The 67,300-nt window shown below is 40.7% G+C and overlaps 3 protein-coding genes and 2 long non-coding RNA genes across 6 annotated transcripts; all 5 read right to left on the minus strand.

The window, feature by feature from the left end:
• Positions 1 to 365: 365 nt before the first annotated feature.
• On the minus strand, positions 366 to 14,071 carry LOC115190554 (C-type lectin domain family 4 member M). Of its 2 annotated transcripts, XM_029748772.1 has the most exons (6): positions 13,572 to 14,068; positions 12,645 to 12,740; positions 4,574 to 5,047; positions 3,701 to 3,867; positions 3,433 to 3,536; positions 366 to 903 (listed from the first exon to the last, which is right to left on the minus strand). In XM_029748772.1, exons 1-6 carry the CDS (start codon positions 13,672 to 13,674, stop codon positions 744 to 746), a joined length of 1,104 nt encoding a protein of 367 aa, XP_029604632.1. In that variant the 5' UTR covers positions 13,675 to 14,068; the 3' UTR covers positions 366 to 743. The 2 variants fall into 2 exon arrangements, with proteins under 2 accessions (XP_029604632.1, XP_029604633.1); XM_029748773.1 differs by lacking the exon at positions 12,645 to 12,740 and having other exon boundaries at positions 13,572 to 14,071.
• A 5,082-nt stretch (positions 14,072 to 19,153) lies between these two features.
• Positions 19,154 to 22,006, minus strand: LOC115190580 (C-type lectin domain family 4 member M). Its single transcript, XM_029748774.1, has 4 exons — positions 21,815 to 22,006; positions 20,931 to 21,097; positions 20,654 to 20,757; positions 19,154 to 19,977 (listed from the first exon to the last, which is right to left on the minus strand). The coding sequence occupies exons 1-4, from the start codon at positions 21,882 to 21,884 to the stop codon at positions 19,833 to 19,835; spliced, it is 486 nt and encodes a 161-aa protein (XP_029604634.1). The 5' UTR covers positions 21,885 to 22,006; the 3' UTR covers positions 19,154 to 19,832.
• Positions 22,007 to 29,462: 7,456 nt separating this feature from the next.
• On the minus strand, positions 29,463 to 30,862 carry LOC115190596 (uncharacterized). The gene is made up of 5 exons (XR_003877371.1): positions 30,720 to 30,862; positions 30,485 to 30,615; positions 30,191 to 30,334; positions 30,006 to 30,109; positions 29,463 to 29,845 (listed from the first exon to the last, which is right to left on the minus strand). It is a non-coding gene; the product is annotated as an uncharacterized LOC115190596 (long non-coding RNA).
• Positions 30,863 to 59,857: 28,995 nt separating this feature from the next.
• On the minus strand, positions 59,858 to 60,931 carry LOC115190603 (uncharacterized). Its single transcript, XR_003877372.1, has 3 exons — positions 60,495 to 60,931; positions 60,058 to 60,180; positions 59,858 to 59,951 (listed from the first exon to the last, which is right to left on the minus strand). It is a non-coding gene; the product is annotated as an uncharacterized LOC115190603 (long non-coding RNA).
• A 628-nt stretch (positions 60,932 to 61,559) lies between these two features.
• On the minus strand, positions 61,560 to 64,863 carry LOC115190610 (von Willebrand factor A domain-containing protein 7-like). Its single transcript, XM_029748786.1, has 4 exons — positions 64,802 to 64,863; positions 64,549 to 64,649; positions 62,452 to 62,580; positions 61,560 to 61,939 (listed from the first exon to the last, which is right to left on the minus strand). The coding sequence occupies exons 3-4, from the start codon at positions 62,549 to 62,551 to the stop codon at positions 61,749 to 61,751; spliced, it is 291 nt and encodes a 96-aa protein (XP_029604646.1). The 5' UTR covers positions 62,552 to 62,580; positions 64,549 to 64,649; positions 64,802 to 64,863; the 3' UTR covers positions 61,560 to 61,748.
• Positions 64,864 to 67,300: the final 2,437 nt, after the last annotated feature.

Consider the following 67,300-nt stretch of genomic DNA (forward strand, 5'->3'; position numbering starts at 1 on the left):
TCTCTCTCTCTCTCTCTCTCTCTCTCTCTCTCTCTCTGTGTGTGTGTTCACAATAATCCATATTGTTACTGTACTGGCGCAGACCAGCTGGCTGGTGTGTTTATGGACATATTCAATCTCTCCCTACCCCAGTCTGCTGTCCCTACATGCTTCAAGATGGCCACCATTGTTCCTGTACCCAAGAAAACAAAGGTAACTGAACTAAATGACTATCGCCCCGTAGCACTCACTTCTGTAATCATGAAGTGCTTTGAGAGACTAGTCAAGGATCATATCACCTTTACCTTACCTGACACCCTAGACCCACTTCAATTTGCTTTCCGCACCAATAGATCCACAGACAATGCAATCGCCAATCCATTGAATTAATATTAAAAAGGGTTGATTATTTGGTGTCAGGAGAGCACAGCGCCCTGAAGAAAGCAGTAAGATATGAAACACAGTGTTATGTTTCTGCAAAATTTTCACTGCTAGCGTGCGAGGCCAAGAGTGCAAGCCGCTTCATTTCGGCCGCGCAGGTATCTGTATCTGTGTTACAGTATGGTGTCATGTAGAGGAGGCTGGTGGGAGGAGCTATAGGAGGACAGGCTCATTGTAATGGCTGGAATGGAATTCATGGAACGGAGTCAAACATGTGTTTTATATATGTTTGATGCATTTGATACCGGTCCATAAATTGCATTCCAGCAATTACAATGAGCCCGCGCGTCCTCCCACCTGCCTCCTCTGTTGTCATGGTGTTGTTAAACACTTTTTTCACAAATCCAGTAACGATTGTCTTCACATGATTGGTCATTCCATGCTTTTACAGGATGCCATGTTTCTGTGTTCAGCTCAACACAGTCCTCCTCCCCATTTGCTGGGTTGTCACCACCATTATCAGGCTGCGGTGAGTACCAGTAACTACAGGGTAAACAAGACAGAGAAAATAAAATGCTAAAGATTTGTCACATGCTCTGAATACAACAGGTGTAGACTTTACCGTGAAATGCTTACTTACGGGTCCTTTCCCAAAAATGCAGAGTTAAAATGTCAGATAAAAATTTAAAATTAGCTAAATAGAAAAAGGAAAATATTAACACAATAAAATAACAACAACAAGGAATACCGGTACCGAGTCAATGTGCAAGGGTACGAGGTAGTTGAGATAATTTAGGTAATATGTACATGTAGGTAGGGGTAAAAGGGACTAGGCAATCAGGATAGAAAATAAACAGAGTAGCAGCACTGCATGTGAAAAGTGTGTGTGTGTGTGTGTGTGTGTGTGTGTGTGTGTGTGTGTGTGTGTGTGTGTGTGTGTGTGTGTGTGTGTGTGTGTGTGTGTGTGTGTGTGTGTGTGTGTGTGGTTGTGTGTGTTTTGAGTGTGTGTGTGTGTAGTGTGTGTGTTGGAGTATCAGTGTAGTATGTCTGAGTGTGTGAGTGTGTGGGTAGAGTCTAGTGAGTGTGTGGGTAGAGTCTAGTGAGTGTGTGGGTAGAGTCTAGTGAGTGGTGGGTAGAGTCTAGTGAGTGTGTTGGTAGAGTCTAGTGAGAGTGTGGGTAGAGTCTAGTGAGTGTGTGGGGAGAGTCTAGTGAGTGTGTGGGTAGAGTCTAGTGAGTGTGTGGGTAGAATCTAGTGAGTGTGCATAGAACCAGTGCAAGAGAGCCATTGCATACAGTCAGCGCAAAAATCAACAACAAAAAATGGCAAAGTAAACAGTCAAGCTTGAGGATACCTCATCAAGCTTGGACCTACAAACACAACTTTATTTGTATTCTTTTTTATATAATGTTCATATGCAAATAGTACTTGGTTTCTATGATATATCTTTAGTGCTTGTAGAATGACATCTATGAGTGGAAATATGATTTGAAGCAATATGTCATTTGGTAAAAGTCTCCATACACCTGGAGGATCATATCTCACCTTGTACTCATTGGATTATGAGCAACACAGAGAATCAGTCCTACTCCTTTTTTAGAGCAGTAGTCTCTTACCTTGGGGTGGTCAGTGTTATTATAGAGCAGTAGTCTCTTACCTTGGGGTGGTCAGTGTTATTAGATCAGTAGTCTCTTACCTTGGGGTGGTCAGCGTTATTATAGAGCAGTAGTCTCTTACCTTGGGTTGGTCAGTGTTATTATAGAGTAGTAGTCTCTTACCTTGGGGTGGTCAGTGTTATTATAGAGCAGTAGTCTCTTACCTTGGGGTGGTCAGTGTTATTAGAGCAGTAATCTCTTACCTTGTGGTGGTCAGTGTTATTAGAGCAGTAGTCTCTTACCTTGGGGTGGTCAGTGTTATTAGAGCAGTAATCTCTTACCTTGGGGTGGTCAGTGTTATTATAGAGCAGTAATCTGTTACCTTGGGGTGGTCAGTGTTATTATAGAGCAGTAATCTGTTACCTTGGGGTGGTCAGTGTTATTATAGAGCAGTAATCTCTTACCTTGGGGTGGTCAGTGTTATTATAGAGCAGTAATCTGTTACCTTGGGGTGGTCAGTGTTATTATAGAGCAGTAATCTGTTACCTTGGGTGGTCAGTGTTATTATAGAACAGTAGTCTGTTACCTTGGGGTGGTCAGTGTTATTATAGAGCAGTAATTTGTTACCTTGGGGTGGTCAGTGTTATTATAGAGCAGTAGTCTCTTACCTTGGGGTGGTCAGTGTTATTAGATCAGTAGTCTCTTACCTTGGGGTGGTCAGTGTTATTATAGAGCAGTAGTCTCTTACCTTGGGTTGGTCAGTGTTATTATAGAGTAGTAGTCTCTTACCTTGGGGTGGTCAGCGTTATTATAGAGCAGTAGTCTCTTACCTTGGGGTGGTCAGTGTTATTAGAGCAGTAATCTCTTACCTTGTGGTGGTCAGTGTTATTAGAGCAGTAGTCTCTTACCTTGGGGTGGTCAGTGTTATTAGAGCAGTAATCTCTTACCTTGGGGTGGTCAGTGTTATTATAGAGCAGTAATCTGTTACCTTGGGGTGGTCAGTGTTATTATAGAGCAGTAATCTGTTACCTTGGGGTGGTCAGTGTTATTATAGAGCAGTAATCTCTTACCTTGGGGTGGTCAGTGTTATTATAGAGCAGTAATCTGTTACCTTGGGGTGGTCAGTGTTATTATAGAGCAGTAATCTGTTACCTTGGGTGGTCAGTGTTATTATAGAACAGTAGTCTGTTACCTTGGGGTGGTCAGTGTTATTATAGATCAGTAGTCTGTTACCTTGGGGTGGTCAGTGTTATTATAGAACAGTAATCTGTTACCTTGGGGTGGTCAGTGTTATTATAGAGCAGTAATTTGTTACCTTGGGGTGGTCAGTGTTATTATAGAGCAGTAATTTGTTACCTTGGGGTGGTCAGTGTTGTTATAGAGCAGTAATTTGTTACCTTGGGGTGGTCAGTGTTATTATAGAGCAGTAGTCTCTTACCTTGGGGTGGTCAGTGTTATTATAGAGCAGTAGTCTCTTACCTTGGGGTGGTCAGTGGGGTGCCGTCCACCCATTTCCAGGTACCCTCAGTAACAGAGTCAGTCAGACCAATCCAGGCTCTCTTATTGACGCCAAAGAGAAACTGCTGTTGATGAGAAAGATACTGATATTGTCAACTACTATAGACTACATGTGTTAAATACTGGAAGATACATTACTGACAAAGAGATGCTTGATTCACTCACTCACTCACTCACTCACTCACTCACTCACTCACTCACTCACTCACTCACTCACTCACTCACCCACCTGTTCCTCCAAGCTGTTTATGATCACCAAATATGCTCCTCTGTTCAGACAGTCCAGTCTGCTCTCCTCCCAGGTTTTCATCTCAGTAGACAGGAAGTAACAGCTGGATCCCAATAGCCTCCAACCTTCTGGACAAGATTTCTCGATTTTCCGACAAATGTTTATCCCTGATGAAGAAATGTACATAATATGTGAAATATATAACACATTGTTTATTGTATTGAATATTTTTTTACATTGTCATTTAACTATTGGTGAATCCATGATTGGTGTGTACTGCACACAGTGTCCAAGTGCACACTACAAGTTCCACCCTGGACGTAACATGGTAAACATAAATCTGTGTCCCTCCATTTAGTATGATATGTTACATTTCACATGGTGTGTATTATTTTGTGTACGTCAATCATCAGTTACTTATGATATGTTTTCACTTTGTTGTAGCTAATGTTAGCTATGTGGCTAGAATGCTAACCTAAACTAGGTTAGAGATTAAGGTTAGGGTTAGGGGTTAGGGTTAGAGTTAAGGGAATGGTTAGCTGACATGCTAAGTATATTGTGACAAAGTAGTTAAAAGTGGCAAGTAGTTGCAAAGTTGCTAATAAGTTACAGATACTGAAGTCGTCCATGATGTGATTCGAACATGCAACCTTTGGGTTGATAGACGGTTGCATCATATGGCCACCCATCCTTTCTCTTTTTGTTTTTGCCTCAAGTAAACTATCTTATGTAACCAAACGTAACATATCATACTATTCTGAGTGTCACAGATTTACATTTACTATCTTTGAGGTCAGGCTGCAAATTCACAGTTTGGGAGAATGAAAGGTAGAGAAGAGGGATGCAGCCCTAGTGACTGACTTGACTACTTACCACGCTCAGAGAGCCTCTTCTCCAGCGCCACCTTCTCATTGGTCAGAACACTGACCCTGTTTCTCAACAAGTCTCTGTCTTTAGTCAGGGCATTGTAACGCTCCTGTAACTGGTTTTTGTCATCTGTATTCTCTGACTGGTCTCTGTACCTCAGTAACTGGCCTCTCTCCCTCTCTAGCTGGTTCATGTTCTTTCTATACTGGTTTATCTCCTCCTGCAACTGGTCTCTGTCTGTACACAGGTCAGTGATACCACTACTGGTATCTGACTGGTCTCTGCCCCTCAGTAACTGGTTTCTCTCCCTCTCTAGCTGGTTCATGTTCTTCCGACACTGGTCTCTCTCCCTCTGCAGCTGGTCTCTGTCTGTACACAGGTCAATGATACGACTACTGGTATCTGGCTGGTCTCTGTCTTGCTCCAGGCCAGTAGTGTTGTAACAGGTCTGTAACTGGTTTCTCTCTTCATTAGAGCGGGCTGAAAAACAAAGAAGTTCCTGCATGTCATGCATCCCAAATGACACCCTATTCCTTCTATAGTGCAGTACCATGGACCAAAGCCCTATGTACCCTGGTCAAAAGTAGTGCCCTTTAAAGAGGATAGGGTGCCATTTGGGACACAGTCCTGGTTGTGGTGTTTACAATGTACACCATGTTCAGTGACTTACACAAGGCCAAGGACACCAGTTACAGTAGTTACTACGTTCTCTGTGGACAATGTCAACATTATTATTATTATTATTTTTTTTTTGGGGGGGGGGTGGATCAGCTTTAATATTGAGGACAGATTGTTGCTTCCATCAATGTAATTGTCTGCATCATTTCCAATCCCCCATATATGTTTTTGGTAAATATATATCTATCTCGATATATACATACGCATACCCATATACATATATATATATATATATATATATATATATATATATATATATATATACACACATAAACATTCATACATGTACACATACATACACATATACATACATATACGCATTTTATAATACACCTTTATTATTCCCCACAGACCCTACCACCCCTCCTCCAATTGGAGTAAACTAATACACATTAACACTTAAGCTTCTACCTTCAGTTTATACATATTTTACAGACACAATCTATTTGACAAAAGTTATATTTTGTTTGTTTTCAGTCCTGGCCTTCCTCTATTTCTGATGTCCATCCAGTTTGATTTCTATTTGTAACTCTGCTATTTCACAACATTTCTGGACCTGTATACATTTTACAGACCCTGTATGTTTTACGTTTGTTATCTTGTTGTCATTAGTCCCACCCTTCAGCTCCGTTCAACTTCTCCCATCTATCTCTTAACACCATCCATTAGGGATTTATATTTGCAATATATTTTTCAACTGTGCTGTGATGCTTCACAAAAGTACTGAACCTTTCTATTCTCATAGTTTCTAGAGAATGTAAATTAAAGATACATTTTTTCAAAAATAATAATTATATTTTTGATCGATTGACTGACTTTTCAAATCACCCAGTACTGCTATCTGCAGCGTTAGTTCTAGGTAAATGTTGCAATTCTTCAGCCATTCCTGGAAGTGTGACCAAGAATGAGCTACAGAACATATGGACAGTACCAAAATAAATGATCTAATGACTCTGCCTCCTCGCAGCAAAATCTGCAGAGCTGGGAAGATTGTATCCTCCATAGAAATAACATTCTATTGGTTGCAATTGGTTGAAAATTGAAAAATGTGAGTTTTGAATCCGTTTTGAATCCTGTTTTGCGTGTCAATTCATAAACCATGTGCCATGGAATCGGTACATTGAAAGTCTCTTCCCCACTATTTTGTAATTTATATGGCGCAGCTGTCAATTTTTTTGGTGCTTTTATTTATTTTTCTCACAAATTTCATTAACCATTTTTGTTTTTTAATGCAGGGCTGACAGACAAGTTCTTTACTTTTTCCCCCTTCAACTTGCCTCTTCCATTTTTGTGGCAATGCTGCAATCAGTTGGTATGTAAATTTGGTTAGAGCAGACATTTCCATATGTCTGTGTTATCTGCATGTGTGACATAACTCCACCAGTCCTATTTATGATGTCATTCACTAAAATTATACCTTTTTTAAAAATTTCTTCGAAAAATACATTTTTTTTCAGTTAGTATACTTGAGTTTAACCACAATATTTGTTGATTTATTTGTTATTTCTTTTCAGATGGATTAAACTGAAACTGCAACCAACTTTCTAAGGCTTGATTAAAAAACAACGATATTTTGGAGATGATTACGCTTTAATATAACCGGAAGTGAGCAGGTGTAATCTGAATAAAGGGAAAAGGCCATTCTTGAACATGGGGTGAGACATTGTTACTACAGTAATTTGCTGGAGAACCATTTCAGATTTAAGTATAACTTTTGTATTTAATAATTTCTGCCCTCCAAATTGATGTTCGTTATATAAATATAAATTTGATATATTTTGTCTGGCTTGCCATTCCAAATAAAATTGAATATTTTTTGTTCATATAATTTAAAAAGCAGGTCACTAGGTGTAGGCAAAACAATAAGCAAATAGTTCAACTGTGATATGACTAAAGAGTTAATCAGGATGATTTTTCCACAAATAGACAGGTATTTTCCTTTCCATGGTAACAAGATCTTATCTATTTTTGCTAACTTTCTATTCATTTTGTATTGATTGGAGTGAGATCATTTCTTTCTTTCGGGATATGTATACCGAGTATGTCCACATCCCCGTCGGACCATTTTATTGGTAAACTACACGGTAATGTAAAAGTTGCATTTTTTTGTGATCCAATACATAATATCATCATTATCATCAACACTTATCATCATTTGGTTTTAATACAGAGAGGTTAGAAAAAGTATCTAGATCCTGTAAGAGGCTGTGGAGAGATTCTAATTGTGGTTTTAAAAGAAAACATGAATCATCAGCGTACAATGACACCTTTGTTTTTAAGCCACGGATTTCTGATCCCTTAATATTATTGTTGAATCTAATTTTAACAGCTAACATTTCGATGGCAATAATAAATAGATATGCTCGGTAGTGGACAACCCTGTTTTACTCCTCTTGACAGTTTAAAACTTTCTGAGATGTAGCCATTATTTACTATTTTACACCGAGGGTTACTATACATAACTTTAACCCATTTTATAAGAGATTCTCCAAAATCGAAGTATTCCATGCATTTATATATAATCTCCAGTAATACTTTATCAAAAGCCTTTTCAAAATCAGCTATGAAAAGCAGGCCTGGTTTTTCTAACATTTCATAGTGTTCTATTGTTTCCAGTATTTGTCTTATATTATCTCCAATGTATCGTCCATGTAAAAAACCTGTCTGATTAGGATGAATAGTATCTGTCAAAACCTTTTAATTTCTATGCGCCAAGCATTTAGCTAGAATTTCTGCATCTCAACACTGGAGTGTAAGAGCCCTCCAATTTTCCAAATTGACTGGATATTTATATATACCACTTGGATCCTGTTTCAGTAATAATGAAATCAACATTTTGTTTTGTGTTTCAGCAATATTGACAAACTACTGGTCCCACAAGTTATGTAACGTCTGTAAGTCTGAATTGTGATCCTTGCTTTGTGAGAACATAAATGTAGTGTGATAATGAAATACATATCTGTCCTATGGGCCCTGGTCAAAAGTAATGCATTACAGTACATTCGGAAAGTATTCAGACCCCTTTACTTTTTCCAGATTTTGTTACGTTACAGCCTTATTCTGGACATGGATTAAAAAAAAAATGTCTTCATCAATCTACACACAATTCTCATAATGACAAACAAAAACAGGTTTTGTAATTTTTTGTAAATGTATAACATCTTATACATTTACATCAAATATATAACATCTTATGCTTCACAGAGTCGTGGCTGAACGAAGACAAAATCAACATACAGCTGTCTGGCTATACGATGTACCAGCAGGATAGAACTGCGGCATCTGGTAAGACAAGGGGCGGCGGTCTATGTATTTTTGTAAACAACAGCTGGTGCACTATATCTAAGGAAATCTCGAGCTATTGCTCGTCTGAGGTAGAGTTTCTCACGATAAGCTGCAGGCCACACTACCTACAGAGAGAGTTTTCATCTATATTCTTTGTAGCTGTTTACATACGACCCCAGTCAGAGGCTGGCACAAAGATAGCATTGAATGAGCTGTATTCTGCCATAAGCAAACAACAAAAACACTCATCCAGAGAATGCGCTCCTAGTAGCCGGGAACTTTAATGCAGGGAAACTCATATCAGTTTTACCAAATTTCTATCAGCATGTTAAATGTGTAACCAGAGGGAAAATAACTTTGGACCACCTATACGCCACACAGAGATGCATACAAAAATCTCCCTCACCCTCCGTTTGGCAAATCTGACCATAATTCCATCCTGCTGTTTCCTGCTTACAAGCAAAAATTAAAGCAGGAAGCACCAGTGACTAGATCAATAAAAAAGTGGTCAGATGAAGCAGATGCTAAGCTACAGGACCTTTGCTAGCACAGACTGGAATACCTTCCGGGATTCCTCCAATGGCATTGAGGAGTACACCTCATCTGTCATTGGCTTCATCAATAAGTGCATCGATGATGTCGTCCCCACAGTGACCGTACGTACATACCCCAACCAGAAGCCATGGATTACAGGCAGCATCCACACTGAGCTAAAGGCTAGAGCTGCCGCTTTCAAGGAGCGGGACTCTAACCCGGAAGCTTATGAGAAATCCCGCTATACCCTGAAACATGCATGAGAGCACTAGCTGTACCGGAAGACTGTGTGATCATGCTCTCCGTAGCCAATGTGAGAAAGACCTTTAGACAGGTCAACATTCACAAGACCGCAGGGCCAGATGGATTACCAGGACGTGTAGCAAGTGTCTTTACTGACATTTCAACCTCTCCCTGTCCGAGTCTGTAATACCAACATGTTTTAAGCAGACCACCATAGTGCCTGTGCCCAAGAACACTAAGGTAACCTGCCGAAATGACTACCAACCCGTAGCACTCACGGCTGTAGCCATGAAGTGCTTTGAAAGGCTGGTCATGGCTCACATCAACACCATCAACCAGAAACCCTAGACCCACTCCAATTTGCATACCGCCCCAACAGATCCACAGATGATGCAATCTCTATTGCACTCTACACGGCCCTTTCCCACCTAGACAAAAGGAACACCTATGTGAGAATTCTATTCATTGACTACAGCTCAGCGTTCAACACCATAGTGCCCTTAAAGCTCATCAATAAGGGAAGGACCCTGGGACTAAACACCTCTCTCTGCAACTGGATTCTGGACTTCCTGACGGGCCACCCCCAGGTGGTGAGGGTAGGTAACTACACATCCGCCACGCTGATCCTCAACACAGGGTCTAGCTGCACCATCAAGAGCATCCTTACTGGCTGTATCAGTGCCGGGTGTGGCAACTGCTCAGCCTCCGACCGCAAGTCACTACAGAGGGTAGTGCGACCAGACTAGTACATCACTGGGGCCAAGCTTCCTGCCATCCAGGACCTCTATACCAGGCGGTGTCAGAGGAAGGCCCTAAAAATTGTCAAAGACTCCAGCCACCCTAGTCATAGACTGTTCTCTCTGCTACCACACTGCAAGCGGTACCGGAGCACCAAGTCTAGGTCCAAGAGGCTTCTAAACAGCTTCTACCCCTAAGCCATAAGACTCCTGAACATCTAGTCAAATGACTACCTAGACTATTTGCATTGCCCTCCTCCCCTTTCCACACCACTGCCACTCTCTGTTGTCATCTATGCATAGTCACTTTAATTAACTCTACCTACGTATACATACTACCTCAACTAACCGGTCCCCCTGCGAATTGACTCTGTACCGGCACACACCTGTATATATTGTTATTTTTTACTGCTGCTCTTTATTTACTTGTTACTTTTATCTCTTCTTCTTTTATGTATTTTTTAAACTGCCCTGTTGGTTAGGGCCTCTTAACCTGATGTGAATAGGGGGCAGTATTTTCACGGCCGGCTTAAAAAAACGTACCCGATTTAATCTGGTTCTCTTGCCCAGAAACTAGAATATGCATACAATTAGTAGATTTGGATAGAAACACTCTAAAGTTTCTAAAACTGTTTGAATGGTGTCTGTGAGTATAACAGAACTCATATGGCAGGCAAAAACCTGAGAAGATTCCAGGCAGGAAGTGGCCTGTCTGTGAAATTGTAGTCCTTCTGTTGCATCTCTATCAAAATTACAGTATCTGAGCTGTTACGTGACACTTTCTAAGGCTTCCATTGGCTCTCTAAAGCTTTCGGAAACCGGATTGACACGTCTCCTCTGGGCAAAGTATAGCAGGTCAGTTTCTGAGTGGTCTGCCTGGTGACTCAGAGACTGGAGATGCGCGTTCACGAGACATTGCAATTTTTTTCTTTTCCTCTTTGAATGAATACAACATTGTCCGGTTGAATATTATCGCTATTTTACGAGAAAAATAGCATAAAAATAGATTTTAAACACCGTTTGACATGCTTCTAAGTACGGTAATGGAACATTTTGAAATTTTTGGTTTCGATATGCGTTACCCTTGGCGATGCGCGTTACCCTTTGGATTGTGCCCTGAACGCACAAACAAAACTGAGATATTTGCACATAACTATGGATTATTTGTAACAAAAACAACATTTGTTGTGGAAGTAGCAGTCCTGGGAGTGCATTCTGACGAAGAACAGCAAAGGTAATACCATTTTTCTAATAGTAATTCTGAGTTAAGGTGACCCCGAAGTTGGCGGGTGTCTGAATAGCTAGCCTGTGATGGCTGAGCTATGTACTCAGAATATTGCAAAATGTGCTTTCGCCGAAAAGCTATTTTAAAATCTGACATAGCGATTGCATAAGGGAGTTCTGTATCCATAATTCTTAAGATAATTGTTATGTATTTTGTCAACGTTTATGATGAGTAATTTAGTAAATTCACCAGAAGTTTTGGGTGGGAATGCTAGCGGAAAGTCTAGATGTAAGAAGTTAAGTAAGCATTTCACTGTAAGGTCTACACTTGTTGTATTTGGCGCATGTGACTAACACAATTTTGTTTTATTTGATTTGATTTTATTAAAAATAAAAACAGAAATACCTTATTTACATAAGTATTCAGACCCTTTGCTATGAGACTCGAAATTGAGCTCAGGTGCATGCTGTTTCCATTGTTCATCCTTGAGATGTTTCTACAACAGGATTGGAGTCCACTTGTGGTAAATTCAATTGATTGGACATGATTTGGAAAGGCACACACCTGTCTATATAAGGTCCCACAGTTGACAGTGCATGACAGAGCAAAAACCAAGCCATGAGGTTGAAGGAATTATTAGAACTACGAGACAGCATTGTGTCGAGGCACAGATCTGGGGAAGGGTACCAAAACATTTCTGCAGCACTGAAGGTCCCTAAGAACACAGTGGCCTCCATCATTCTTAAATGGAAGAAGTTTAGAACCACCAAAACTGAGCAATCGGGGGAGAAGGGCCTTGGTCAGGGAGGTGACCAAGAACCCAATGTTCACTCTGACAGAGCTCCATAGTTCCTCTGTGGAAATCGGAGAAGCTTCCAGAAAGACAATCATCTCTGCAGCACTCCACCAATCAGGCCTTTATGGTAGAGTGGCCAGACTGAAGCCACTCCTCAGTAAAAGGCACTTGACAGCCCTTTTGGAGCTTGCCATAAGACAACTGAAGGACTCTCAGACCATGAGAAACAAGATTGTCTTCTCTGATAAAACCAAGAATGAACTTTTTGGCCTGAATGCCATACCAAAGATGACTTGAGACTGTAATAGCTGCCAAAGGTGCTTCAGTTTTTCATTGTTAGTAAATTGCAAAACATTCTAAAAACATGTTTTTTCTTTGTCGTTATTGGCTAATGTTTGTGGATTGATGAGGAAAAAATACATCTTTAGAGAAAGGCTGTAACGTAACAAAATGTGGAAAAAGTCAAGGGGTCTGAATACTTTCCGAATGCACGTGGAATAGCATCCCAAATCCCTATTTAATGCATTGCTATTGACTAGTCCACTAGTAGGGTGTCATTTGGGATACAACCTCACTCACAGAAAGCCAGTCTCAGGGAGACGTTGAGAATGACTTGTAGAACACACAACACTCCAAAACACACAGCAGCCAGCCTGTAGAGTCTTGTTCTTTCATCTGCAGAGAAACACGCACACCATCGTCCCACATCACTAATGACTATGATTAAAACACAACACATATCCTCCTATATCACTAACGATTATGATTAGAACTTTGAGAAACAAACATTTCCATTGCGCCATTGGCTTTCCCCCGATTTAGGGTTGGCAGGAAGAGGAACAGGAAGCTACTGTATGAAGAAATTACATGTAACTTTAGCATGATTTAAAGGGGAAATCTGCGATTGCTGTAGCATGATTTAAATGGGCAATCTGCAATATCACATTATTTTTTTACATTTAAATTAATGATATTTCCCCATTGATTCTGAAGAATGGAACTTAAAACGTAAATGCTCTATGAACTTAGTTTAACTTTCTAACCCCATCAGGACCCAAAATATAAGTTTGTTCTACCATGGAATTGTTAACAAACACTGTGTAGCCTCAGATGGTTGAAACTATCATTTTGATCTCGTGGATGATCAGTCCTTGAAAACATACTGTAGCTCTGTCTATGAATTTGAGAGTGGTTACATTTTTACAACCCCGGCGGGGTGTCCACTGTGCTGTTGTTTAAAGAGGTTATTTTCAAATAATCGTATATTTAAAAAGTTCCTAATCGTTTTTAAAATTACATTTTAGTGAACGTCACCCCAGCATGTTTTGAACCCGAAGCTCCATACCAACTGAACCACCCAGAAGACAGAACAATAAAAATGTACAAGTGTTTTTCTATTATGTGGTATTAGTGTGTGTTTGTGCATTCGGTTCATGCCTGCATTGTTAGGTGTGTGTTACAGTGTGTGTGAGAGAGAATAAGATACACAGAATTATTTGTCCTTACCTGAGAGTTGGGTCTCAATCTTCATGCTCCTCGTTGTTCTGTTCCGGTTTTCTTCAGTAACTTCATTTAATTCAATCACCTGTTTGTTGACGTAGTTGGCCATCTTAACTAACTGTACCGAATATCAATGATTACCCAAATCAATCAATGAATCAACTAATTCAGTCTGTTTGACCTCTTATTGTAATATACATTATTTTAGCATTTACTTATACTATTAACTTACTTATGATTACCTTTCTAACGGACTCCTAATGGTAATATCTACTGTATGATGACTAGTAGTTGAGTATTTGCTATGATATGCGTCTCCCCTGGTACCTCTCTGATGACTGTCTGTGGTCGACTGCAGTTGATAGAATGTTTTAAGTACCCAATCACTTTCAAGCAGGACGTCGTATTTCGCAAGGCCTGTTTGTGGCATTGTTCATAAGGAAGTGACATTATGGCTTGCACTCCATGACTAGCAATCGATGGCCAAATAGGGGAATTTGTTCCTCTATACTGTCTGTGTGACATCAGTTTGAGGAAATATTCAGAAGTTTGTAAGAAATCTGTCTGCATCTTTAACAGAGGTTTGAAAGGGCAACTTCACAGATGTGCATGCGTTTGTGCGTGCGTGTGGTTCTGCCTGTGTGCAGTGTGTGGCTCTGTCCGTGCAGCGTTCTGTTCTGCCCTCTGTCTGTGTCCAACTGCAGGTCACACTTTAAAGGTCCAATCACATTTGATCAGGAATCTGGTAGACCATGTTCAAGGACATTGTTACTTTATTTATTAATTTGTGCTTTTGTTAAAATTCTCACTCACTCACCTGTTCCATATCACTGTTTATGATCACCAGGTCTGCTCCTCTCTCCAGACAGTCCTCTCTGCTCTCCTTCCAGGTTTTAGTCTCAGTAGACAGGAAGTACCAACTGGATTCAAACTTCTGCCAGCATTCAGGACAGGTTTGTTCTACAAGACAAAAACATTTTACTTTTTATTATTCTGCACCTCTTATTATTAGACAACACAAACACAAGTTTTCTGCATATGAGGCATGTGCAATTGACGTCATGATCATATACTCTCTTTAGTCAGGTTGTTGTATCTGGTCTGTATCTGGTCTCTCTCTTTAGTCAGGTTGTTGTAACTGGTCTGTAGCTGGTCTCTCTCTTTTTTCAGGTTGTTGTAACTGGTCTGTAGCTGGTCTCTCTCTTTAGTCAGGGGTGTTGTAGCTGATCTGTAGTTGGTCACTCTCTGCAGCTGTGTTGGTCTTATAAATGGAAAACCTCTTTTCTCATGATAACGTCATGATCATTTATTAAGTAAACGATTAGAGAACTTTCTCATGATCATCGCTCTACCTATGTAGCTGGTCTCTCTCTCATTTTACTTTGTATTATTCTGCACCTCTTATTATTAGACAACACAAACACAAGTTTTCTGCATATGAGGCATGTGCAATTGACGTCATGATCATATACTCTCTTTAGTCAGGTTGTTGTATCTGGTCTGTATCTGGTCTCTCTCTTCGGTCAGTTTGTTGTAGCTGGTCTGTATCTGGTCTCTCTCTTCAGTCAGTTTGTTGTAGCTGGTCTGTAGCTGGTATCTCTCTTTTTTCAGGTTGTTGTAACTGGTCTGTAGCTGGTCTCTCTCTTTAGTCAGGTTGTTGTAACTGGTCTGTAGCTGGTCTCTCTCATTAGTCAGGTTGTTGTAATTGATCTGTAGCTGGTCTCTCTCCGCAGTCAGGTTGTTGTAATTGGTCTGTAGCTGGTCACCTTCTTCCACTTCTTTTCAACTTTTTATCTGATTCCTGAGTAACATCCACGTCTACTGGGGGAAGTTTGTCATGGAAATTCAGTACTTAGAGACAGTTGGTCATTTATTCAAACAATCATCTTTATTTAATATCGATTGATTATTGCAATAATGAAACCGTCAGCCCAACAGTCTTGACTGACTGTTATGCTGAGAGGTTATCCTTTACAGACAATGCACAGTTTATATAGCGAATACCTAGAATGCTTGGTTCCACACCTCCCATATAGATTGGGCGGCACCATAAGCCACTTTGGGCTCATCCTGTCTTTATCTGCACCTGGCATTATCTTAACCCCGGACCTTGGCCTAATTTCCCAGATGCCAGGATGTCTAAGGACCATTGAGGCCTTTGTTCTAGTCCTCTCTATCCCAGTTACAACCACCCCACATCCTGTCGCTGGATTGCCAGCTGCCAATTGTCAGCTCAAGCTATCCCTAATAAAACCACACGCCCAGATTAGCTGCAGAGTGTTAGAGTGGAGACCATAAAATACAGCATTAGCAGGAAATAAATATCATACTGTTTGTTAAGTAAATAATTGTTAAATATCCAACAAATCAGGTAAATATCTAATTTAAGTTCCACCCACATACACCAGACACATAAAGCTTCTTATAAATGTCTGTTATAACTCTATATCACTAATGAAAATGCTGAATATATACAGGGGACTTTATTTACCTACTGTTTATCTTATTGGAAGCCTCTCTAACATAAACCAGGTAGTCTGGGATACCCCAGAGCAGTTTTCTAGGCCCTTAACTTTTTTCCGTTTTTACTAATGACCTACCACTAGCACTGAGTAAAGCCTGTGTGTCAATGTATGCTGATGATTCAACATTATACAAGGCAGCTACCACAGCAAGGGAAATCACTGCAACACTTAACAAAGAGCTTCAGCCAGTTTTAGAATGGCTGGCAAGTATTTAGCTAGTCCTAAATATATCAAAAACAAAAGGCATCTACTTGCATATTTAAAGTGAAATCTGCAGTTGCTACATCAATTTTTTGTCTTAAACATTTATGATATGTCCCGATTGATTCTTGAACAATATAATTTATAAATGCCTCATGACTTTCTTTAACTGTTGTACCCATCAGAACCCAAAATATATACTTGTTTTCATACATTGTTTGTAAACAAACTATATAGCCTCAAAACTATAGTTTTTATATAATGGATGGCCATTTCTTGCATCCATAGCGCTGTTTATGGAATTGAGAGTGGTTATATTTCAGCTACTTATCGAAACAGGGGTGGGGAGTACGCTTTCTTTTAGTTTCAACTGCTGATTGTCCTTTAAAAGATAATATATAAATATACACTGCACAAAAAAATAAAGGGAACACTAAAATAACACATCCTAGATCTGAATGAATGAAATAATCTTATTAAATACTTAGTTGAATGTGCTGACACAAAATCACACACAAATAATCAATGGAAATCCAATTTATCAACCCATGGAGGTCTGGATTTGGAGTCACACTCAAAATTAAAATGGAAAACCACACTACAGGCTGATCCAACTTTGATGTAATGTCCTTAAAACAAGTCAAAATGAGGCTCAGTAGTGTGGGTGGCCTCCACGTGCCTGTATGATCTCCCTACAACGCCTGGGCATGCTCCTGATGAGGTGGCAGATGTTCTCCTGAGGAATCTCCTCCCAGACCTGGACTAAAGCATCCGCCAACTCCTGGACAGTCTGTGGAGCAACGTGGCGTTGGTGGATGGAGCGAGACATGATGTCCCAGATGTGCTCAATTGGATTCAGGTCTGGGGAATGGGCGGGCCAGTCCATAGCATCAATGCCTTCCTCTTGCAGGAACTGCTGACACACTCCAGCCACATGAGGTCTATTGTCTTGCATTAGGAGGAACCCAGGGCCAACTGCACCAGCATATGGTCTCACAAGGGGTCTGAGGATCTCATCTCGGTACCTAATGGCAGTCAGGCTACCTCTGGTGAGCACATGGAGGGCTGTGCGGCCCCCCAAAGAAATGCCACCCCACACCATGACTGACCCACCGCCAAACCGGTCATGCTGGAGGATGTTGCAGGCAGCAGAACGTTCTCCACGGCGTCTCCAGACTCTGTCACGTCTGTCACATGTGCTGTGTGAACCTGCTTTCATCTGTGAAGAGCACAGGGCACCAGTGGTGAATTTGCCAATCTTGGTGTTCTCTGGCAAAGGCCAAATGTCCTGCACGGTCTTGGGCTGTAAGCACAACCCCCACCTGTGGACGTCGGGCCCTCATACCACCCTCGTGGAGTCTGATTCTGACCGTTTGAGCAGACACATGCACATTTGTGGCCTGCTGGAGGTCATTTTGCAGGGCTCTGGCAGTGCTCCTCCTGCTCCTCCTTGCACAAAGGCGGAGGTAGCGGTCCTGCTGCTGGGTTGTTGCCCTCCTACGGCCTCCTCCACATCTCCTGATGTACTGGCCTGTCTCCTGGTAGCGCCTCCATGCTCTGGACACTACGCTGACAGACACAGCAAACCTTCTCGCCACAGCTCGCATCGATGTGCCATCCTGGATGAGCTGCACTACCTGAGCCACTTGTGTGGGTTGTAGACTCCGTCTCATGCTACCACTAGAGTGAAAGCACCGCCAGCATTCAAAAGTGACCAAAACATCAGCCAGGAAGCATAGGAACTGAGAAGTGGTCTGTGGTCCCCACCTGCAGAACCACTCCTTTTTTGGGGGTGTCATGCTAATTGCCTATAATTTCCACCTGTTGTCTATTCAATTTGCACAACAGCATGCGAAATTTATTGTCAATCAGTGTTGCTTCCTAAGTGGACAGTTTGATTTCACAGAAGTGTGATTGACTTGGAGTTGCATTGTGTTGTTTAAGTGTTCCCTTTATTTTTTTGAGCAGTGTATATAAAAAATACACTTTTTTATCCGTTTTCTTGCAGTGTTTTTGTGTCATGTATTTGTGTAAGTCTTTGTCAGTGTGTGTTTGTGATAGATTCCTTAGTTCTTACCTGAGCGATGGGTCTCACTCTTCACTCCTCATTGCTGTGTTCTGGTTTTCTTCAATAACCTTGTTTTCTTCAACAACCTTGTTTAGTGCAATAACCTGTCTGTTGACTCAGTCATCCATCCTAACATTATGATTACATTTCTAACTGACTCCTAATGGTAATATCTACTGTATGATTACCTTTCTAACTGACTCCTAATGGTAATATCTACTGTATGATTACCTTTCTAACTGACTCCTAATGGTAATATCTACTGTATGATTACCTTTCTAACTGACTCCTAATGGTAATATCTACAGTATGATTCTAACTTCAGTGACTAGTAGTTGAGTAGTTACTCTGATATGCGTCTCCACTGGTACCTCTCTGTTGTCTGTCTGTGGTCCACTACAGTTGATAGAATGTTTTAAGTATCCAATCACTTTCAAGCAGGACGTCATATTTTGCAAGTCCTGCTTGTGTCATTGTTCATAAGAAGGCATGTTTTGGCTTGCACTCCGTGACTGGCCATCAATGGCCATATAGGGGCCTTTTGTCCTATCTATGCTGTGTGTGTGTGACATCAGTGTGAGGAAATATTCAGAAGTGTGTGTAAGAAATCTGTCTGCATCTTTATCTAAGGTTTAAAAGGAGAACTTCACAGATGTGCGTGCGTTTGTGCGTGTGTGCGTGTCTGCCTGCATACAGCGTGTGTCCTCTAAGTTCTGTTCTGTCCTCTATGTCCAACTGCAGGTCACACTTTTTTAACAAACCAATCACATTCAATCAGGAAGCTGGTAGACCTCAGAGGACATTGTTCATTTATTTATTAATCTGTGCCTTTGTTCTTATTATAAAAGGGATTGATGATAATAATTGATCATGAAAAAAATGGAGAGAAATGATTAATGAACTTAGCGGAAGCATGGCAAATCACATGACATGTTGCTAATAAAAACAATGAATACAAGCATTTTAGAGCAGAGTATGTCTACACACTCATCAATACGTCAACATAAAATTCCTCTCCTCCTCAACCCTATTAGAGAAGGTCCCTCTCCGAGGATTGTGTTCTCCAATATGTTTTGAGAAGGAAGGGAGGAGAGAGGATGCGAGGAGTAATCGAGGAAGGATGAATTGAGGAAAAGCCCATATGCAAGTCTGTAATACCACTATTTCAACTCCGTGGTGAGTTCATCTCTCACTTTAACCACTAGGTGGAATCATCTCGTAACCTTTCAGCACTTTAAACAACCATCAACATGAGAAAGGTAGAGGTAGAGAGAGAGAGAGATTTGTGTACAGCCTACATGCAATGTTACATAATGAACTATACATCTTAACATTGACAACAGCTATTGGGTGATATATACCTGATTTGTTTTGTGGTGTGTGTGTGTGTGTGTGTGCCTTTCTTTCCAACGTCTAGTTCAGAGTGCCATTGTAACAAAATATATAATCCGTCTTCAGAGTAAACAGCAGTATCTACAAGAGGCCTTTTTCACACATCCAGTACTGTGGATATGAACACTGATAGTCCCACCATCCTCTGTAGCCTGATGACCAGTAAGGTAACACCACCACACAGTTCTCCACTCCACCACCATAAGGGCCTCCACTCCTCCAATACCTGCAGTAGAAACAACAGAGTTACACTGATCACTCTCTCAGACCCTAGAGGATGAACAACACAGAGTTAGACTGACCACTCTCTCAGAACCTATAGTATGAACATCACAGAGTTAGACTGACAACTCTCTCACAACCTAGAGTATGAACAACACAGAGTTAGACTGACCACTCTCTCACAACCTATAGTATGAACATCACAGAGTTAGATTGACCACTCTCTCACAACCTAGAGTATGAACAACACAGAGTTAGACTGACAACTCTCTCAGAACCTAGAGTATGAACAACACAGAGTTACACTGATCACTCTCTCAGAACCTAGAGTATGAACAACACAGAGTTAGACTAACCACTCTCTCAGAACCTAGAGTATGAACAACACAGAGTTACACTAACCACTCTCTCAGAACCTAGAGTATGGACAACACAGAGTTAGACTGATTACTCTTTCAGAACCTAGAGTGTGAACACAGAGAATCAGTCCAACTCCTTAAACTGTGGTCAGTGTTATTAGAGAGCAATAGTCTGTATCCCATCCGGCCTTGATTGGGAGTCCCATAGGGCGGCGCATAATTGGCCCAGCGTCGTCCTTGTTTGGCCAGGGTAGGTCGTTATTGTAGATAAGAATTTGTTCTTAACTGACTTGCCTGGTAAGTGTTATTATGGTCTCTTACCTTGGGGTGGTCAGTGGGGTGCCGTCCACCCATTTCCAGGTCCCCCCAGTAACGGAGTTAGTCAGACCAATCCAGACAATCTTGTTGAGGCCACAGAGATACTCCTGTTGGTGAGAAATATACTGATATTGTCAACTACTATAGACCACATGTGTTAAATACTGGAAGATACATTACTGACCAATTACATTTGATTCTCACTCACTCACTCACTCACTCACTCACTCACTCACTCACTCACTCACTCACTCACTCACTCACTCACTCACTCACTCACCTGTTCCTCCTTGTTGTTTATGATCATCAGGTCTGCTCCTCTGTTCAGACAGTCCAGTCTGCTCTCCTCCCAGGTTTTCATCTGAGTCGACAGGAAGTAACAGCTGGATCCGAAGAGCCTCCAACCCTCTGGACAAGATTTCCAGATTTTCTGACAAATGTTTAGCTCTGTTGAAGAAATTTACATAATATGTGAAATATATAACACGTGTTTATTGTACTGTATATTTTCATTTAAATTGTCATTTAACTATTGCTGAATCCATGATTAGTGTGCACAGCACACTGTGTTGTTCCACCCTGGTCTCAGCAACATACGTAACATGGTAAACGTTGGTATGGTATGTAAATTCTCACATAGTATGTATTAATTTGTAGATGTCCGTCATCCATTTTGTATGATATGTTATGAATTTCCCTTTGTTGTGGCTAACGTTAGCTATGTGGCTCGGTTGCTAACATTATCTAGGCTAGGTTTTAGGGATTAAGTTTAGGGTTGGGGTTACGTTAAGGTTATGGGAATGGTTAGCTCACATGTTAAGTATATACGTAGTTACAAAGTAGCTAAAAAGTAGTAAGTAGTTGCATAGTTGCTAATAAGTTAAAAATACTGAATTCGTCCATGATGTGATTAAAACACGCAACCTTTGGGTTGATAGACGGTTGCATCATATGGCCACCCATCTCCCTTCTTTTTTTTGCCTTAAGTAACCTTCTGTCTTATGTAACTAAACCAAACGTAACATATCATAGTAATTTGAGTGCCACAGATTTACTTTTACTATGTTACGTCTAGTCTTTGAGGTCAGGCTGTAAATTCACCCTTCGGGAGAATGAACGGTAGAGAAGAGGGATGCAGCCCTAGTGGCTGACTTGACTACTTACCACACTCAGAGAGCCTCTCCTCCAGTGCCACCGTCTCATTGGTCAGAACACTGACCCTGTCTCTCAACATGTCCCTGTCTTTAGTCAGGGCATTATTACGCTCCTGTAACTGTATTTTGTCATCTGTTTTCTCTGACTGGTCTCTCTCACTCTGTAACTGGTCTCTCTCCTTTAGTAACTGATCTCTCTCCTTTAGTAACTGGTCTCTCTCACTCTTTAACTGGTCTCTCTCCCACTTTAACTGGTCTCTCTCCCTCTGTAACTGGTCTCTCTCCCTCTGTAATTGGTCTCTCTCACTCTGTAACTGGTCTCTCTCCCTCTGTAACTGGTCTCTCTCCCTCTGTAACTGGTCTCTCTCCCTCTTTAACTGGTCTCTCTCCTTCTGTAACTGGTCTCTCTCCCTCTGTAACTGGTCTCTCTCCCTCTGTAACTGGTCTCTCTCCCTCTGTAACTGGTCTCTCTCCCTCTGTAACTGGTCTCTCTCCCTCTGTAACTGGTCTCTCTCACTCAGTAACTGGTCTCTCTCACTCAGTAAATGCCCTCTCTTCCTCTCTAGCTGGTTCATGTTCCTCCGGCATTGGTCTCTCTCCTTCTGCAGCTGGTCTCTTTCTGTACACAGGCCAATGATACCACTACTGGTATCTGACTGGTCTCTGTCTTGCGGCAGGCCAGTGGTGTTGTAACAGGCCTCTAACTGGTTTCTCTCTTCGTTAGAGCCGGCTGAAAAACAAAGACGTTCTTGCATGTTTTGCGTCCCAAATGACCCCCTATTCCTTCTATAGTGCAGTACCATGGACCAAAGCCCTATGTACCCTGGTCAAAAGTAGTGCCCTTTAAAGAGGATAGGGTGCTATTTGGAACACAATCCTGGTTGTGGTGTTTACAAGGTACAGCATGTTCAGTGACGTACACAAGGCCAAGTGCACCAGTTACAGTAGATTCTACTTTCTCCATGGACCATGTCAACAATATTGACAAACTACCGTTCCCACAAGTTATGTAACATCAAGTCTGAATTGAGATCCTTGCACTGTACGTACAGAACTATGGTGTGATAATAAAATACACATCTGTCCTATGGGCCCTGGTCAAAAGTAATGCACTACACATGGAATAGTGCCCCAAATGGGATAGAGTCCCAAATGGCACCCTATCCCCTATATAGTGCACTACGTTTGACCAGAGCGCTAATAGGGTGTCATTTGGGACAAAGCCTCACTCACAGAAAGCCAGTTTCAGGGAGATGTTGAGAATGACTTGTAGAACACACAGCACTCCAAAACACACAGCAGCCAGCCTGTAGAGTCTTGTTCTTCCATCTGCAGAGGAACACGCACTCGCTGACACACATACACACACGCAGACAGACACACACACCATCATCACTAATGATTAAGATTAAAAGAGATTACACATCCCTAACTTATTCTGAGAACCAAACATTTCCATTGCGTCATTGGTTTTCTTTCGATTGAGGGTTGGCAGCAACAGTTTGCTCAAGCTTGTGGTCATCTCCAATCTGATAAACAGGAAGCAACTGTATGAAGAAATGACCAAACAAACACAATATAGCCATAGCATGATTTAAAGGGTCAATCTGCGATTTCTATATTTAAAAAAAATTAACATCAATTTTAAATTCGTATTTACTGAATTGATTCTTGAAAAATGTAACTTAGAAATACCTCATGATCTTAGTTTAACTGTCTAGCCCCATCAGAACCGAAATTTAAACTTGTTTTACCATGGAATTATAAACAATGGAATTGTAAACAAACACTGCATAGTCTCAAATGGTTCAAACTATCATTTTGATCATGAATGGTCACTCCTTGCAGACATACTGTAGCTCTCTCTATGAATTTGAGAGTGGACACCCCTCAGGCGGGGTGTCCACTGTGTTGTTGTTTAAAAAGGATATTTTCAATTAATCATATTTAAATAGTTCCTAATAGTTTCAATAACTGAAGAAAAAAATACATTGAATTGATACATTTTAGTGTACGTGACCACAGCAGGTTTTGAACCCCATGCTCCGTACCAACTGAACCACCCAGAAGACAGAACAAAATGTAGAAGTGTTTTACTAGTGTGTGTTTGTGTGCGTGTGTGAATGCGTTCGGTTTGTACGTGCAGACCTGCCTGCGTGCCTCAGCTACTGTGTGAGAGACTAAGATACTTAGAATACTTAGTTCTTACCTGAGAGATGGGTTTCAGTCTTTACACTCCTCGTTGCTCTGTTCCGGTTTTCTTCCATAAATTTGTTTAAGTCAATCACCTGTTTGTTGACGTAGTCGGCCATCTTAATTAACCGTACCAAATATCAATGATTACACCAATCATTCAATAAATCAACTAATTAAGTCTGTCTGACCTCTTATTGTAATATTTAGGATTCTAACTTAGTTTTACTTACAGTATTGACTTACTGTATGATTACCTTGCTAACTGACTCCTAATGGTAATATCTACTGTATGATTACCTTTCTGACTCCTAATGGTAATATCTACTGTATGATTACCTTTCTAACTGACTCCTAATGGTAATATCTACTGTATGATTACCTTTCTGACTCCTAATGGTAATATCTACTGTATGATTACCTTTCTAACTGACTCCTAATGGTAATATCCACTGTATGATTACCTTTCTAACTGACTCCTAATGGTAATATCTACTGTATGATTACCTTTCTAACTGTCTGACCAGCAGTTGGTCTGATGTGTCTAAATCCTGTACTTCTCTGTTCTCTGTCTGTGGCTGAAAGCTGGTGACATGATGTTTCAAGGCTCTATCCACCAATAGGAAGGCTGTAGGTGTTAGAATATTTCAAGGCTCTATCCACCAATAGGAAGGCTGTAGGTGTTAGAATATTTCAAGGCTCTATCCACCAATAGGAAGGAGTCTATTGGGATGTGAGACAAATGGCACCATATTCTCTTTAAGTGCACTACATAGAGAATAGGATGCCATTTGGGATTCAGCCTTGTGGACCAGAGAGTTGTGTGTAACTTCCTCTTCATCCCTTGATCATTCTGTTCCCTGCTTTATTTCTTCCTCTTTTTCATGGTTTTTTTGGCCTAATATTATAAGTGATTTGTCATCCCAAACACAAGTAATAATTGGTCAACAGTAGGTCTAGTAAATGAATATATTAGCTAAGATGATGCTGTTTACTTTGTTTGTTGATTTGGGTCGAAAACAAGACATCTAAATATATTTTCCAATAGAAATAATTAAACAAAATCAACTTTTTACAATAAACAAATCTTCAATCTCTCCTGTTTGTCATCATGTCAATTAGCAATCTATTACACACTGCTTCACCATACCATAGTTATTCATTAGTCCTTTAACAAGTAGATGTTACTTCATATGTGGCGGATGAATCAGAATTAGTTGGGTAACATAGATCATTAAGATGTTTTATTTGCATAATATGCTTATGTGAGATACTTGTCATATGTGAATGTATCTGTTAAACCATGTGAAGAGATGGCGTGATTAATTGGGAACCAATTATTTGCCTCCACAATGTCTGTGCGCAAGTCACTCCCCTCAGTGAGCTTGTCCAGGAGTGGAGTCAAGAGAGGGTTTACTTGAGAGGGGAGTATCTAGAGTTGTCAATTGATTTATGCCATTGGATGAGCTAATGGTTCTGTTCTATACCGTACCAGGGAGAGACGGTTCCAGTTTGGGGTAGGAGGACCAGATACTGGTCTATACAATGAACACTGTTGATACAGCAGTTGCTGTCTGCTATGTTTTATAGATACTGTATCTTTCATACAAAACTTAACATTTGTGAACTGTTCCTAAGATCTGTTGTTTGTCATGTACGTTGAGAGGGGTGGATCTTGGGTATAAAAGATCTTTGTACTTTTGTGTAATCACTTTTTCAATGGTTCATTAGAGATAGCGCATCATTGAAGGTCAAGTGCTTTTGCAAAAGCATTTTAATTATTAAAGATGTAGTTTTAAGTATAACTCTGACTGGTGTGCGAAGTTTGTAACTCTCCTCATTTGGTAATGCAGAAATTAGCCACCACACACATATATATATATATATATATATATATATATATATATATATATATTCATTCGTCCTTTAACAACTGTTACTCCACACCATAGTTATTCATTAGTCCTTTAACAACTAGATGTTACTCCACACCATAGTGATTCATTAGTCCTTTAACAACTAGATGTTTCTCCATACCATAGTGATTCATTAGTCCTTTAACAACTAGATGTTACTCAATACCATAGTGATTCATTAGTCCTTTAACAACTAGATGTTACTCCATTCCATAGTGATTCATTAGTCCTTTAACAACTAGATGTTACTCCATACCATAGTGATTCATTAGTCCTTTAACAACTAGATGTTACTCCATACCATAGTGATTCATTAGTCCTTTAACAACTAGATGTTACTCCATACCATAGTTATTCATTACTCTTTTAACAACTAGATGTTACTCCATACCATAGTGATTCATTAGTCCTTTAACAACTAGATGTTACTCCATACCATAGTGATTCATTAGTCCTTTAACAACTAGATGTTACTCCATACCATAGTGATTCATTAGTGCTTTAACAACTAGATGTTACTCCATACCATAGTGATTCATTAGTCCTTTAACAACTAGATGTTACTCCATACCATAGTGATTCATAAGTCCTTTAACAACTAGATATTACTCCATACCATAGTGATTCATTAGTCCTTTAACAACTAGATGTTACTCCATACCATAGTGATTCATTAGTCCTTTAACAACTAGATGTTACTCCATACCATAGTGATTCATTAGTCCTTTAACAACTAGATGTTACTCCATACCATAGTGATTCATTAGTGCTTTAACAACTAGATGTTACTCCATACCATAGTGATTCATTAGTCCTTTAACAACTAGATGTTACTCCATACCATAGTGATTCATAAGTCCTTTAACAACTAGATATTACTCCATACCATAGTGATTCATTAGTCCTTTAACAACTAGATGTTACTCCATACCATAGTGATTCATTAGTCCTTTAACAACTAGATGTTACTCCATACCATATTGATTCATTAGTCCTTTAACAACTAGATGTTACTCCATACCATAGTGATTCATTAGTCCTTTAACAACTAGATGTTTCTCCATACCATAGTGATTAATTAGTCCTTTAACAACTAGATGTTACTCCATTCCATAGTGATTCATTAGTCCTTTAACAACTAGATGTTACTCCATTCCATAGTGATTCATTAGTCATTTACTTCATTTTGCAGACGCTCTTATCCAGAGCGACTTACAAATTGGTGCATTCACCTTATGATATCCAGTGGAACAATCACTTTACAATAGTACATCTATATCTTTTTTCTTTTCTTTTTTTTGGGGGGGGGTTAGAAGGATTACTTTATCCTATCCCAGGTATTCCTTAAAGAGGTGGGGTTTCAGGTGTCTCCGGAAGGTGGTGATTGACTCCGCTGTCCTGGCGTCGTGAGGGAGCTTGTTCCACCATTGGGGTGCCAGAGCAGCGAACATTTTTGACTTGTCTGAGCGGGAACTGTACTTCCGCAGAGGTAGGGGGGCCAGCAGGCCAGAGGTGGATGAACGCAGTGCCCTTGTTTGGGTGTAGGGCCTGATCAGAGCCTGAAGGTACGGAGGTGCCATTCCCCTCACAGCTCCGTAGGCAAGCACCATGGTCTTGTAGCTGATGCGAGCTTCAACTGGAAGCCAGTGGAGTGTGCGGAGGAGCGGGGTGACGTGAGAGAACTTTGGAAGGTTGAACACCAGACGGGCTGCGGATCGAGTGTAGGTTTTTTGAGGAGGGTTGCAACTCTCGCTCTCTTGAAGACGGAAGGGACGTAGCCAGCGGTCAAGGATGAGTTGATGAGCGAGGTGAGGTAAGGGAGAAGGTCTCCGGAAATGTTCTGGAGAAGAGAGGAGGGGATAGGTTCAAGCGGGCAGGTTGTTGGGCGGCCGGCCATCACAAGACGCAAGATTTCATCTGGAGAGAGAGGGGAGAAAGAGCTCAAAGCATAGGGTAGGGCAATGTGAGCAGGACCATTAGTCCTTTAACAACTAGATGTTACTCCATACCATAGTGATTCATTAGTCCTTTAACAAATAGATGTTGCTCCATACCATAGTGATTAATTAGTCCTTTAACAACTAGATGTTACTCCATACCATAGTGATTCATTAGTCCTTTAACAACTAGATGTCCTTAATGTTAAATTACAATATACTGTATTACAGTAACTGGTCTGTAGCTGGTCTCTCTCCTCAGTCAGGTTGTAGTCACTGTCCAGTGTGTGTGTAGAGCACATGGAGATGTGTGAAACTTAGTCCTCAGCCTGAAGTGTCCTCCCTTGCGCCAGCGAATAGCTAACTTTTCACGTGGCGTTGACTGGTAAGACTCTTCAGGAGGGCTCAGTAAAGATGGGCTCAGACATTTCCAACAACATACTGTTTTCTGTCTAACATGTCTATGTTAAGCCTACACAGGTTCTTGTGATAATGTTACCTCTGCCCTATGTCTGTCCCTGTGCCTTACTGTAAGTGACATTGTTTTAACTGAAACTGTCAAATCAACAAGTCACTGGCCTCCACGTGACTTCCCTCACTTTAACTTCTAATGGAAACATTTGTTTCCCACCCTGCATATGGTTTAAACATATGATTCAGGTTATAATTGAAGTTATCACATATTTTAGTGGATAAAAAAATGTGACCCTCTGAATTCACATATAGATCATATAACATTACTGAGGCTTTGACACCCCAGCCTTCAAACTGAGGTCACGTTATGGCTTGAGGCCAGCCACCGATTTCATCCCATACATCACCAATGGCCTGATGCCATATAGGGGCCTTTTATCTTTCTATACTGTCTGTGTGTGACATCAGTGTAAGGAGTTATTCAGAAGTGTGTGACATCAATGTAGAGTTATTCAGAAGTGTGTGGGGAAAATCTTTGTCAGCATTTTTCTCAGAATTTTAAAAGGGAAGTATGTGTGTGTGCGCTCAGTAATGTTCCGAATTCTGTGTGTGTCCAACCGCAGGTCACACGGTCTTATGAAACCATTTTTTTTAACTAAGCATAAGCCTATGGCAATGTTGCTAATAAAAATAACGAAGAAGAATTTTACAGAGTAGTGGTATTAGACACGCCCATGGGCTTTCCTCAATTCATCCTTCCTTGATTCCTCCTTGTACCCTTTCGCTCTCTTCGCTTCCTTCTCAAAACACATTGGATAATATTGTCCAATGGGAAAGACCGTGGACTTTTTCCTCCGGTAGGGAGGAGATGGGATTAGAAGAGACAGGAGGAAAGGAGACAGGAGGAGACGAGAGGAGTTGGGAGTAGAGGAGAGGAGTTGGGAGTAGAGGAGATGGGAGAAAGGAGCCTTAGTGTCAGAGAGAGACAGAGGAGGAATAAGAAAATTAAGAGAATGAGGAAGAGAGAAAAAAAGACAAATAATTGTTGTGTTAATATTTAAAGGAGAGTATGTAGACATACTGTACTCTGTATTTCACACAGAGTGAGTCTATGCAACTTATGTGTCAAGGTTAAGCACATTTTCACTCCTGAACGTATTTAGCCATAACAAAGGGGTTGAATACTTGACTCAACACATTTCAGCTTTAAATCTTTTATTTTTTTGTAAAAAAAAAAAATTAAAAACATATTTCCACTTTGACATTATGAGTTATTGTGTTTAGGACAGTGACAATGAAATCTCATTTTAATCCATTTATAAATTCAGCGTGTAAACAACAAAATGTGGAAAAAGTCTAGGCCTTCAGAAATACTTTCTGAAGGCACTGTAGCTGGTATCATGACTTTCAGCATGACAATCAAGATCATAACTAAGAGTGAGAGAGAACTATTTCTCACACATCCAGTAACTTAGAGTTGAACACGGATAGTAATGCCATTTTCCATGGTCTGATGAACTGTAAGAGAACCACACACAGTTCTCCCCTCCATAACCATTAGGCTGTCCACTCTCCCAATACCTGCAGTAGAAACAACAGAGTTAGACTGACCACTCTCAGAACCTAAAGTATGAACAACACACAGAATCAGTCCTACTCCTTACAATGTGGTCAGTGTTATTATAGAACAGTAGTCTCTTACCTTGGGGTGGTTAGTGTTATTAGAGCAGTAATCTCTTACCTTGGGGTGGTCAGTGGGTTGCCGTCCACCCATTTCCAGGTCCCCTGAGTAACAGAGTCAGTCAGACCAATCCAGAAACTACTGCTGAGCTTGAAGAGAAACTGCTGTTGGTGAGAAAGATACTGATGTTGTCAACTACATGTGTTAAATACTGGAAGATACATTTGTTTGATTATCTCACTCACCTGTTCCTTATCACTGTTTATGATCACCAGGTCTGCTCCTCTCCCCAGACAGTCCTGTCTGCTCTCCTCCCAGGTTTTTTTCCCCAGTAAACAGGAAGTAACAACTGCTTTCAAACTTCTGCCAGCCTTCAGGACAGGTTTGTTCTACAAGACAAAAACATGAATTTCCATCTTATTATTCTGCACCTATTATTGTAGAATACAAACACAAGTTGACTGGATATTAGATATGTGATGTTATGATAATTTATTAGGTAAACGCACTAAGATTAGAGCACTTTCTTATGAGATCACCTTTCTCTTGCTGGTCTCTCTCTAGTCAGGGTGTTACTACTGGTCTGTAGCTGGTCTCTCTTTAATCAGCTTTTTATAACTGGTCTGTAGCTGGTCTCTCTCTGTTGAGTCGTGATGACCAATGACTCCATCTGTATAAGGGAAAAGTTAATCAAACATGTAACTACCACCCCATTGATGATTAAGTATGATTAAGTAGGCTACTTAAGTCTCAGTGACAACATACTAAACTTACAGTAGACAGACAGGCCTATGATCCCAGCCAGTAGGAGAACACACAGCAGCCCCAGACTCACTGCAGCAACTCCAGAGGGTCTCTTCCACCACTGAATCACACATTATTAAAGTATGATATTTGGTAATGTGTTTTACTGTATCATCCACGATTGGGACAAATAAATACAATTAAATTGTATTTGTCACATGCACCGTATCCAACAGGTGTTAAGAAAAATACAAAAAAAAGAAAAAGAACAAATATTTAAAGAGCAGCAGTAAAATACCAATAGCGGGGCTATAAACAGGGGTTACCGGTCAGAGTCAATGTGCGGGAGCACTGGTGTCAAGGTAATATGTACATGTAGGTAGAGTTATTAAAGTGACTATGCATAGATAATAAAAAGAGTAGCAGAAGGGTAAAAGGGGGGGCAGTGCAAATAGTTTGGGTAGCCATTTGATTAGATGTTCAGGAGTCTTCTGGCTTGGGGGTAGAAACTGTTTATAAGCCTCTTGGACATAGACTTGGTGCTCTGGTACTGCTTGCCATGTGGTAGCAGAGAGAACAGTCTATAACTAGAGTGGCTGGAGTCTTTGACAATGTGTAGGGCCTTCCTCTAACACCACCTGGTATAGAGGTCCTGGATGGCAGGAAGTTTGGCCCAGTGATGTACTGGGCTGTACGCACTACCCTTTGTGGTGCCTTGCGGTCGGAGGCCGAGCAGTTGCCATACTAGGCAGTGATGCAACCAGTCAGGATGCTCTCGGTGGTGCAGCTGTAGAACCTTTTGAGGATCTGAGGACCCATGCCAAATCTTTGTGCCCTCTTCAAAAAAAAACTAGTTGTGCCCTCTTTTCAGGTTTTGTTGTGCCCTCTTCACGACCGTCTTAGTGTGCTTGGACCATGTTAGTTTGTTGGTATTGTGGATGCCAAAGAACTTGAAACGCTCAACCTGCTCCACTACAGCCCCGTTGATGAGAATGGGGGCGTGCCCTGTCCTCCTTTTCCTGTAGTCCGCGATCATCTCCTTTGTCTTGATCACGTTGAGGAAGAGTTTGTTCTCCTTGCACGACACGGCCAGGTCTCTGACCTCCTCCTTATAGGCTGTCTCGTCGTTGTCGATCATCGGCAAACTTAATGATGGTGTTGGAGTCGTGCCTGGCCATGCAGTATTTCGTGGTACCGGTATTTTTCCCTCACCGTAGTTACATTTACATTTTAGTCATTTAGCAGACGCTCTTATCCAGAGCGACTTACAGTAGTGAATGCATACATTTCAATTCATTTCATACATTTTTTTTTCTCGTACTGGCCCCCCGTGGGAATCGAACCCACAACCCTGGCGTTGCAAACACCATTGCAAACACCATGCTCTACCAACTGAGCCACAGGGAGGCTAGTATTGTGTTTATAGTGGTGTTATCTTGTATTAAATACCTTATCCACACATCTCATCTCTCCTGCGCCTGACTCCTTTCACCAGTTACCCACAGCCTTGACAGGTCTAGAAGGGGTGCACATTTTTGTATTGACCTTAGCATTATACACCTAATTCAAATCCTCAAAGCGTGATGAGTTGATAATTTGAATCAGCTGCGTGCTGCTATGACAAATAAAAATGTGCACCCCTTTTGGTTCCCCTGGAGCAGGATTGAGAAACACTGGTCTAGAGAGTTTACTGAAAGAAGATACAATATCTTGGATGTGGTTTGCAAGTTCCTTAAACATGTCTAACAGAGGACGAACTTAGGGAAGTTGGGACCTTGTTGTGAAAGTCTGATATAGTGTGATGATTAGATAACAATACACTGACAGACTAGTCTCAGGGAGATGTTGAGAGTAACTTGTAGAACACACAGCATCCCAAAGCTCACAGCAACCATCCTGTAGAGTGTTCTCCCTGAATCCTCAGGTCCTGAGGAGATACACACTGATGTGAGAACACACACATACACAAGCATGCACACACATAAGAGGGTGGGGATGTGACATAATCAGCCACAATAGGACTGTTTCTCACAGCTGTTGTATGATATAAAGTCTACCAATCCATTCTTAAAGATATAAGTTATAAATGCCTCATGCCTTAGTTCAACAGTCATTCCCATCAGAACCCAACGTATAACCTGTTAATTAATTGTTTCTAAACAATATTGTAAACAAACTGTATGTATAGCCTCAAAAACACAGTTCAAACTATAAGTTGCTATCAGATAGCATTTTTGTTTAGTGCTTTTGTTCATGTGTTTAAGTCTTTGTCTGTGTACGGTATGTGTGTGATAGAGAGCTTTCCTAGTTTTTACCTGAGCGATGGGTCTCAGTCTTCACTCTTTTCTTTGTACATACTACCTCTATCAGCCTGACTAACCAGTGTCTGTATGTAGCCTCGCTACTTTTATAGCCTCACTAATGTATATAGCCTCGCTACAGTTATTTTTTCTGTTTTATTTCTTTACTTACCTATTGTTGTTACGTGCCTCCTAGGAGGAGGGAGGTGCAGGAATCAGGAGCAGGAGAGCAAGGAAGTCCCAGTGGCACAATCGTTTATTAAGGAGTCCCAACTCAACAACAACATGGGGGAAACACGCCCAAACGAAGTCGCCACACACAGGGAAAGTAATGCAACACACGGAGGATAAACCTTTACTTCTAAACAAATTCCAAAACGGCACAACTACCGTGAGAAAAGAAAATCCCGTGGTGCAGACACGCACACCTAAGAAAGTAACACAGCAAACACTCCCGCACAAAGACTAGTAGGCAGCGGAGGAAAATAAACCCACCGAAATCAACTAATAGGACACAGGTGTGACAAAACAGACAGACACAAACAAAAAGGAAAAAATGGATCGGTGGCAGCTAGTAGGCCGGCGACGACGACCGCCGAACCCCTGCCCGAAAATGGAGAGGAAGTCGTGACAATTGTTCACATAATACCTTTTTTGCACTGTTGGTTAGAGCCAGTAAGTAAGCATTTCACTGTAAGGTTGTATTTGGTGCACATGACAAATACATTTTGACTTGATTTGCTCTGTTCTTGTTTTCCGCAATAACTTTGTTTTCTTCAATAACCTCTTCATTGACGTAGTCATTCATCTTAACTAACTGTTTGATTACCTTTCTAACTGACTCCTAATGGTAATATCTACTGTATGATTCCCTTTCTAACTGACTCCTAATGGTAATATCTACTGTATGATTACCTTTCTAACTGACTCCTAATGGTAATATCCACTGTATGATTACCTTTCTAACTGACTCCTAATGGTAATATCTACTGTATGATTACCTTTCTAACTGACTCCTAATGGTAATATCTACTGTATGATTACCTTTCTAACTGACTCCTAATGGTAATATCTACTGTATGATTACCTTTCTAACTGACTCCTAATGGTAATATCTACTGTATGATTCCCTTTCTAACTGACTCCTTATGGTAATATCTACTGTATGATTACCTTTCTAACTGTCTCCTAATGATAATATCTACTGTATGATTCCCTTTCTAACTGACTCCTTATGGTAATATCTACTGTATGATTACCTTTCTAACTGACTCCTAATGATAATATGTACTGTATGATTCCCTTTCTAACTGACTCCTTATGGTAATATCTACTGTATGATTACCTTTCTAACTGACTCCTTATGGTAATATCTACTGTATGATTACCTTTCTAACTGTCTCCTAATGATAATATCTACTGTATGATTCCCTTTCTAACTGACTCCTTATGGTAATATCTACTGTATGATTACCTTTCTAACTGACTCCTAATGATAATATCTACTGTATGATTCCCTTTCTAACTGACTCCTAATGGTAATATCTACTGTATGATTCCCTTTCTAACTGACTCCTTATGGTAATATCTACTGTATGATTACCTTTCTAACTGACTCCTAATGGTAATATCTATTGTAAGATTATCTTTCTAACTGACTCCTAATGGTAATATCTACTGTATGATTACCTTTCTAACTGACTCCTAATGGTAATATCTACTGTATGATTCCCTTTCTAACTGACTTCAAATGATAATATCTACTGTATGATTACCTTTCTAACTGACTCCTAATGGTAATATCTACTGTATGATTACCTTTCTAACTGACTCCTAATGGTAATATCTACTGTATGATTACCTTTCTAACTGTCTCCTAATGATAATATCTACTGTATGATTCCCTTTCTAACTGACTCCTTATGGTAATATCTACTGTATGATTACCTTTCTAACTGACTCCTAATGATAATATGTACTGTATGATTCCCTTTCTAACTGACTCCTTATGGTAATATCTACTGTATGATTACCTTTCTAACTGACTCCTAATGATAATATGTACTGTATGATTCCCTTTCTAACTGACTCCTTATGGTAATATCTACTGTATGATTACCTTTCTAACTGACTCCTTATGGTAATATCTACTGTATGATTACCTTTCTAACTGTCTCCTAATGATAATATCTACTGTATGATTCCCTTTCTAACTGACTCCTTATGGTAATATCTACTGTATGATTACCTTTCTAACTGACTCCTAATGATAATATGTACTGTATGATTCCCTTTCTAACTGACTCCTTATGGTAATATCTACTGTATGATTACCTTTCTAACTGACTCCTAATGGTAATATCTACTGTATGATTCCCTTTCTAACTGACTCCTAATGGTAATATCTACTGTATGATTACCTTTCTAACTGACTACTAATGGTAATATCTAATGTATGATTACCTTTCTGACTGACTCCTAATGGTAATATCTACTGTATGATTACCTTTCTAACTGACTCCTTATGGTAATATCTACTGTATGATTACCTTTCTAACTGACTCCTAATGGTAATATTTACTGTACGATTACCTTTCTGACTGACTCCTAATGGTAATATCTACTGTATGATTACCTTTCTGACTGACTCCTAATGGTAATATCTACTGTATGATTACCTTTCTAACTGACTACTAATGGTAATATCTACTGTATGATTACCTTTCTAACTGACTCCTTATGGTAATATCTACTGTATGATTACCTTTCTAACTGACTCCTAATGGTAATATCTATTGTAAGATTACCTTTCTAACTGACTCCTAATGGTAATATCTACTGTATGATTACCTTTCTAACTGACTCCTAATGGTAATATCTACTGTATGATTCCCTTTCTAACTGACTTCAAATGATAATATCTACTGTATGATTACCTTTCTAACTGACTCCTAATGGTAATATCTACTGTATGATTACCTTTCTAACTGACTCCTAATGGTAATATCTACTGTTTGATTACCTTTCTGACTGACTCCTAATGGTAATATCTACTGTATGATTACCTTTCTGACTGACTCCTAATGGTAATATCTACTGTATGATTACCTTTCTAACTGACTACTAATGGTAATATCTACTGTATGATTACCTTTCTGACTGACTCCTAATGATAATGTCTACTGTAAGATTACCTTTCTAACTGACTCCTAATGATAATATCTACTGTATAGATACCTTTCTAACTGACTTCTAATGATAATATCTACTGTATGATTACCTTTCTAACTGACTCCTAATGGTAATATCTACTGTATGATTCCCTTTCTAACTGACTCCTTATGGTAATAGCTACTGTATAGATACCTTTCTAACTGACTCCTAATGGTAATATCTACTGTATAGATACCTTTCTAACTGACTTCTAATGATAATATCTAATGTATAGATACCTTTCTAACTGACTTCTAATGATAATATCTACTGTATGATTACCTTTCTAACTGACTCCTAATGGTAATATCTACTGTATGATTCCCTTTCTAACTGACTCCTTATGGTAATAGCTACTGTATAGATACCTTTCTAACTGACTTCTAATGATAATATCTACTGTATGATTACCTTTCTAACTGACTCCTAATGGTAATATCTACTGTATGATTACCTTTCTAACTGACTCCTAAAGGTAATATCTACTATATGATTACCTTTCTAACTGACTCCTAATGGTAATATCTACTGTATGATTACCTTTCTAACTGACTCCTAATGGTAATATCTACTGTATGATTACCTTTCTAACTGACTCCTAATGGTAATATCTACTGTATGATTACCTTTCTAACTGACTCCTAATGGTAATATCTACTGTATGATTACCATTCTAACTGAATCCTAATGGTAATATCTACTGTATGATGACCTTTCTAACTGACTCCTAATGGTAATATCTACTGTATGATTACCTTTCTAACTGACTCCTAAAGGTAATATCTACTGTATGATTACCTTTCTAACTGACTTCTAATTGTAATATCTACTGTATGATTCCCTTTCTAACTGACTCCTAATGGTAATATCTACTGTATGATTCCCTTTCTAACTGACTCCTAATGGTAATATCTACTGTATGATTCCCTTTCTAACTGACTCCTTATGGTAATAGCTACTGTATAGATACCTTTCTAACTGACTCCTAATGGTAATATCTACTGTATAGATACCTTTCTAACTGACTTCTAATGATAATATCTACTATATGATTACCTTTCTAACTGACTCCTAATGGTAATATCTACTGTATGATTCCCTTTCTAACTGACTCCTTATGGTAATAGCTACTGTATAGATACCTTTCTAACTGACTCCTAATGGTAATATCTACTGTATGATTCCCTTTCTAACTGACTTCTAATGATAATATCTACTGTATGATTACCTTTCTAACTGACTCCTAATGGTAATATCTACCGTATGATTACCTTTCTAACTGACTCCTAATGGTAATATCTACTGTATGATTACCTTTCTAACTGACTCCTAATGGTAATATCTACTGTATGATTACCTTTCTGACTGACTCCTAATGGTAATATCTACTGTATGATTACCTTTCTAACTGACTCCTAATGGTAATATCTACTGTATTATTACCTTTCTAACTGACTCCTAATGGTAATATCTACTGTATGATTACCTTTCTAACTGACTCCTAATGGTAATATCTACTGTATGATTACCTTTCTGACTGACTCCTAATGGTAATATCTACTGTATGATTACCTTTCTGACTGACTCCTAATGGTAATATCTACTGTATGATTACCTTTCTGACTGACTCCTAATGGTAATATCTACTGTATGATTACCTTTCTAACTGACTACTAATGGTAATATCTACTGTATGATTACCTTTCTAACTGACTCCTTATGGTAATATCTACTGTATGATTACCTTTCTAACTGACTCCTAATGGTAATATCTATTGTAAGATTACCTTTCTAACTGACTCCTAATGGTAATATCTACTGTATGATTACCTTTCTAACAAACTCCTAATGGTAATATCTACTGTATGATTCCCTTTCTAACTGACTTCAAATGATAATATCTACTGTATGATTACCTTTCTAACTGACTCCTAATGGTAATATCTACTGTATGATTACCTTTCTAACTGACTCCTAATGGTAATATCTACTGTATGATTACCTTTCTGACTGACTCCTAATGGTAATATTTACTGTATGATTACCTTTCTGACTGACTCCTAATGGTAATATCTACTGTATGATTACCTTTCTGACTGACTCCTAATGGTAATATCTACTGTATGATTACCTTTCTAACTGACTACTAATGGTAATATCTACTGTATGATTACCTTTCTGACTAACTCCTAATGATAATGTCTACTGTAAGATTACCTTTCTAACTGACTCCTAATGGTAATATCTACTGTATAGATACCTTTCTAACTGACTTCTAATGATAATATCTACTGTATGAATACCTTTCTAACTGACTCCTAATGGTAATATCTACTGTATGATTCCCTTTCTAACTGACTCCTTATGGTAATAGCTACTGTATAGATACCTTTCTAACTGACTCCTAATGGTAATATCTACTGTATAGATACCTTTCTAACTGACTTCTAATGATAATATCTACTGTATAGATACCTTTCTAACTGACTTCTAATGATAATATCTACTGTATGATTACCTTTCTAACTGACTCCTAATGGTAATATCTACTGTATGATTCCCTTTCTAACTGACTCCTTATGGTAATAGCTACTGTATAGATACCTTTCTAACTGACTTCTAATGATAATATCTACTGTATGATTACCTTTCTAACTGACTCCTAATGGTAATATCTACTGTATGATTACCTTTCTAACTGACTCCTAATGGTGATATCTACTGTATGATTACCTTTCTAACTGACTCCTAATGGTAATATCTACTGTATGATTACCTTTCTAACTGACTCCTAATGGTAATATCTACTGTATGATTACCTTTCTAACTGACTCCTAATGGTAATATCTACTGTATGATTACCTTTCTAACTGACTCCTAATGGTAATATCTACTGTATGATTACCATTCTAACTGAATCCTAATGGTAATATCTACTGTATGATGACCTTTCTAACTGACTCCTAATGGTAATATCTACTGTATGATTACCTTTCTAACTGACTCCTAAAGGTAATATCTACTGTATGATTACCTTTCTAACTGACTTCTAATTGTAATATCTACTGTATGATTCCCTTTCTAACTGACTCCTAATGGTAATATCTACTGTATGATTCCCTTTCTAACTGACTCCTAATGGTAATATCTACTGTATGATTCCCTTTCTAACTGACTCCTTATGGTAATAGCTACTGTATAGATACCTTTCTAACTGACTCCTAATGGTAATATCTACTGTATAGATACCTTTCTAACTGACTTCTAATGATAATATCTACTGTATGATTACCTTTCTAACTGACTCCTAATGGTAATATCTACTGTATGATTCCCTTTCTAACTGACTCCTTATGGTAATAGCTACTGTATAGATACCTTTCTAACTGACTCCTAATGGTAATATCTACTGTATGATTCCCTTTCTAACTGACTTCTAATGATAATATCTACTGTATGATTACCTTTCTAACTGACTCCTAATGGTAATATCTACTGTATGATTACCTTTCTAACTGACTCCTAATGGTAATATCTACTGTATGATTACCTTTCTAACTGACTCCTAATGATAATATATACTGTATGATGACCTTTCTAACTGACTCCTAATGGTAATATCTACTGTATGATTACCTTTCTAACTGACTCCTAATGGTAATATCTACTGTATGATTACCTTTCTAACTGACTCCTAATGGTAATATCTACTGTATGATTACCTTTCTAACTGACTCCTAATGGTAATATCTACTGTATGATTACCTTTCTAACTGACTCCTAATGGTAATATCTACTGTATGAATACCTTTCTAAGTGACTCCTAGTGGTAATATCTACTGTATGATTACCTTTCTAACTGACTCCTAATGGTAATATCTACTGTATGATTACCTTTCTAACTGACTCCTAATGGTAATATCTACTGTATGATTACCTTTCTAACTGACTCCTAATGGTAATATCTACTGTATGATTCCCTTTCTAACTGACTCCTAATGGTAATATCTACTGTATGATTACCATTCTAACTGACTCCTAATGGTAATATCTACTGTATGATTACCTTTCTAACTGACTCCTAATGGTAATATCTACAGTATGATTACCATTCTAACTGACTCCTAATGGTAATATCTACTGTATGATGACCAATCTAACTGACTCCTAATGGTAATATCTACTGTATGATTACCTTTCTAACTGACTCCTAAAGGTAATATCTACTGTATGATTCCCTTTCTGACTGACTCCTAATGATAATGTCTACTGTAAGATTACCTTTCTAACTGACTCCTAATGGTAATATCTACTGTATGATTACCTTTCTGACTGACTCCTAATGATAATGTCTACTGTAAGATTACCTTTCTAACTGACTACTAATGGTAATATCTACTGTATGATTACCTTTCTGACTGACTCCTAATGGTAATATCTACTGTATGATGACCTTTCTAACTGACTCCTTATGGTAATATCTACTGTATGATTACCTTTCTAACTGACTCCTAATGGTAATATCTACTGTATGATTACCTTTCTAACTGACTCCTAATGGTAATATCTACTGTATGATTACCTTTCTAACTGACTCCTAATGGTAATATCTACTGTATGATTACCTTTCTAACTGACTCCTAAAGGTAATATCTACTGTATGATTACCTTTCTAACTGACTCCTAAAGGTAATATCTACTGTATGATTACCTTTCTAACTGACTCCTAATGGTAATATCTACTGTATGATTACCTTTCTAACTGACTCCTAATGGTAATATCTACTGTATGATTACCTTTCTGACTGACTCCTAATGGTAATATCTACTGTATGATTACCTTTCTGACTGACTCCTAATGGTAATATCTACTGTATGATTACCTTTCTAACTGACTCCTAATGGTAATATCTACTGTATGATTACCTTTCTAACTGACTCCTAATGGTAATATCTACTGTATGATTCCCTTTCTAACTGACTTCAAATGATAATATCTACTGTATGATTACCTTTCTAACTGACTCCTAATGGTAATATCTACTGTATGATTACCTTTCTAACTGACTCCTAATGGTAATATCTACTGTATGATTACCTTTCTGACTGACTCCTAATGGTAATATTTACTGTATGATTACCTTTCTGACTGACTCCTAATGGTAATATCTACTGTATGATTACCTTTCTGACTGACTCCTAATGGTAATATCTACTGTATGATTACCTTTCTAACTGACTACTAATGGTAATATCTACTGTATGATTACCTTTCTGACTGACTCCTAATGATAATGTCTACTGTAAGATTACCTTTCTAACTGACTCCTAATGGTAATATCTACTGTATAGATACCTTTCTAACTGACTTCTAATGATAATATCTACTGTATGATTACCTTTCTAACTGACTCCTAATGGTAATATCTACTGTATGATTCCCTTTCTAACTGACTCCTTATGGTAATATCTACTGTATAGATACCTTTCTAACTGACTCCTAATGGTAATATCTACTGTATAGATACCTTTCTAACTGACTTCTAATGATAATATCTACTGTATAGATACCTTTCTAACTGACTTCTAATGATAATATCTACTGTATGATTACCTTTCTAACTGACTCCTAATGGTAATATCTACTGTATGATTCCCTTTCTAACTGACTCCTTATGGTAATAGCTACTGTATAGATACCTTTCTAACTGACTTCTAATGATAATATCTACTGTATGATTACCTTTCTAACTGACTCCTAATGGTAATATCTACTGTATGATTACCTTTCTAACTGACTCCTAATGGTAATATCTACTGTATGATTACCTTTCTAACTGACTCCTAATGGTAATATCTACTGTATGATTACATTTCTAACTGACTCCTAATGGTAATATCTACTGTATGATTACCTTTCTAACTGACTCCTAATGGTAATATCTACTGTATGATTACCTTTCTAACTGACTCCTAATGGTAATATCTACTGTATGATTCCCTTTCTAACTGACTCCTTATGGTAATAGCTACTGTATAGATACCTTTCTAACTGACTCCTAATGGTAATATCTACTGTATGATTCCCTTTCTAACTGACTTCTAATGATAATATCTACTGTATGATTACCTTTCTAACTGACTCCTAATGGTAATATCTACTGTATGATTACCTTTCTAACTGACTCCTAATGGTAATATCTACTGTATGATTACCTTTCTGACTGACTCCTAATGGTAATATCTACTGTATGATTACCTTTCTAACTGACTCCTAGTGGTAATATCTACTGTATGATTACCTTTCTAACTGACTCCTAATGGTAATATCTACTGTATGATTACCTTTCTAACTGACTCCTAATGGTAATATCTACTGTATGATTACCTTTCTAACTGACTCCTAATGGTAATATCTACTGTATGATTCCCTTTCTAACTGACTCCTTATGGTAATAGCTACTGTATAGATACCTTTCTAACTGACTCCTAATGGTAATATCTACTGTATGATTCCCTTTCTAACTGACTTCTAATGATAATATCTACTGTATGATTACCTTTCTAACTGACTCCTAATGGTAATATCTACTGTATGATTACCTTTCTAACTGACTCCTAATGGTAATATCTACTGTATGATTACCTTTCTAACTGACTCCTAATGGTAATATCTACTGTATGATTACCTTTCTGACTGACTCCTAATGGTAATATCTACTGTATGATTACCTTTCTAACTGACTCCTAATGGTAATATCTACTGTATGAATACCTTTCTAAGTGACTCCTAGTGGTAATATCTACTGTATGATTACCTTTCTAACTGACTCCTAATGGTAATATCTACTGTATGATTACCTTTCTAACTGACTCCTAATGGTAATATCTACTGTATGATTACCTTTCTAACTGACTCCTAATGGTAATATCTACTGTATGATTCCCTTTCTAACTGACTCCTAATGGTAATATCTACTGTATGATTACCATTCTAACTGACTCCTAATGGTAATATCTACTGTATGATTACCTTTCTAACTGACTCCTAATGGTAATATCTACAGTATGATTACCATTCTAACTGACTCCTAATGGTAATATCTACTGTATGATGACCTTTCTAACTGACTCCTAATGGTAATATCTACTGTATGATTACCTTTCTAACTGACTCCTAATGGTAATATCTACTGTATGATTACCTTTCTGACTGACTCCTAATGATAATGTCTACTGTAAGATTACCTTTCTAACTGACTACTAATGGTAATATCTACTGTATGATTACCTTTCTGACTGACTCCTAATGGTAATATCTACTGTATGATGACCTTTCTAACTGACTCCTTATGGTAATATCTACTGTATGATTACCTTTCTAACTGACTCCTAATGGTAATATCTACTGTATGATTACCTTTCTAACTGACTCCTAATGGTAATATCTACTGTATGATTACCTTTCTAACTGACTCCTAATGGTAATATCTACTGTATGATTACCTTTCTAACTGACTCCTAAAGGTAATATCTACTGTATGATTACCTTTCTAACTGACTCCTAATGGTAATATCTACTGTATGATTCCCTTTCTAACTGACTCCTAATGGTAATATCTACTGTATGATTACCATTCTAACTGACTCCTAATGGTAATATCTACTGTATGATTACCTTTCTAACTGACTCCTAATGGTAATATCTACTGTATGATTACCATTCTAACTGACTCCTAATGGTAATATCTACTGTATGATGACCTTTCTAACTGACTCCTAATGGTAAAATCTACTGTATGATTACCTTTCTAACTGACTCCTAAAGGTAATATCTACTGTATGATTACCTTTCTAACTGACTCCTAATGGTAATATCTACTGTATGATTACCTTTCTAACTGACTCCTAATGGTAATATCTACTGTATGATTACCTTTCTAACTGACTCCTAATGGTAATATCTACTGTATGATTACCTTTCTAACTGACTCCTAATGGTAATATCTACTGTATGATTACCTTTCTGACTGACTCCTAATGGTAATATCTACTGTATGATTACCTTTCTAACTGACTCCTAAAGGTAATATCTACTGTATGATTACCTTTCTGACTGACTCCTAATGATAATGTTTACTCTAAGATTACCTTTCTAACTGACTCCTAATGGTAATATCTACTGTATGATTACCTTTCTGACTGACTCCTAATGATAATGTCTACTGTAAGATTACCTTTCTAACTGACTACTAATGGTAATATCTACTGTATGATTACCTTTCTGACTGACTCCTAATGGTAATATCTACTATATGATGACCTTTTTAACTGACTCCTTATGGTAATATCTACTGTATGATTACCTTTCTAACTGACTCCTAATGGTAATATCTACTGTATGATTCCCTTTCTAACTGACTCCTAATGGTAATATCTACTGTATGATTCCCTTTCTAACTGACTCCTTATGGTAATAGCTACTGTACAGTTACCTTTCTAACTGACTCCTAATGGTAATATCTACTGTATAGATACCTTTCTAACTGACTTCTAATGATAATATCTACTGTATGATTACCTTTCTAACTGACTCCTAATGGTAATATCTACTGTATGATTCCCTTTCTAACTGACTCCTTATGGTAATAGCTACTGTATAGATACCTTTCTAACTGACTCCTAATGGTAATATCTACTGTATGATTCCCTTTCTAACTGACTTCTAATGATAATATCTACTGTATGATTACCTTTCTAACTGACTCCTAATGGTAATATCTACTGTATGATTACCTTTCTAACTGACTCCTAATGGTAATATCTACTGTATGATTACCTTTCTGACTGACTCCTAATGGTAATATCTACTGTATGATTACCTTTCTAACTGACTCCTAGTGGTAATATCTACTGTATGATTACCTTTCTAACTGACTCCTAATGGTAATATCTACTGTATGATTACCTTTCTAACTGACTCCTAATGGTAATATCTACTGTATGATTACCTTTCTAACTGACTCCTAATGGTAATATCTACTGTATGATTACCTTTCTAACTGACTCCTAATGGTAATATCTACTGTATGATTCTAACTTCATTGTTGAGTAGTTGGTCTGATTGCAGCCTTTCAGCCTATCACTTTAAAAGGCCTGTTTGTGGCATCATTCATAAGGTAGTTACGTAATGGCTTGTGACCGGCCATCGATGGCCAAATCAGGTCCTTTCTTCCTATCTATGCTGTCTGTGTGTGATAGCAGTGTGAGGAAATCTATGTCTTCATCTTTACCAGAGGTTTTAAAGGGGAACTTCACGTGTGTGTGTCTTCATGTGCCATGCATGTGTCCCCTCAGTACTGTTCTGGCCTTTGTCTGTGTCCAACTGCATGTGACACTCTTTTATTAAGTATCCAATCACATTCAATCAGGAAGCTGGTAGACATTGTTCCTTTATTTTTTAATACGTGCTTTTAGTAAGAAGGAGAACAAATCAAGAAAATAATTTAGCTGAGCATATGCCTATGGCAAACCACATGACATATTGCTAATAAATGATTGGTATATTTCCAGGGTACTGTATGTCTACATACTCTCCTCTAAATCTAAACATAAATATTTGTCTTATTTTTCTCTCTTCCTCATTCTCCAGTTGTCTTCTTCCTCCTCTACGGCTCTTTCTGACATTAAGTGTCACGTCTGCTCCCGCTCTTCCCTCCCCCTGGCGCTTGAGGACACCAGGTTGCCCTGCATCACGCACTCCTGCAATCCATCATGCACACCTGGCTTCCCTCGTCACGCGCATCAGCGAAATTGGACTCACCTGGACTCACTTATCATCTGTTTGTTTCCTCCCCTATATTTGTCAGTTCCCTAGCTCTATTCCCCGCTTCTGCATTGTATTGTTTTTGTCTTTTGTATTAGTTTGCTGACGCTGTTCCTGTCTCATTCCATGTCCGTCTCATTCCACTCCCCGTACCTGCTTCGTCTCTCCAGCATCATTCCATGTGACACTAAGGCTCTATCTCAATCAGTCTTTCCTAGAATCTTGACCTATCTCCTCTCCTACTTCTCAAACCTACACTAAGAAAAAAGGGTTCTGGGGCCTGCCGAGTGGTGCTGCGGTCTAAGGTGCTAGAGGCGTGCTAGAGGCATCACTACAGATCCGGGTTCGATCCCGGGCTGTGTTGCAGCTGCCCGAGACCGCGAGACCCATGAGGCGGCACACAATTGGCCCAGTGTCGTCCGGGTTAGGGAAGGGTTTCGCCGGCCGAGATGTCCTTGTCCCATCGCGCTCTAGCGACTCCTTGTGACAGGCCAGGCGCAAGCACACTGACTTCAGTTGCCAGCTGTACTGTGTATCCTCTTACACATTGGTGCTGCTGGCTTCCGGGTTAAGCGAGCAGTGTGTCAAGAAGCAGTGAGGCTAGGCGGGGTTGTGTTTCAGAGGACGCATGGCTCTTGACCTTCGCCTCTCCTGAGTCCGTATGAGATTTGCAGCGATGGGACAAGACTGTAACTACCAATTGGATTTCACGAAATTGGGGAGAAAAAAAGGGTTAAAAGTACACCAAAAAATACAAAAGGGTTCCAAAAGTGTTCTGCTGATGTCCCCAGTTGAGAACCTTTTTGGTTCCAGGTAGAACTATTTTGGGTTCCATGTAGAATCCTCTGCGGAAACGGTTGTACAGGGAACCCAGAAGGTTTCAACCTGGAACCGAATGGGTTCTTCCTAGAGCCAAAAGGGCTCTCCTATGGGGACAACCGAAGAACCCTTTTCAGTTCTAGATAGAAAAAAAGGTGCTAAGAGTGTAGAGATGCTAGAGTAGGTTATTGTTAACTCTTTTTCTCATGGATCCAGTTATGGTTTGTGCCACAATTGTCATCTTTCCATGTCTTTAAAAGTATTTAAGATAATCAAGGGGTCTGAATACTTTCCGAATGCACTATATATAGGTACGAGCTAGCGAATGTCATTTTTAATGAGTTTAGACATTTACAAGCGAAGGTGAATGAGAGACATTGTATACATGAATACTGGCTCTCCAGCAGCATGTCCACACACACTATGTCTGTGTGGAGTCTGTACTTAGTAGGGCTACAGGCCTGTCTGCTCAGAGAAGAGGGGGAGGAGCAGATGGGAAACGCAAGGAAATCAAGATAGCAGTGGCAGCTGTACAAGTAACTCATCCGAAGGGATTTGCCTTCTCAATCACGGCAGAAAGCTAACACAATATGACGCCGCGATACGGGTCATGTTAACGCCCAATTCAGTTTTTTTTACAGAGGAAAGAAAAAGAAAACGCATAAGAAATATCTTGCTGTGTTTTGTAAACACAGATCTAAAATGCTCCTTATTGTTAATTTCTGAGACAAAGTTAGTGCTTCAGTTGCACTTCCAATTCAGATGAGAATTCACTTTCTATCCGCAGAAAGTGCTCCAACTGATGTGTAGCTTTTTCCCCACTGGTACATTTCTGGTAAAATGAAAGATTAACTTTAAGCAAAACATTAGAAATATGATGGCCATGCATCGTTTAAAAACACCTTGCTTTTTCATTCTAAGCTCATTTACTTGTGTGACTGCCAGCCAAATAGTGTTACACTTCATCTGAAGAAAATGAAGCTATTTTCTGCCAAATGTGTTGCACTAATGTATTTTCTTTGAAGGAAAACTGTAGTTGCAGGTCCCTGATCACTCTATTGAATAAAAAAAACCACTGAATGTCAATATAAAAATGTGACCCCTGTCGACACACAGCTGGACTCACCTGCGCCCACTTTCTCCTGTTGTGCTACTTACAACAAATATGTGACTGGCTCAACTGTCCTGGGGAACTAAGTAAGCTTCATAATGTCAAATAATGTGACATCTGAAATAAGAACGCGGTCTGTTTTATCTTCTAAATCATTGCACAATTTGACTGCAGGTATTTACATAAAAATTATTACAAATATTGAAAGGTATTGAAAATCTCTACGGCATTGAAAGTATTGAAAAACCATTCAGTGGCTATTTCCAAATGCCCTGGTTTACCGCCCAAGCCTAATCTGACACAACTGTGGGGAGCATTGGAGTCAACATTGGCCAGCATCCCTGTGGAACACTTTCCTCACCTTGTGGAGTCCATGCACGGACTATGATTAAAGAGTAACATGGGTGGTTGAGGCTATCACATTTTATTCTCCTTTTCACTTTTTTATCTTTTAATCCTGACAACTGAGTGTGGACTTCAAAACTATATGAAATAAATATTTAAGCTGTGCCGTGCTTATTTGAGCTTACCTGTTGCAATAGAAAAGTCTCAAAAGTTCAAACCCCGCCCATCTGACATTCTAGCAGGCTATCACAAATGCACAAAGTATTTTTATACGATTTGAAATAGTATTTGATTCTAATGTCTGCCACTTATCAGGAGTCCACTGTACAAAGTTAATAACCTCATGGTGTTCCCTTCTATCTGTTCTTATGCAGCCGTGTACTTGTAGTGTTGTAGTGTGTCGTTCATTGTCTGGCGATGTGTCCATCACATAACTACTGAAGACAGGAAGCTACTACTGTATCTCAGAAAGTAAATACTGTAGGTTTTAAATAAATTCATGAATATGTTCAGAGAGAGATATTTAATTGATGAAGATGTCTATATATCTCACATTTATAAATGAAATATCAGTGCCATCATCAAATGATCTCACCCTCTCTCTCATCTTGTTCTCTCTCTTTATTCAGGGTGTTGTAGCTGGTCTCTCTTTAGTCAGGGTGTTGCTACTGGTCTGTTGCTGGTCTCTCTCTTTAGTCAGGGTGTTACTACTGGTCTGTTGCTGGTCTCTCTCTTTAGTCAGGGTGTTACTACTGGTCTGTTGCTGGTCTCTCTCTTTAGTCAGGGTGTTACTACTGGTCTGTAGCTGGTCTCTCTCTCTTTAGTCAGGGTGTTGTAGCTGGTCTCTCTTTAGTCAGGGTGTTACTACTGGTCTGTTGCTGGTCTCTCTCTTCAGTCAGGGTGTTGTAACTAGTCTGTAACTGGTCTCTCTCTTTAGTCAGGGTGTTGTAACTAGTCTGTAACTGGTCTCTCTCTTTAGTCAGGGTGTTGTAACTAGTCTGTAACTGGTCTCTCTCTTTAGTCAGGGTGTTGTAACTAGTCTGTAACTAGTCTCTCTCTTTAGTCAGGGTGTTGTATCTGGTCTGTAGCTGGTCTCTCTCTATAGTCAGGTTGTTGTATCTGGTCTGTAGCTGGTCTCTCTCTATAGTCAGGTTGTTGTATCTGGTCTGTAGCTGGTCTCTCTCTTTAGTCAGGTTGTTGTAACTAGTCTCTCTCTTTAGTCAGGTTGTTGTAGCTGGTCTGTAGCTGGTCTCTCTCTATAGTCAGGTTGTTGTAACTGGTCTGTAGCTGGTATCTCTCTTTAGTCAGGGTGTTGTAACTGGTCTGTAGCTGGTCTCTCTCTTTAGTCAGGTTGTTGTAGCTGGTCTGTAGCTGGTCTCTCTCCATAGTCAGGTTGTTGTATCTAGGCTGTATCGGGACTCAATGCAAATAGTCCGGGCAGCCATTTGATTGCCTGTTCAGGAGTCTTATGGGTTGGCGTTGAAAGCTGTTGAGAAGCCTTTGGTCCTAGACTTGCCGCTCCAGTACTGCTTGCCATGCGGTAGCAAAGAGAACAGTCTCTGACTTGGATAGCTGGGGTCTTTGACAAGTTTTAGGGCCTTCCTTTGACACCACCTGGTGTAGAGGTCCTGGATGGCAGGCAGCTTAGCCCCAGTGCTGTACTGGGCCGTATGCACCACCATCTGTAGTGCCTTGCGATCGGAGGCCGAGCGGTTGCCATATCAGGCAGGGATGCAACTAGTTACTAGGATGCAACATTGTTTTACCTAGTAACTATAGGTGAATAGTCCTAATTACCAGCACTTCTTACAACTAGATGATAAGCAATGAATTTGGACACCAACTCACAGTAGACAGACAGGGTTATGATCCAAGCTATTAGAATACACAGCAGCCCCAGACACACTGCAAAATCTGGGAAGGGTCTCTTCCCTGAGCTATCAGGGTCTGTAGACACATCAAATAAACCTTTGTGCGTGTGTGTGTGTGTGTGTGTGTTACCTGAATGCTGGTCTCCTGGTCCATTATTAGGAGCAGTGTCTGCTGTCTCTTCTCTCTTGGTGTTGTTCTCATCGTCTCTCAGGGTGTCTGCACTGACGTAGATATCCACAATCCTCTCCGCCATCTCACCTCTGTCAAACTTGACCTTATTGGTCATATCTGCCTCAGCATAGATGGCCTCAGACATCTACAACAACGTACTGTGTTTTCTGTCAAGCAGGTGTATGTTAAGTCTATCCAGGTTTTTGTGATATCGTTACAAATGCCCTGTGTCTGTTCCTGTGCCTTACTGTAGGTGGCACTGTTTTAACTGATGAGAAACTGTCAAGGATTCATCTGGGAGACGCTCAGTCGGATACTCTTTACTATAACATTGGGGTCACACAAGGGTCAGTATTAGGCCCCCTTCTGTTTACCGTTTATATAAATTATTGCCCACAAGTTAACATGCCGATGTAGGCACACGATACAGTCCTGTGTGTACACAAAAAAATAGACAAGTTGTTAACCTCTCTAGGGTATGTGGGACGAAATCGTCCCACCTACTCAACAGCCAGTGGAATCCCGTGGCGCGTTATTCAAATACCTTAGAAATGCTATTACTTCAATTTCTCAAACATATGACTATTTTACACCATTTTAAAGACAAGACTCTTGTTAATATAACCACACTGTCCGGTTTCAAAAAGGCTTTACAACGAAAGCAGGTTGATTGCGTTGTACCTTTTTGAGACAGTAAATTCAGTCAATCGGCCTTCTCTGTTAGAGCTAAAATATGATGGAATGCAATGCCCATGGACTAGAGAAGCTGCACTGATTATTGTACTTTTACATTTAAATTGAAAACATGGCTCAAATCTATCCAAACCTGTACACATGAGTTATCTGTGGTTCCTCATGATAGTGTGTTGTTGTTAGAATGATATATTATTGGATGTAATGTATTTGTATTTTGTATTGTTTTAGTGTGTATTTGTAGTTAGATAATGGCTGTGTAAAGGCCCTTACCTGCCCAGGGACTATGGGTGCAAATGAGCCTTTGGCTAACCCTGGCACATTTACATGGATGTAATATTGATGCTGATTAACCTCTTGGGCTCACCCTAGGATAGGGGGCGCCACAGCGCATTTTGAAAAAATTCGTGCCCATTTTCAACGGCCTACTAATCAAACTCAGAAGCTAGGATATGCATATAATTAATACCTGTGGATAGAAAACACCCTAAAGTTTCTAAAACTGTTTGAATGGTGTCTGTGAGTATAACAGACCTCATATGGCATTTAAAACCCCGAGACCGATTGAAACAGGAAGTGGAATTCTGAATTGTGGACTCAACTTCACATCTTTGCCTATTAATCACACCGTGAGCTATCGTTCATTGAGCACTTTCTATTGCTTCCACTAGATGTCCCCAGTCTTTACAAAGTGTTTTGAGCCTTCTACTGTCGAAACTGAATGAATGAGACGCTGTGGAAATTGGTCACAGTAGGAGGGCCATCACCATTGTGACGTCGGCGGCCCTGTCTACCCCCTCCTTTCGAAACGTTTTGAAACACAATACAATCGTCCCCCTCTAATCTTATTGGCTCTCTTGTTGAAACAGGCCCTGAAGATTTATGTTATACAACGTTTGACATGTTTGAATGAACCTAAATGGGGGAAAAAAGTTATTTTTCGAAACTGCTGTCCCGCGCCCGATTGAGCATTTGGATACAGCCTTCAGACGCACTAACAACAGCAAGCTAATGGAACATAAAGGATGGACTTTTTTGACCGAAAATACATTTGTTGTGGACCTGGGATTCCTGGAAGTGCTTTCTGATGAAGACAACTAAAGGTAAGGGATTATTGACAATAGTATACAAGATTAGATGTGATATGCGATTGTTCCAAGATGGCGCCGAGCTAGGTTTACCAGCGAATTTTCTGAGTATCGCATCCCCTTTTATCGCAAAGTGTGATTACCCAGTAAAGTTATTTTTAAATCTGGTATGACAGGTGCTTTCAAGAGATATTCATCTATAAATCTTAGAATGACAATATTACATTTTAAAAATGTTTTCGAATAGTAATTTAGTAAATTGTAGCACTGTTTCCCGGGATGCATTTGAGGGAAAATAGTTAGTCAACGTCAGGTGCCGATGTAAAATGCTGTTTTTATATATAAATATGAACTTTATTGAACAAAAGAATGCATGCATTGTGTAACATGATGTCCTAGGTGTGTCATCTGATGAAGTTTGTAAAAGGTTAGTGCTGCATTTAGCTGTTTTTTGGTTATTTGTGATGCATGTGGTTGGTCGGAAAATTGCTATGTTGCTACTTTTACCATGTACTCCTCTAACATAATCTAATGTTTTGCTTTTCCTGTAAAACCTTTTTGAAATCGGACGACGTGGGTCGATTCAGGAGAGGTGTATCTATAAAACGATATGAGACAGTCCTATATTTGAAAAAATATATATATTAAATTTCGTTATGCTAATGTCGCTAGGAGTTTTTCGCTGGATGTTGATCCCGCTTGCGGGACGAGGCGCTCAAGAGGTTTTTAATGTGCACTGTCCCCTATAAAAACGTGACCACGTGACTTCCCCCACTTTAGCTTCTAATGGAAAAATGTTTGTTTCCCATAGTGCACATCAGTTTTAAACATAAGATTCAAGCGATAATTGAGGTGATAATTTTTTTGCGGAATAATTTTGACCCTGTGACATCATCACATACATCACCAATGGCCGTATGCCTTATAGGGGTCCTGTTTTCTATCTATGCTGTCTGTGTGGGACATCAATGTGACATCACAATGTATTATGACAGAGTTCATTACATATTTCCACCCTGTCTTTTTGTACAAGCTAACATATACATACTGGTTATGTCTGATGACTTGACTCTCTTTGCAATGATTTCTCTGTTCCACATGACATCTACCTACATGAGCTATTATACAACTCTACAGCTCTACTCTATTCCACAGGAGGAGATAAAGCATTACACAGATCCTTAGATACAGGGACAGAGTCAAACGTGGCCTCCCGGAGGATGTAGTACTAACTACAGGTACAGCTGTAGTGTTGGTGACAGAGACCTGGGTGGAAGTAGTACTAACTACAGGTACAGCTGTAGTGTTGGTGACAGAGACCTGGGTGGACTGTAGTACTAACTACAGGTACAGCTGTAGTGTTGGTGACAGAGACCTGGGTGGATGTAGTACTAACTACAGGTACAGCTGTAGTGTTGGTGACAGAGACCTGGGTGGATGTAGTACTAACTACATCTACAACTGTAGTGTTGGTGACAGAGACCTGTGTGGATGTAGTACTAACTACAGGTACAGCTGTAGTGTTGGTGACAGAGACCTGGGCTGTAGAGCTCACAACCACCCCCACAGAGTCACTCACTGAGCCCAGACACACACCCACGTTGCCTGCCCTGTCCACTACCACCAGTTCTACCTTCTTTGAACAGCAGGTGGCGCTGTACGCCACCCGGATCATGTTCTCGCCCCGGGTGCCCACCTCTGTAGAAGTGTTCAGGGTCCCGTTGCCCTGGCGCAGGGTGACTCGGTCAATGCCCGTCCCGTTGGCACTGTCGGTCAGGTTGGCAGAGAGCTGCCAGTAAGAAGGACTGCAGTCAGCCGGGCAGCTGGACGAGACGCTGACCACCCCGCACTGGGGAGGGGTGAAATCTGTCACATGGAGGAGGGGGGAGACAGAGAGGGAGCGATATTGATCTTAGTCAGTCAACTGAAGTAGTAGTGGTGGTGGTAGAACCATCTCTGACCTGTAGAGCCGCTAGTGGTAGAACCATCTCTGACCTGTAGAGCCGCTAGTGGTAGAACCATCTCTGACCTGTAGAGCCGCTAGTGGTAGAACCATCTCTGACCTGTAGAGCCGCTAGTGGTAGAACCATCTCTGACCTGTAGAGCCGCTAGTGGTAGAACCATCTCTGACCTGTAGAGCCGCTAGTGGTAGAACCATCTCTGACCTGTAGAGCCGCTAGTGGTAGAACCATCTCTGACCTGTAGAGCCGCTAGTGGTAGAACCATCTCTGACCTGTAGAGCCGCTAGTGGTAGAACCATCTCTGACCTGTAGAGCCGGTAGTGGTAGAACCATCTCTGACCTGTAGAGCTGCTAGTGGTAGAACCATCTCTGACCTGTAGAGCTGCTAGTGGTAGAACCATCTCTGACCTGTAGAGCTGCTAGTGGTAGAACCATCTCTGACCTGTAGAGCTGGTAGCATTCAAATCAGGGGCCATGAGGGAGAGAGGATATGAGGAAAGGAGGCCAGGCCCATTTTAGAGTTTTGGAATATGAGACTTACCTTGCTGACAACAGAGAAATGCAGACTGTGTAGTTAATTTTTGAGTTTTGGAACATGACCCTTACCTTGCTAACAGAGAGACGCAGGACGGAGTAGTTCATTTTAGGGTTTTGCTGAAAACATAAGAGACGTAGGATGGAGTAGTTTAAGTCTGTGGCTCCAGCGGACTCGGCCTCGATGGTCAAGGTGACGTCCGTTACCGATGGGGTGCTGGCAGGCGCCGTGAGGGTCACGTACCGTTGGCCACTCCTTCCCCGGTCCCAATGGAGACACTGGCGGGGAAGGAGGAAATGAAGCCGCGGTCGTTCGTGGCTCGGATGGTAAAAGTTCCTTCTGTTCCGTTGGCCATTGACACGGTGAAGGGGACAGAGATGGTGGACCCGGGTTCTAGAGTACTGTCAGCCTGGGCCTGGCAAGAGAAGAACTTCACTTTTTAACAATAAGACAGAGTGTCCAAAATGCCATCCTATTCATTATAGTGCACTGCTTTTCATCAGAACCCTAGCGGCCCAGGTCCAACGGAAAAGTGTGCAATTTCCGAGCTCTACAAGACTGACATTAACAGAGATGCTGGAAGTCTTTATCTGAGTGAAGGCCTGTCTCTGGAAGAGACTAGGTGATGATTTGGTGGTGGCACTATTGCTCTCTCCCCTCAGACGCACCATGGAGGAAGAGGAGAGAGAGAGGGGGTGTAGAGACAGGGTGGTGAACAGAGAAATAGAGGAAGGGGAGGAGAATGAAGAGAGAGGAAAATAGAGAGAAAGAATGAGAGAGAGGGTAACGGAGCGAGGAAGAAAACGAGGTAGAAACAGAGAGCTAAGGTGAAGTAGAGAGGAAGAGGAAGTTATTATTTTTTACATTATTTGAAACTACTCTGCTGTGACGCTGTGGAAGATGAAGATGAAAAAGTTGGTACTGAAGATGGTTTCTTCTGTTATTTATTGTTACCTGTGAGATGACGGCCCTCTCTGAGTCCAAAGTCTCCATGAGCCCCTCCGAAAACCTCCACGAAATGGTAGCCAAAATGAACAGAGCTCTGACCTGAAACACACACGCACGCACTTTAGATAATCCATTAATAGACAGTACATTAGATATGTTAACAACACAGTCACCTGAAGGAAGAGGAGGTGGAGGAAGAGGAGGAGGGGTTAATAGACAATTCATTAGATATCTTAACAACACATTCACCAGGAGGAGGAAGAGGAGGAGGGGTTAATAGACAATACATTAGATATGTTAACAACACATTCACCTGGAGGAAGAGGAGGAGGAGGAGGGGTTAATAGACAATACATTAGATATGTTAACTTCTCAGGGCTACCTGGGACGCTACCGTCCCACCCACGGTTCACACTATTCAACAGCCAATGAAATATCAGGGCGGCAAATTCAAAACAACAAAATGTCATAATTAAAATTTCTCAAACATACAACTATTTTACACCATTTTAAAGATAAACCTCTCCTTAATCCAACCACATTGTCCGATTTCAAAAAGGCTTTATGGCGAAAGCATAAAGTTAGATTATGTTAGGACAGTACATAGACATAAAATTACACACAGCCATTTTCAATGCAAGAACAGGCATCACCAAAAGCAGAAAACCAGCTAAAATTATGCACTAACCTTTGACGATCTTCATCAGATGACACTCCTAGGACATCATGTTACACAATACATGCATTTTTTTGTTCTATCAAGTTCATATTTATATCCAAAAAAAAACATTTTATATTGGCGCGTGACGTTCAGAAAATGTATTCCTCCCAAAACTCCCGGTGAATCAGCACATCAATTTACAGAAATACTCATCATAAAACGCTGACAAAATATATAACAATTATTTAAAGAATTATAGATAAACTACTCCTTAATGCAACCGCTGTGTCAGATCAAAATAACTTTACGGAGAAAGCACATTGTTCAATATTCTGAGTACAGAGCTCGGCCATCAATGCAAGCTATACAGTTAACCGTCAAGCCACGGCGTCGTCAAAACTCTATAATACTGTTATAAATATTTTAGGGTGTTTTTAACATAAAACTTTGATAATATTCCAACCGGACAATAGCGTATTCATTACAGAAGAAAAAGAAAAATGGCTAGCACTGCGTGACTGCGCATGAGGTAACTAAGTGACCCCAGCCAGGCCACTACTTGTTCCGGGTGTTATTCAATCAAATTGCACAGTAGAATCCTCAAACAAGGTTCTAAAGACTGTTGACATCTAGTGGAAGCCGTAGGAAGTGCAATATGACATCACAGACACTGTAGTTTGGATAGACAATCATTTGAAAAGACTACAAGCCTCAGAGTTCCCACTTCCTGGTTGGATACCTCTCAGGTTTTTGCCTGCCATATGAGTTCTGTTATACTCACAGACATCATTCAAACAGTTTTAGAATATTTAGAGTGTTTTCTATCCAAATCCAAATTCTAATAATATGCAAATATTTGACTCTGGGCCCGAGTATTAGGCAGTTTACTCTAGGCACGCTTTTCATCCAAAAGAAAATACTGCCCCCTATACCTCAACAGGTTAACAACACATTCACCAGGAGGAGGAGGAGGAGGAGGGGTTAATAGACAATACATTAGATATGTTAACAACACATTCACCTGGAGGAAGAGGAGGAGGAGGAGGAGGGGTTAATAGACAATACATTAGATATGTTAACAACACATTCACATGGAGGAAGAGGAGGTGGAGGAGGAGGAAGAGGGGTTAATAGACAATACATTAGATATGTTAACAACACATTCACCTGGAGGAGGAGGAGGAGGAGGAGGAGGGGTTAATAGACAATACATTAGATATGTTAACAACACATTCACCAGGAGGAGGAGGAGGAGGAGGGGTTAATAGACAATACATTAGATATGTTAACAATACATTCACCTGGAGGAAGAGGAGGAGGAGGAGGAGGGGTTAATAGACAATACATTAGATATGTTAACAACACATTCACCAGGAGGAGGAGGAGGAGGAGGGGTTAATAGACAATACATTAGATATGTTAACAACACATTCACCTGGAGGAAGAGGAGGAGGAGGAGGGGTTAATAGACAATACATTAGATATGTTAACAACACATTCACCTGGAGGAAGAGGAGGAGGAGGAGGAGGGGTTAATAGACAATACATTAGATATGTTAACAACACATTCACCTGGAGGAGGAGGAGGAGGAGGAGGAGGAAGAGGGGTTAATAGACAATACATTAGATATGTTAACAACACATTCATCTGGAGGAGGAGGAGGAGGAGGGGTTAATAGACAATACATTAGATATGTTAACAACACATTCACCAGGAGGAGGAGGAGGAGGAGGGGTTAATAGACAATACATTAGATATGTTAACAACATATTCACATGGAGGAAGAGGATGTGGAGGAGGAGGAAGAGGGGTTAATAGACAATACATTAGATATGTTAACAACACATTCATCTGGAGGAGGAGGAGGAGGAGGGGTTAATAGACAATACATTAGATATGTTAACAACACATTCACCAGGAGGAGGAGGAGGAGGAGGGGTTAATAGACAATACATTAGATATGTTAACAACACATTCACCTGGAGGAAGAGGAGGAGGAGGAGGAGGGGTTAATAGACAATACATTAGATATGTTAACAACACATTCACCAGGAGGAGGAGGAGGAGGAGGGGTTAATAGACAATACATTAGATATGTTAACAACACATTCACCTGGAGGAAGAGGAGGAGGAGGAGGAGGGGTTAATAGACAATACATTAGATATGTTAACAACACATTCACCTGGAGGAAGAGGAGGAGGAGGAGGAGGGGTTAATAGACAATACATTAGATATGTTAACAACACATTCACCTGGAGGAGGAGGAGGAGGAGGAAGAGGGGTTAATAGACAATACATTAGATATGTTAACAACACATTCACCTGGAGGAAGAGGAGGAGGAGGAGGAGGAGGAGGGGTTAATAGACAATACATTAGATATGTTAACAACACATTCACCTGGAGGAGGAGGAGGAGGAGGAAGAGGGGTTAATAGACAATACATTAGATATGTTAACAACACATTCACCTGGAGGAAGAGGAGGAGGAGGAGGAGGAGGAGGGGTTAATAGACAATACATTAGATATGTTAACAACACATTCACCAGGAGGAGGAAGAGGAGGAGGAGTTAATAGACAATACATTAGATATGTTAACAACACATTCACCTGGAGGAAGAGGAGGTGGAGGAGGAGGAGGAGGGGTTAATAGACAATACATTAGATATGTTAACAACACATTCACATGGAGGAAGAGGAGGTGGAGGAGGAGGAGGAGGGGTTAATAGACAATACATTAGATATGTTAACAACACATTCACCTGGAGGAAGAGGAGGAGGAGGAGGAGGAGGGGTTAATAGATAATACATTAGATATGTTAACAACACATTCACCTGGAGGAGGAGGAGGAGGAGGAAGAGGGGTTAATAGACAATACATTAGATATGTTAACAACACATTCACCTGGAGGAAGAGGAGGAGGAGGAGGAGGGGTTAATAGACAATACATTAGATATGTTAACAACACATTCACCTGGAGGAGGAGGAGGAGGAGGAAGAGGGGTTAATAGACAATACATTAGATATGTTAACAACACATTCACCTGGAGGAAGAGGAGGAGGAGGAGGAGGAGGAGGGGTTAATAGACAATACATTAGATATGTTAACAACACATTCACCAGGAGGAGGAAGAGGAGGAGGAGTTAATAGACAATACATTAGATATGTTAACAACACATTCACCTGGAGGAAGAGGAGGTGGAGGAGGAGGAGGAGGGGTTAATAGACAATACATTAGATATGTTAACAACACATTCACATGGAGGAAGAGGAGGTGGAGGAGGAGGAGGAGGGGTTAATAGACAATACATTAGATATGTTAACAACACATTCACCTGGAGGAGGAGGAGGGGTTAATAGACAATACATTAGATATGTTAACAACACATTCACCAGGAGGAGGAAGAGGAGGAGGGGTTAATAGACAATACATTAGATATGTTAACAACACAGTCACCTGGAGGAAGAGGAGGTGGAAAAGGAGGGGTTAATAGGCAAATCATTAGATAAGTTAACAACACAGTTGAGGTCATTGTTAAGGTGTGCAATTGTACAGCTTGTCCAGTGAGAGAGAGTGACTGACTGAACACTGAGCAGGAGGACATTGATCTATAGCCTGTAAGCCAAAACATTACCAGACCTGTGCTGCAGCGGAGGCGTCCTCGATGATGCTGGTGGCCCGGTGCAGATCCTCCTTGGTGACCTCAATGGCCTGACCTGGAGGAAGGGACCACAGTATGTTTGAGAATTCTATAAGAAGCTGTAAAACACTTTGGGACAACTGCTTTGCGAACACGATCAATTGATTGACTGATTGGTTGACCTCCAGAGGCCTGGGCAAGGTCACGATACAGCTGAGCGTCTGACTGGGCCATACGGCTGAAGCTCCGCGCACGGAATGCCTACGGCGACTGGATCGGAGGTTGTCAGTCAACATGAAGGTCACCTGAGGAGAAGGAGCAGAGGAGAGGTAGAGAGAGGAGAAGAGAGTTAGAGGTTGATGACAGAACAAAGGATGAAAGGAAAGTGGAAGTTAGGAAAGAATGGCAGTAAAGAAATAAGATATGTTGAGATGAATCATAATGGCTAGTCTTTACATCACACTTCATCACATCTCACTCAGACAACTTGTGAGCCCACGAACAGTAAACTGTCTCCAAAAGGGGGAGAGACAGAGACAGTGATGAACAGAAGCACAGAGAGAGACAGAAAGAGAAGGAGACAGAGAGAGAAAGATTAACAGTAGTGGAAGCTACTAACCACAGACTTGGTGCTCTCTATGAGGGCAGTGACAGTGCTCTTCAGTGCAGTGTCTTTAGCAGGAGCATCAGTGAACACAAAGATCTCAGAGGAGGGTGGCGCCACCGTGAGGGCCAGCTGGAAATTACAACAAACACATCAGAGAGTCAGACCACACTGGGATCAAGTACTGGAATTCTATGGGAAATAACATGTTCAGTCCACTGGCTAACTAACCAGCTCTGGCAGAGTTGCAAAAACAGGAAACCACATTTCAAATGCAGCCGTTCAGCCTTCATATTGGCACTGTGAATGTAACTTTTGCTCATGACAATGCCTGTACACACACACACACACACCTGTAGTCCTGACAGACACAGCTCTGGTACATCTCCTCCTCCTGATGCTGTCAGGGTGTTGATGCTCTGTTAGAAAATGTCTGTCATTTGTTGTGGTGATCAGAGGCCCAAATCCTGCAAACACAAACACACACACACCACAAATTACTAATTGTGTAAGATTTGATGGGACGTGAAAATGTAATGTTATTCCACACAAGTAAAAAGAGAAGAGCTTTGGGTTAAAACAGTTATTCTGCTCCCAATTTCAGGGAGGTGATTGGCATGTGGCTTGACCATAATGTTGGAGTTGGCCACAACAGATCTGGGACCAGGCTAACACCTGGGTCGTTGAAGGGGACCAGGATGTATGTTGCTGCTGATCTGAGACCAGGCTAACACCCACCTGGGTCATTGAAGTGGACCAGGATGTATGTTACTGCTCATCTGAGACCAGGCTAACACCCACCTGAGTCATTGAAGGGGACCAGGATGTATGTTCCTGCTGATCTGAGACCAGGCTAACACCCACCTGGGTCATTGAAGGGGACCAGGATGTATGATGAAGCTTCCTGCTGGGTTCCTCTCTTACTGTCGATGACGGAGAAGGACACTCTCTTAGCCTCAGTGATGTCACCACTCATACTGCCTGTGGTGTCGATGAAAAAACACAACACTGCCGAATGGGTGATGCCTATTAACCCGGAGGGGGGGGGATGAGAGAGAGCGAGCGAGGGAGATTATGGAGTAGAAATTATGAACCAAAAACACCCTTTGTTATCCTAGCTCCTCACAACAGTTTACCATGACATCTCCCTCATCATATAGTAGTCTAATCCTTGCCTATAGTAGTGATAAAATCCTCCAATTTAACACAAAACATCACAAATAATCACCTCTTGCCTAAACATTGCCCACCTACTTCCGCCTCTCTCTCTCACTGTAGGAAGTCCTTGTCCCCGGCAGCTCCTCTGATGTCCTCCAGTAGTTCCATGGTAGCGTTGACGGCCACGTCGGCTGCAGTGTGGTGGAGGTGACCATGACTGGACCCCACGTCGTCCTTTTTGATGCCCCCTACCAGGTCCCGACCGCTGGTCCGGTCAAACAACCCGCTGTGGCTACACTTACCTAGGAGAGGGAGAGATGAGTGTGTGAGTTAGTTTGCATCAATGCTCCAAAGTGGCGCAGCGGTCTAAGGCGCTGCATCTCAGTGCAAGCGGCGTCACTACAGTCCCTGGTTCGATTCCAGGCTGTATCATAATCCGGCTGTGATTGGGAGTCCCATATTGCGGTGCACAAATGGCCCAACGTTGTCCGGGTCTGGCAGGGCTAGCCCGTCATTGTAAATAGGAATTTGTTCTTAATTGACTTGCCCAGTTAAATAAAGATTACATAAAAGGTTTTTATGTTGTATTTATTAGGATCCCCATCAGCTGCTGTCTATCAAGAAGGGGAAGAAATTGTGTGTGTGTGTGTGTGTGTGTGTGTGTGTGTGTGTGTGTGTGTGTGTGTGTGTGTGTGTGTGTGTGTGTGTGTGTGTGTGTGTGTGTGTGTGTGTGTGTGTGTGTGTGTGTGTGTGTGTGTGTGTGTGTGTGTGTGTGTGTGTGTGTGTGTGTGTGTGTGTGTGTGTGTGTGTGTACCTGCAGGTTTGTTGGAGGAGAACAGGTTGAAGTATCCAGAGGTGAGCAGGCCCTGCTGTAAGACCTCTGGTAGGATGTTATCAGTACAGTTACCTCCCATACAGTTCCTACAGGTTGGAGTACTGGGGCCTAGAGAGGGGGTTAGAACAGGAGTACTAGGGCCTGAAGAGGGGGTTAGAACAGGAGTACTGGGGCCTGAAGAGGGGGTTAGAACAGGAGTACTGGGGCCTGAAGAGGGAGGAGAGGGGGTTAGAACAGGAGTACTGGGGCCTGAAGAGGCAGGAGAGGGGTTTAGAACAGGAGTACTGGGGCCTGAAGAGGGAGGAGAGGGGGTTAGAACAGGAGTACTGGGGCCTGAAGAGGCAGAAGAGGGGGTTAGAACAGGAGTACTGGGGCCTGAAGAAGGAGGAGAGGGAGTTAGAACAGGAGTACTGGGGCCTGAAGAAGGAGGAGAGGGAGTTAGAACAGGAGTACTGGGGCCTGAAGAAGGAGGAGAGGGAGTTAGAACAGGAGTACTGGGGCCTGAGGACGGAGGAGAGGGGGTTAGAACAGGAGTACTGGGGCCTGAAGAGGGAGGAGAGGGGGTTAGAACAGGAGTACTGGGGCCTGAAGAGGGAGGAGAGGGGGTTAGAACAGGAGTACTGAGGCCTGAAGAGGCAGGAGAGGGGGTTAGAACAGGAGTACTGGGGCCTGAAGAGGGAGGAGAGGGGGTTAGAACAGGAGTAATGGGGCCTGAAGAGGGGGTTAGAACATGAGTACTGGGGCCTGAAGAGGGAGGAGAGGGGGTTAGAATAGGAGTACTGGGGCCTGAAGAGGGAGGAGAGGGGTTAGAACAGGAGTACTGGGGCCTGAAGAGGGAGGAGAGGGGGTTAGAACAGGAGTACTGGGGCCTGAAGACGGAGGAGAGGGGGTTAGAACAGGAGTACTGGGGCCTGAAGACGGAGGAGAGGGGGTTAGAACAGGAGTACTGGGGCCTGAAGACGGAGGAGAGGGGGTTAGAACAGGAGTACTGGGGCCTGAAGACGGAGGAGAGGGGGTTAGAACAGGAGTACTGGGGCCTGAAGATGGAGGAGAGGGGGTTAGAACAGGAGTACTGGGGCCTGAGGACGGAGGAGAGGGGGTTAGAACAGGAGTACTGGGGCCTGAAATGGGAGAAGAGGGGGTTAGAACAGGAGTACTGGGGCCTGAAGAGGGAGGAGAGGGGGTTAGAACAGGAGTACTGGGGCCTGAAGTGGGAGAAGAGGTTGGTTAGAACAGGAGTACTGGGGCCTGAAGACAGAGGAGAGGGGGTTAGAACAGGAGTACTGGGGCCTGAAGAGGGAGGAGAGGGGGTTAGAACAGGAGTACTGGGGCCTGAAGAGGGAGGAGAGGGGGTTAGAACAGGAGTACTGGGTCCTGAAGAGGGAGGAGAGGGGGTTAGAACAGGAGTACTGGGGCCTGAAGAGGGAGGAGAGGGGGTTAGAACAGGAGTACTGGGGCCTGAAGAGGGAGGAGAGATAAGAGAGAGAGAGAGAGAGAGAGAGACAATCTGCTCTAGAGTGCAGTGTGTGGGTCATCAAATTGTAATTGTCACATGCGCCGAATACAACAGTGAAATGCTCACCTACAAGCCCTTAAAACAATGCAGTTAAAAAAATAAAAGTGTTAAGTAAAAAATAAAAGTAACAAATAATTAAAGAGCAGCAGTAAAATAACAATAGCGAGGCTATATATACAGGGGGTACCGGTACAGAGTCAATGTGAGGGGGTACCGGTTATTCGAGGTAATTGAGGTAATATGTACATGTAGGTAGAGTTAAAGTGACTATGTTTAGAGGGGTGTGAAGTGTGTAGAAGCCATGACAAGTCTATTATCTCCAGGCTGGTTGGTCGACTGATACAAAGAGGGAGTGGTTTAGTGTTGACAATGGCACACACCCAAATACTTCTTTATCAATCCGTGAGGAGAGGTTTCTTTATTTTATGAACAAATGCCTTCATAATGTAGGCGTTTTAGCTACGTGTTTGTGTTGCATGTAGTTACCTGTATTGTGCCGATATAGGTGGGTATATCTGGGGGTGGTTTAAATAAACTACAGATAGTTCCACAAACAATACCTGCCAGGTTCACCAGTTGCAGGTCAGGTCTGATCAGAGTGCTGTACGGCTGTCTGTTCCCCTTCTCAACCCTCAACCCAGTTACTGTGGCTGTAGAAATCCTGGAGAGACAGTCACAATCAACTCAACAGTATCAGTACAATCAGTCCTCACCATCTCCCTCTCTCACCTGTAGTATGTGTGTGTGTGGGTCTGTGTGTGTGCATGCATGCTTGTTTGTGTCACCTCATCTGTAGTGTGACAGACAGCTTACCTGTAGTGTGTGACAGACGCGTCCCAGCGCCAGCCTGGCCAATAGGAAGCTCCCTCTTTTGACGCTGGCCTTGACCTCCGACACCCCCCCCCCCCCCCCCCCGGAAGGTCTCACCGTCATCAGCAATATCATTATCATCTTGTCATCATTATCATCTTGTCACCATTATCATCACCATCATCAACCTCATATATGTTATCATCACCATTATCGTCATCCCCATTACCATCATCATCATCATCATTATCCTCAACATCAGCATTATCATCATAGTTATCGTAATTGTCATCATTATCATCACAGTCACCATCATCAGCATGATCATCACAATTATCATAATCCTAATCATCATCCTCATCACATTATCATCTTCATTATCATCCTCATCTCCATTATCATCACCATTATCATAGTCATCATCATCACTAAATTGATCATCACCATCATCATAACCATTATAATCATCACCATCATTCTCGTAGTCATCTTGTCATCCTCACCTTGCTCAGAGCAAACGCCATGTCCACCAGGGCGTTACTAAGGTACATCTTGACAATGGCGCTCTGGATAAGGATGGTGGAGACGAGGAGTCTGCAGGCCTTCTGTAGTTTGACGATGGAGAGATTTTCATCAATCTGGAGAGAGAAAGAAAGACTGTCATCAATCTGGAGAGAGAGAGAGACTGTCATCAATCTGGAGAGAGAGAGAGAGAGAGAGAGAGAGAGAGAGAGAGAGAGAGAGAGAGAGAGAGAGGCAGTGGAGACTTGTATTGAGAACTTTGTTTTCTGTCACAACAGTCATTCATCAATGAGTTTAACTCAGTCAGGATTGGTCTGACTGACTGTTACTGACGGAACAGTCAGTCAGACCCATCAGAGAGAGAGGTTATTAATTGGTTTGTAGGGGAAACTCACAAGTAAGAGACTTACTATCAGTCTGGTGAAAAAAAATATTAGCACATTCATTACTTTATTATAGAACCAATTACAAAAACATTAGTTCATTTCCAGTAGCTCATTGCGGTCTGTCACAACATTGGCCAATAATCAACTCACCGGCAGGCTGAAGTCCCGCCCCTGGGCAGACCTCCCTCTTGATGGCGCTGTACCTGTCCATTCCAGGGGGCACCCAGGCCTTCAAACTCCGTATCGCAGGAGGGGGCTCGTTCACACACCGTGACATCACACAGAGGGCTGTATTACGCAGAAGGTAGGATATGCATATTATTAGTAGATTTGGATTGAAAACACTCTGAAGTTTCTAAAACTGTTTGAATGATGTCTGTGAGTATAACAGAACTCATATGGCAGGCAAAAACCTGGGAAAAATCCAACCAGGAAGTGGGAAATCTGAGAATTGGAGTTCTTCTTTTGAATCCCTATCGAAACTACAGTGTCTGTGGGGTCACGTTGCACTTCCTAAGGCTTCCATTGGCTGTCAACAGCCTTTAGAAACTTTTTTCATCCATCTCCTGTTACTGGGCAGAAAATAGGAGCTCAGTCAATCAGTGGCCTGTCTGAGGACAAGGGACTTGGTGAGCTCGCCGTTCCTTCTTTTCCTTCTGGAATGAATACGCTATTGTCCGGTTGGAAAATTATCGCATTTTTACGTTAAAAATACCCTAAAGATTGATTGTAAACATCGTTTGACATGTTTCTACAAACGGTAATGGAACTTTTGAGCTTTTCGTCTATTTATTTGCGCCCCCGCCTCGTGCCTTTGGAATAGTGTTCTGGACGCACCAACAAAACGGTGGTATTTGGACAAAAATTATGGACTTTATCGTACAAATGAACATTTCTTGTGAGAGTGGGAATCCTGCGAGTGCATTCCGTCGAAGATCAGCAAAGGTAAGGAAAGATTTATAACACTAATTCAGAGTTTTGTTGATGCCATGAGCGCCATACTCAGAATATTGAACAATGTGGTTTCTCCGTAAAGTTATTTTGAAATCTGACACAGCGCTTGCATTAAGAAGTAGTATATCTATAATTCTTTAAATAATTGTTATATATTTTGTCAACGTTTATGATGAGTATTTCTGTAATATATGTGTGCTCATTGACCGGAGGTTTTGGAGGCAAAACATTTTCTGAAAATGTTCTGAACATCACGCATCAATGTAAAATGCTGTTTTTGGATATAAATATGAACTTGATCGAACAAAACATACATGTATTGTGTAACATGATGTCCTAGGAGAGTCACCTGATGAAGATCGTCAAAGGTTAGTGCTTAATTTTAGCTGTATTTTGGGGTTTTGTGACACATTTCTTTGCTTGGAAAATGGCTGTGTGGTTATTTTTGTCTATGTACTGTCCTAACATAATCTAATATTTTGCTTTCGCTGTAAAGCCTTTTTGAAATCGGACAATGTGGTTACATTAAGGAGAAGTGTATCTTTAAAATGGTGTAAAATAGTTGTATGTTTGAGAAAGTTGAATTATGACATTTTGTTGTTAACGGGATCCTATCTCGAAGGGGTCACTAAGAGGATAA

This window comes from Salmo trutta, chromosome 4, assembly GCF_901001165.1.
Source record: "Salmo trutta chromosome 4, fSalTru1.1, whole genome shotgun sequence".
NCBI classification, from domain to species: Eukaryota; Metazoa; Chordata; class Actinopteri; order Salmoniformes; family Salmonidae; genus Salmo; species Salmo trutta.

What these genes read in the sequence shown, in the direction of transcription:
- LOC115190554 (XM_029748772.1), bottom strand. Translation starts at nt 13,674, where the DNA reads ATGGCCAACTACGTCAACAAACAGGTGATTGAATTAAATGAAGTTACT. An exon ending in GATTGAGACCCAACTCTCAG is followed by an intron (nt 12,741 to 13,571) that starts GTAAGGACAAAT and finishes GTTTCTCTGCAG; the next exon opens with ATGAAAGAACAAGACTCTAC. An exon ending in GAAGAGGCTCTCTGAGCGTG is followed by an intron (nt 3,868 to 4,573) that starts GTAAGTAGTCAA and finishes TTTCTTCATCAG; the next exon opens with GGATAAACATTTGTCGGAAA.
- LOC115190580 (XM_029748774.1), bottom strand. Translation starts at nt 21,884, where the DNA reads ATGTTGAGAGACAGGGTCAGTGTTCTGACCAATGAGACGGTGGCACTG. An exon ending in TAAACAACAAGGAGGAACAG is followed by an intron (nt 20,758 to 20,930) that starts GTGAGTGAGTGA and finishes TCTCACCAACAG; the next exon opens with GAGTATCTCTGTGGCCTCAA. An exon ending in ACCCCACTGACCACCCCAAG is followed by an intron (nt 19,978 to 20,653) that starts GTAAGAGACCAT and finishes TTTCTACTGCAG; the next exon opens with GTATTGGAGGAGTGGAGGCC.
- LOC115190610 (XM_029748786.1), bottom strand. Translation starts at nt 62,551, where the DNA reads ATGGGAGGTAACTGTACTGATAACATCCTACCAGAGGTCTTACAGCAG. An exon ending in CTCCTCCAACAAACCTGCAG is followed by an intron (nt 61,940 to 62,451) that starts GTACACACACAC and finishes TCCCTCTCCTAG; the next exon opens with GTAAGTGTAGCCACAGCGGG.